We start from the raw sequence: 72,089 nt of genomic DNA on the forward strand, positions 1-72,089 counted from the left end.
GAACTGTGGAATGTAGTCCAGTCATCTTGGGCTGGAATATCTGTTCGCAGGTGTCAGATGTTAGTTGACTCCATGCCATACTGATGTAAAGCAGTTATCAGAAATAAAGGTTATACAACTAAATATTAGTTCAGTGATCAACAGAAAAGCTAAATCTGTAAACAACTTTCAGTTTATACTGTAAATATTCGAGTTTGTAAATGAAAATGAAGATGCTATTTTTTTAACAGCCAATTATTCTTTTTTTAACAGCCCATTATTCTATTCTTCATTTTCAGTTTAAAAATTCATATTTCGTTCATGTTTTCTTTTGGAATTGAACGTGCAGTGCTCCCAGTGCCTTTGTGTATATGGAAATAAAAGCTATTATGAGGATTGAGCTTTTTCTCAGTTGTTTTTAACACACTGCTATTATTTTGCACATAACTCTCTCTCTCTCTCTCTCTCTCTCTCTCTCTCTCTCTCTCTCTCTCTCTCTCTATATATATATATATATATATATATATATATATATATATATATATATATATAAATCTATCCCATAAAAGAAATTTAGTGAGATGGTTGGAATACCATCTGTTAGCCTCTATATACCAGCTGCATATAGACACATGAGAGTGCACCCCTGCTGGTCCAATCAAGTCTAAAATCCCACTGATCAACACACTTGGAAAATGAGAACCAAACTTTTTTTTTCCTTCTAAAAAGGTTATGATGAAGGTCATTGTCATGGATGCTTTGCCATCATCATCTGTTTGGGAGGCAGCAATCCATCATGAGGTGGACAATACAGCTTTTGATGTTCATTCATTCAAAGCTTTGCTTTGTAAATGAACTTATGTCTCGGTTCCTTTCAAAGACGGCAAACATAACTGGCTACTATAACAACTGACAGCATAGCACAGTGGGTGAATGCTAATTACCCAGAGGCCTTTTACAGCATGTTGAGAACAACTGTTTGCTCTCTTGATTATCTCATCTTTCTTTCATTGGTTGGAGACATGGTTGAACTTTGCTTATTGTATTGCCCATGCATTAAATACTATGCAAGTTAGATAGGTACTATGCTTGTAACTTGCTAACAGCTAAATTACCACAATCACTCAGGAGCAGTTACACTCAGCAGGAAGCTCAATTAAATTTTACCAATAGGATCATGTACACAACCTTGCACTTTGCAACATTTTCATTGGCAATGGAGCAACAATTGCAACTAATCAGTTTGTTGCCATTTTTATGTTTACTATTATTATTATTATTTTAATTTTTTTTATAAAGCACTTAACTGGCACAGATTGTTGCAGTGGGCACACAGAGAGCACTCTATGTATTTTTAACCAGTGAATGCTTTGTTTATTTGTTTCTTCAAGTGAATGGAAGTGCAACAAATGCTCATTTAGGCTCTATGTTAAACGTGACGTCAGATTTCATTCTATTACAGACTGAACGCCAACAAGAAAAAAATGAAAGAAGAATGAATTTCTCTGTCTTTGGCCTCTTGGAGTCCTCACTGCTCCCTGCAGTAATTTGATTATCTCAATTAGCCCTCCTCCAGCATAACAGACCTTGGCAGCTTGCCAAAAGGCAGTGAATTTATTGGGCAAAAACAAGAAAATGAGAGAGAGCGAAAAAGTGCATGAGAGAGATTAAGCATGAGTGAGGTGTCTCTTTCCTACTCTTTAGTCTGAGTTGACTATATAAGCACAGGCCAAAGGTAAGTATTTAATCTCCATGTTGCTTCCCTCATTGTCATGGACAAACCGCTCATTGTCATGGACAAATTACCTCGCGACACCCCGTGCACTGGCCTGTTGCAGCCAGGGGTCAGTTTATATTTAGTGATGACCATCACCCTCTCAGAAATGGAAGACAAACACGGCCTCCGAGATGTGCCACAGAAAAGCGAGCATCTGTCCTGCCCGTGGCATCTGATAGTCGCACCTTTTCTAGCCGCGGGAGGCGCATGGCTGGGAAGCAGACAGCCAGCCGGCCGGAGGGATTGCTTTTAAGCAGCAGCCTAACGCCACCCGCCAGAGTCGCACTCGTAGGGTAATGCAGCGCTTATCACTGTTCATCTTTTTCATGGCTGTTCACACGGTGATAAATTAACTGTTGAAGGTGGGGGATCTGCATTAAGCACAGGATGACATATCCCGCATCAGAAGATGACCTTTCTGGAAAATCTCCTGGTGGACTAAGACCAGGAACAAGATGGAGGTACCTGTGGATGCTTATGGGCAGACTGAGTTGCTCCCTGGCATGCCAACTGCCCCTTACCTGCATCTGCCATCTCTCTGAATCAAATTACAGCTAATCCTCAGAAAGGGTTGGATGATTGGAGCTCTATTGCCAGAAAGGTGACTGATTATGTTTCTTGGTGAAAGTTTTCTGTTATCTAAATGATGCTACCAATTCTTTATCAGCCTAGAAGGTAAGACCCAATCACAGCTAGCGTTTGTCTGGGGAATAAAGCCCCAGAAACTGATCCAGTGGAATAATAATCAAAGCATGGAGACGGAAGGCAGACTGCTGGAGCATCTCCAGTACTGAGCACCTCTGCTCTTCAGGCATGGTGGGGCTGGTCATGTGAGCCAAAACAGTTATCTAGCCCCTCTCAAACTGGCTGGGCTCAAATGAATCATAATTGAATTTCTGTCAGGAGTCATTAAAAAGCCTCAAAGTAATTGTGCCTTTGTGGGAGAGAGTTATGAGTGTAAAGGTAGGGTAAAACCTCCTTGCTTAGTGCAGCTGAGAGCACCAGTAAATAGGTGGGGGAGTGGGTGGAGGTTCAAAAGTGAAGAAGCAAAGCTTTCGAGAGGCTGCTTGGGTACACAGCAGATCAGATTACTTTTTGATTGACTGATTCTGAGCAGGTTTTATTTTTTACTGTTAAAGGTAATTAAGAGTAATTATCTATGTGCAAGGAAGCTGTTGAAAACTGGGAAAGGAATTATTTGTAGATCACATATGCCTTCATATCTCCTATTTATCCAGCTCACGTAAATTCAGCCAATTGGGCAGAGCAGATTTATGGGTGGTTCCCTCTGGGGATGTTTTTTCTTTTAATCATTACCCTAGTCTCCTTTGAAGCCTCAAAAACATTCTGCTAATATATCTGCATATGCTGATCAATGTCAGCGTGTTTCCATTAGTGTCAGTAAGATGCACACAAACACACACAGACCCCCCCCCCTCACACACACAAACACATCCACCCACCCACACACACACACACACACACACACACACACACACCACTCCTCTTTCCTCTTACCATGACTCCTTATATGTACATAATTCTTACCTGTCACTCAGAAGCCAGCTGGTAATTGCTTTTATTAACAAACATGGCATCACACCCATAGATTTCTGACTGCTGCAGCAGGCATTGGGGATACATACTTCTGCTGCTGGGAAAATAGTGCAGAGGGTGTCAGTGCAACCCTGGAGAACACTTTTAAAGACATCTCTGCTTTCCTCAAATTTTTAGATGCTGTTGCATTGATTGATGAACTGCATGCACCACACAGGGCTTCCTTAATGACCATGAAATGATTGTTCATGGCAAAACAGATTGTTTTATGATGCTCCACGTATGTGAGCCATTCCTTCTGTCTTACTGTTGCCAGCAAGGAATAAAATAAGATGAATGTGTTGTTTGCTAAACTATATGGCGTGTTTACGGCAGTATTGCATGAATGGCAAGTTAAACATTGGTCACATTTTCACTTTTCTTCTTGCTGGTATACAGGAAATATGGAAGGGCTTAAGCTAGCACTAAGCTTAGTGTGCATAGCCATCAGGCTTACCCGTTCACTGGCCCACTAATCTCAGCTGTGCTGTTTTTACACCAGGCACTCATGCTTGCTAATTCCTAATTAATGCATGCCTCTGGTCATCAGAACATTTCAGTGCACACATTTCTTGCTGAGGAGGCAGGCGTCATAGGCACAAAAATCCCCTCACGTCCTGGAATGAATCTAGAACACAGCATCTAATCAGTATTGCATTCCCTCTTCTCTCTTCTCCTCTTCTCTCCTCTCCTCTGCTCTCCTCTCATCCTCTCGCCTCCCCACTGGATCCAGCTTTCTCACACTTTGCGACAAACCCAGCTGTGAGTAAGTAACATTGTCTTGGGCCAGTAGGAAATTAGCTCTCATGAAAAAGCGCTTGAAGTCAATTCCATGTAGTATTTTTAAATAATTTTTTGTCTGCCGAGGTTATTAAGACCTTTTGATGTTTACTGCAAGCAGCCTCCTCCATGCAGCAGCTGAAACGGGAGGTAGGTAACACCAGGGCGTTTCGCTGCTGTTCCTACACACAAGCTTCCATGTGAAAAACAGCAGTGGAATTAAAGATGCGTTTTGTTTGTGCCTGGCACTCTGGTTCCTGGTGCTCGTATCAGTTGTTTTCCATTTCCTGTGCTTGCTGTAAGCCTCGTTTGGAATTCTGCTGCTGTCTCCTTTTGTAGTCAGTATGACTCTTAGTACCGTGAGTTCCACCAGAGGAGAGTCATACACTACACCCAAATCATTAAAGCTTAAAGAATGGTAAATAATTCAACAGTACCAAATAAGAATGTACTCTGCATGAGTGTATGGGGAATGTGTGAAATATGTGTACATTTGTAAGGTGCTGTTTACACCACAAAAGCTCTGGGAAAGAAATTTACAGTAATAGATCTGATACAAATCTCAAGAACATAATATTAAAAATGGCATGTGATAGTTAAGGATTTTATTTACACGAAATATTTATTATATTTCTTCCTCTTAGTTAGCGTTATCATTCCCGATGCATTTCTGATGTAAGGCCAAATATCGAACTCAATTAAAGTGCCTGAGATTGAGTTTTAAAAGCCAACATTTCTTTGAATGTTTATAATGAGGGAAGTGGACCTGATAGCTAATCTGCCATTGGCTGTCTCTCTGTCCTCATAACAAACCTCTGAACCCTCTTCAGTTTGTTCTAGTCATTAGATCAATGACAAGATCAGGATGTTCCTTTTTTTTTCATAGCAGGTATGAAGGTTCTGTTTGGTATCATGTGTTTTATTGCATCGTCATGTCTTTAACTGCAACTCTGTGTAAACCTGACTGCCCAAAACGGCATTCTGTCCAATCAAAAAAACTGACCAAATATTCTTGAAACATCAATGTCAGATTCCCAAGGCAGTCGACGTTTGGGCAAAAACATTTACAACAACAACAACAACAACAACAACAACAACAACAACAAAACGATACAAAGCAATCTAAGCTGGCCAAATCTTTTTTTTTTTCAGTCAGTCCAAGGACCAAACCAAAACCTGCACCAGCGCAGCAAGGCTGCTTAGATTACAGTATAATAAACAGATCGCCTGATAATAAAGGAGGTTGAGGTCCAAGAACAGGAGGTTAGGGTTCAAGACCAATCAGAGTCTCTGCTGCATCCCAGCATGATATGATACCAGATACCCATTCTCTCCTGTGCTAAGAGAGAAAAATGGCTCTATTCATATTTTATGGAAACCATTCAGAGAGAACTGGGGAGCCTTAGGTTTCATCTTCTTTGCCTCACATTCAATTTGGACCAATCACAGTCAGAAAGAGTGACATAAATAAATCAGGTGGGTGGTGGGAATGTTGAGGGTTTAGATGGATATGGATAGCTAAGCTCAGTAAAATGCTCTAAATGAGCGGGAACTTATATCCAAACATACTGCCTCTGTCTTACTTCTTTGTAAAAGGAGTGGAGAACAGGCTTTAGATATGTAACCTACGTGCTGAGGACCATCCAAGACTCTGGAGAATGAAGACCAGGTGAGGAAGGAGCATTCATACGCATGCACACCTGGAGCTTCTAGTCAACCTTTATAGCCTAGCCATCTTCTGCCTTTGTTTTTGTTCCCAAATAGGCGTAGACAGGATGGTGGGTAAACCCCAGACATGAGCAACCCCTGCAAAACCTGACATTTTCTCTGGGATGCAAAGATATGGAGGCTTATGAATGAAAGTAGGCAATATGTTCTAATGGAGAGTAAAATATTCACTCGGTGGCTGTCTCCCCTGACTGTGTTACTTTTAATATCCTTTGAAGGTCTGAAAATTGAGAGAAGTGTTGATGAGCTGTAATCAGAGTTGTTGGCTTCTTTGAACATTTAAAGCAGAATGAGACATTATCAGCTAAAGCATTTAACTTAATTGCAAGACCCAGATCTATTAAAAGCAGTTTATACTGTAGTTAGAAACTCAAGAAAGTTAACGAGTATTGCCTCTGCTGGTGCTCTCTCTGCTAACAAAAGGTTGTGACATCTTTTTTTTCCCTTGCTGGTAGACTCTGGAGGCATGGCAGACTAATTGTCACATTAGTTGAAGGAATGGTGAAGACAGTGATTAAAACAGCAGCGAGACGTAACCACCATGCTCGGAACATCCAGAGTCAGGCTGGAGATTTATCCGCTGCCATCTATTCTATTCACCAAGCAAATTGCAGGCCACGGCGGCGCCGAGCTGAAATAGCTTCGCAGAGTAGATAACAGTCAATTAACGCAGGGGACAATCAACTCAGCTCCTCTGAGAAACAACAGGCAGGGAGGGGCCACGGGACCGCCGGGGCCGAAAGGGAAGGAGGCAAGTAGGAGGCTCAGAGGAGCCGACAGCCCGCCTTTATCTGGTTGTGATTTACATGTGCTGATGGCTAAATCGAGTGCGAAGGGGGCCTTCCTCTGAGGACGCGAACCATTTCCCGATTTATGGCGGCGCGGGACGTTGCCGGTGCCAGTCGCAGGGGTTCACATGCAGAGCAAGCGGGAGGGGCTTCAGAGAGGGTAGAGAGGGTAGAGAGGGTAGCAGAGGCCTTCTGGCCTCATCCTAGTCCCCTCAGGCCTCCCAGTCTGTCATGCATGTGCTGACAGCTCCAACAGAGGATGCGTGTTAGATGAATAACCAACACATAGCCGGCAAAGTGCAGCAAGATCACGTCACATTAGTCTGAGAGTGAAGATATTGAAAAAAGGCTTTTTGTTCCACAGTTTAATTGGGAGGATTTTTTGCCCCTAAAATCAATCCAACGACCACAGGATATCATCTAAAAGAGAGCCTAGTTATTGTCTTAGAGGATATGTGATTTGGTCATCTGATCATAGCATTATCTGACACAGCTTCCTATGTGCATTGATTGGTTTGTCCATACACATGCCATATCCATTTCCAATTACTGTAAAACCCTTGGAGGTGGTGGAGTTTCTTCATTGTGATGGATCAGAAATAATGAAGCCACAATGAGCAATGTATGGGGTTTGATGTAGTGCTGAGATTTGTCCTCATGGCCATGTGACTATGCAGAGATGCAGAGGAAGGCATGCAGGCATAAAATTTGTCCCATTTCAGTTGCCAACTAACTAATTTTTTTGGGCCCACTGCCAAGTGTGTTCACACCTGAGTGTCAGGGACAGTTCAGCGTCTGCATCACACTACACAGGTGGACACAAATCATACACAGCTATTTTCTGCAAAACACCATTTTCTAGTGCTTTTCAGTTCTCTTCTTTGTGCCTAAATAATGTGAACGGGGTTATGTTTTTTAAGACTGGATCAGTGCTGCGTATACAGATGTGCCTGCATGAACATGTGAATGCTAACACGCATAGTGACGTATGGTGCATTACTCTGGCTGGTCACGTGTGATCACGCGTCAATCAGGGTAAATATGTGACCTCCCTTTCTGCCATAACGCCAGATCACAATGCAGACTACAGTACCCAGCAGCCCATTTGTCAACCAGTCAACAACGCGACCGATCTGTGTCGCCAGAGCATTGAACTCACCTGTATGTCTTGATTACAAGTGTATATAAGAATGTTTCAGACTCACAGTCTTTGTGAAGTATTACCGACAGTTTATTTTAAAGCATACTGAGCGTTCTTTTTGGACGGCCTTTCTGTGTATCGTACCCTGTTCGCGTATTTCTGGTTTTTGTTTTTTTGCCTACCCCTTTCGGATTTTCTGCCTGGTTCTTTTTGTCGTTGCTCTTTTGGTTTCAGGCTTGGACTTGTTATTTTTCTACGTTTTGGATTGTACCTTGGATTATTCCCCTATGCTTATACAATTAATAAATCACCTCCTTTTTTCATATCCGCTAGTGTCTGGTTTTGCCTAACCCTTCACGCTTTCATCTGGGCAAGTCCATGTGAGGGCATGTAATCCTGTCATACTCTTAACTTTGATTGCTTTTCATAATTGGTGACCAGAGGATTTTTTTTTTTCAATCCAGCTGGCAGCTTACTTAATTGCATATTGTGTAGCTGGGCGGACCTTCTTGCCATGGTGAGCCAGGGAACAGTGGCAACTAAACACAGGCAAATTTGTAGGCTGTGTGAGTTCATTTCTTCCACAACTACCTTATGACATAGTTTGAATAATTCAAAGCAGCACAATTGCAGATCTCAATGCTCCCACTAGCTTTTACAGTCCACAGGCACAGATGGTATCTGTTGGCTTCCTCTGGTCATAACTAATATCCAAGAGCTCTTTAAAAAGAATCACATATAACTCCTTGACATACATGATACTTCATATTAAAATATTAAATCTGTTTTTGTCAAATGTATGAGGTATGATGTGAAATGGATGATATGATGTTTACTTCTGCATATGAGAAACCGCATTTACATTGTTATGAGAATATACAAGGCTTAGAAAAACAACAAAAACGCCAGCTGTTTCACAGTTTTACAGAACTCAAGCCCTGAAATGTATTATATAGAAGCGGAGTAAATTTTGCTCTAGTAATTACTTCACCATAAGAAGTATATCAAACTGCTCTTACATTCTAATAACATAAGAGAGAATGAAACGATAAATAATGACAGCGTGGGAGAGAGAGCCTGTGTCCATGACACAATAAAGTCAGGTGGAAAGAATCCTTAGCACTTCTGTTAGGAGCTAACAGAAGAGCAGTGGGATTTGGCTTTTATTTTCGCAAGGATCTTATTCTGTAGCAACAGCTGAGTGATGCCATTTTGATCTCCGTCTCTCGCGGCGAGCCTGCTAAGCGCTCGGCATGGAGGTGGGGCTGGGAACCTCTCTCCGTCTGGTCCACACGGCCCCTCCCAGAAACGGCCCTCAAAGGTGCTGCACTGTTACAAACTTTGGCAAGAAGAAACAGCGTGTTTGTGTATACATGCATGCATGCTTAGGTGTGTGTGTGTGTGTGTGTGTGTGTGTGTGTGTGTGTGTGTGTGTGTGTGTGTGTGTGTGTGTCACAGAGTGAGAGGAGAGTAAACAGAATGTGACACAGAGCAAGAAAGACAGAGTGACAGGTTGTCATGCTCAGCACACTTACATGCTCTAGGACATGACAAACATCAAAGTTTCCCCAAGAAAGAAAAGGGGTCGACAAAAAGAATGCATTGCATGCTTTGGGGCTAAAGTATGAAAATAATCTTTTCGTTTTCTTCAGGGACATATTGGTGTAATGGTATTTTTAGGTTGATTAAAGACCACAGAACTGATCAAAGCCTGTCTGGACAGCCTCAAGCTCTGACAAGATAACAATTTGTCCCTGAATAATATTCCAAACCAGCTGCCATTTGCAATACAATCTATCAGATCAGCTGGGAAAGTACTTGGGCATTTGCAGGCAAAGCCAAGTTCTAGATCCTAATTTCTCCATGCTACACATATAATGCATCCACCGCTACATGCCTGCTGGGAAGGTCTACTGGCTGTAGTCAGTGGTGATTTTTGATGCTGCAGTATCAAAGCACTCTAAGATACATTGTAGAAAAAAATTATTATCATAGATTTCTGTTATCTAAAGTCAGTGCTGTGTGTGGTTATGCCAAAACAAGGTAAAGTGTCCATTTAGCGCTTCTGTGGGTTTTTTTTTTAATCCAGAATGGATTTCAAGCCTGACAAAACTGCTACAATCCTGTGTAGTTTTATTTTATGGTAATCATAGTAGCTTATTGTTTTCTGTTGCACATTATAAATAATGCCTTCTAAAAAAAACCTCCTGTTGTTCTAAACTCTTTGGTGGAGCTTATGTGTCAGAGAATCATGAGCTGTCTGATCTTGGGGGTATGTATATACTCAGAGTAGTCCTGTTAATGATATGATTAGGCAAGACACTCTATGATCTCTCCATAGGTAAGTTCGACCAGATTTCCCATGGCAAGTATAAGACTTCTGACCAAAGAAGCCAAATCAGTTCCAAACTGTGTACTTTTTTTTAATGAAAGCATCTCACCTACTGTCGTTTGACAGTTGAAGCCAGGTAGTTCAGCTTATGGAAAGAGCTGGTGACAGCTACTCAAGAGAGGTGGAGCAGAGATGTCGAGAAGGACACCACTAACTCTCCCATCAATCATTGAGAAGCTCTCTTAAGTAACAGTCAAACTTAGTTTCCTGAGGAACTTACCCATTTAATGGGGCCTAAATCAGTTCAGGCAAGCAGATAACTGAGCAAGCTCGCATCATAATTAGACCAAGACACGGGTCTCATCCAGATCTGTGTTACTATGCCAACAGAATGGCACAAACTCAGAGGACATCCGTTTGTTCTTGATTGACGACTAACAGGACTCTTCGATAAGGAATTTGATGATGGCTTTCTGCATGCAAGCTCAGATGGCGTGGATCTTTGGATCCTTCAGGGACAGCAAGCAGCTAAAATATATCAATGTGGCTGTCCACAGTGGCGATGACGGAGCACATGACCAAAGGTAACTCAGATGGCAGATTTACCTCTAACCCACCTCAGAATTCTCTGCCTACCATTTTACTGTCACAAGTTTAAATTGTTTTGTTCCTCCTCTTGTTGAGATTGGCCCAAGGAATGAGAAATGCCGTAGGTGATTTATAAGGGCCTCACTTCCTGTGCAATTCATCTTGATCTCTTCAGCTCCATGTGGGCTGATTCCCTTTTTCCTTGTGGTTCACAGCTCGACAGCAAGAAAGGGAAGGTCAGTTGAGTTCCGTTCTGTCTAATGTCCGATTGTAAGAGCCTGGGTTGACAGCTGTGGTCAGATTAGCTAATATGCTTCTAGGGTACTAATTTTCACAGGGTACAGAGAGAACTACAACAAGTCTTTGGAAGTTTGCAAAGAAAAAAATAAACAAACTAATGTGATAAAACAGTCATGAAATAACACTGCTACAAATCTTTTTGTAAAATTCGATTAAATAAAACAAAGAAGTCCAACAAGCTACATATAGGCCAACCTAAACAAGTAAGCCTTTAATCTGGATTTAACAATCTCCTACGGAGATTTCACTAGAGGAGCTATATAAGTGAAAGATCTGACTGAGTTGCGCATGATCATGAATATTAACAATAGGTCTGCATTAGCTGAATAGGGGGGTTGCGGTTGTCTTGAACATTCCAGCAATCAGCAAGAGATGCTTGAGCCAAGCCATTAACTGCCTTAAATGTCACAAGCAAGGTAACTGTAGTCGAGACAGAACTTAACAGGCCGCAACCGTAAATTGAATACATAATATACTCTGAAATACTTTTCCTGGTAAGGACACGCAGGCTTCTGCGTTCTGACCTAGCCGAGGTTTACAGCAGCACAGCCAGTCAGGAGCACGGTGCAGAAGTCTCATCTAGAGGTTATGAAGACTCACGCTAGTTTCTAAGACTTGTGTCTTATGATGCTTAAATGAATATGTAGTTTTGGGAGATGCCACTTAAATGGGATCTAAATGATAATCCTGAATCAAATGTTGCACCAATTCCTTAACTGTAGCAATTGTAGCAGAAGAGGTTACACCTTCTTAGATGTGCCAGACTGACTACTATCACCTCCTCCCTACTACCATAAGGTATGTGTGCTCATGAAAGAAGAAGGAAGCAGAGAGATTTGTTTTAAGTAGCAAGCACCGCCAGTCACATCAGCAGCAGGAAAGGCCATTGGAGACTCTAACTTTGGGTTCAATTGTGTGCAAATAGAGCCTGAGCTAACAAAATCCCAGAGGTCAGCAAAGTTGAGGACTGCAAAAGCCTGAGTGAAGGACAAACCTAGAGAAATTCCCCAAACCTGTGGCACACTTGGTTTCACATACCAGCAATTTGTAATGTCAAAGTGTTGAAGTGATCTGGCATATTTGCTGCGCCAATATAGGCACAAGTACTCTAAAGTTTTTTTTACAGATTCATGCCGATGCATGCTACAGTACTTGCAATCCCCTCTGTTGCTAAGCAGCTGTAAGCCATCCATAGTTAATGTTCCAGCCATTAGCTTGAGCTGTTGACCCTGTGGCTGGGAGCACAACAGCATCACTGATGATGTGACTTCATTTGTTATATTCTGATTTGGCATCATAGCCATTAATTCTTGAGTGAGTCTACAGAACCCAGAATTAGTCAGTGTTTTATTCTGTGTTTTAAAGAAAACTCAGTGAATTTATGCGTGGAATTCCTTACAGGTGATATCTGGGGTTTGATTAGTATGCTCCTTAGTCGATTAACACAAACACAGAGTTGGGATTTATCAGTTGACGTAGTTTACGTGAGTCTAATTCTTAGCTATGGTCTGTGCCAGGTTCCATGTTAGTATTGTCTCGTTGTTAAATGAGTATTATGTTTCACAATATCATGCACTGCATTTTTACACTGCACATTTCTGTTATTGCTGTTTTGCACTGCATGCAGAATGGAATTATTTCTGAACTGTTTTAGCGAGTATCCTGTACCCATTCAGCCACTGATGAACATGTCTTCACTGCTATTTATGTTTCATGAAGGAATGTGATACTTTTCTGTTTCTGTGCTGTTATTAGTGACTGTTAGAGCTTATTTCATTTTGCCATTGATACTTGCAGTTTTATCCTCTTCTTGTGGAATCATGTCAAGGCAGAGATGGTGGACCGATGCATAAGAGTGGATCTGTGGATCCTTAGTGTGAATCATTGGGATAGATGGGATTGGATTTAATGACAAATGTTTTTAAAACAGCTCCAGAAAAACCTGTAACTTGTAACTTGTGCATGAAAGAGAGAGTAATAAAAGAATAATTTTACACACATGCACACACACACACACGCACACACACACACACACACACACACACACACACACACACACACACACACACACACACACACACACACACACATACAAACATACACACTGTCTAAACTGAAAGAATTGTAGCCTTAAAATGTCGTCTTTCTTAGCAATGATACATTATCTCAAAGAAGGTCACAATTAACTTGTCTGTTATTTGAAAACAAAATACAACAAATTAACAAATGAATTGGCAATTCATGTAGAATGCAGTGAAAGAGGGGGGTATGGAGAAGACATCAAACCTTAATTAGGAGAAACAATTTATTTATATTGCCATTATACAGTGTTGCATATGCCTGAGTGACAGCAAATGAATATCCACCCATAGGTACAATGGTGATGACTCCCCGTTTAATTTCAGAACCAAAGTGAAATTAACATTGTCCCATAAGGTCTTGTTTACTCTATCTGCAGCAAGTGGGTGAACCCAGCTTAGAAACACTTTAACTTACATATATTTACATATATTTGCATATTTGGCAAGCTACTCACTCGTGCTGTGGCTCTTCTGCACATATGAATTTCATTTTTGACACATACTTAAGAAGCTTAACTCTCTATCCCAATTTTTTGATACTGACCCACTTTCTCAAATGCTAATAACTTAAGGATGCAACACTTGGAGTTAGTGTGTTGTGCTAGCTAAGAGCAAATCTGGCTTGTCCGTTATGAATGTATGTATGGATGGATGGATGGATGGATGGATGGATGTATTTGTTTATTTATTTTAAATGCAGATGAATGCAGGGTCATAGATATTTTGGGCCGTTAGTGTTTGCCATAAAGCACTATGTGTAAATTTTAGCATAAATAGTTTCTTTCAGTCCTTGCTGCTATTTATTGGATTTATACAACAACAACAACAACAACAACATCAACTACTACTACTACTACTACTACTACTACTACTACTAATAATAATAATAATAATAACAAGAATTGGCCACAGATTCTCAGTAAGTACTGCTTTAGAGAGAACTAAAAAATAAGTAGGACATGACATGCTTTCATTTATATATCTGATATTATATATCTGCATTTTTTTCTGAAATTACACAAATTAAAGTAGTTATCAAGCAAGCAGTTATCACTGACAACCAAAAAAAGATTTCGCTGTCATTTTAACCACCAGCTTTCTGAATGAGATAAAAAAAAAAAAAGCTTGCTTATCGAAACACATACACACAGAAGCTTCAGTCACAGGGACAGACGGGCTCGTCCAGATGGGCAGGACCTAGTGCTGGTGGGGTCCTGAGGTAGCACCACATACAGCCAGGTCAAAAACTCCTGCTCCAAACCATTCAATTATACACGAACAAGACCCCGATGAACACACCTCTGCTCATATGCAGAGCTTGTTAGATAGACAAAGCCAGAGAAATGAGGTGAGAGAAAGAGAGAGAGAGAGAGAGAGAGGGTGAAAGAGAGAGCAATAGGCAATGGTGGACTCTACTGAAAGAAAAGGGGGAGCTTACTGTCTCCTCCTTTCAAGGGGTCAATTCTCCGAGGCTGAGCTGGAAGAGAGGATGGTAAATGAGTCTCAGGAGAGAGAGACCGTTACAGAACAAAATGACCCTCATCCCAAGCTTAAGGGCTCTGAAAAACGAGGAAGCTACAGGAAGCAAGCGCTGTCGGCCCGTGATTCACCCAGACTTCAGACACTCCAGAAAATGCATGCTACCAAGCCTAAATATTTTCATCATCATCAACTTTCTATAAAAGTACATTTATAATATATGTTTATCCTGTACATCACCTACTCAAAACAGAACCTGACAAAGCTAATAAAAATAGCAACTAATTAGAGAGAAGAACTAAAAGTAGTATAGAAATAGTGCTTTTCATTGCAGAAATGTGCAATTAGAAGTACAGGGAGAAGGGAGCAACTGAGAGGCAGAACTGCTATTTGCTCCTCTCCTGTTCTTTCAGCACATTGCACAAGTGTGCACGGTGTATGCAAGCACAATGTAGATGTCTGCTACTTTGAAATGTCATAGCGAGAAGTCTCATGGACATAGACGATGTCCAGACTTATTTTCTGGTATTCTGCTGTTCATATGTCCTGGTGTTTTGGTGTTCATATGTCCTGGTGTTTTGGTGTTCATTTGGTGTTTTGGCGTTCATATGTACTGTGATGGCGGTGTGCCTGAGATGTTTACGTGGAAAGTGCTGATGAAAACAGAAAAGCTTCAATGGTACACATGTCTAATGGTGCACGTCTAGTAGTGCACATCTCAAGTAGTGCACAACTCAAATTTCATTCAATGAGCATTTCAACCTTGAATTCGAACACTTGAATTTGAGTGCTATTCCTTTCCTCCCTTCACCGCTGCAGTCTAATAAGAACTCATCTGTTACATAATTTTGCATGTCTTTGACCTAAACCTTCATTAAAACTTGTTTCTCACCAAAATCCTCTCTGCACATCTCTGAAATTCCATTTTGCTTCCTCCTGGGTTTAATGGTGCCTCTGTAAGAGTGGGCTTTGGTATGCCAAGGTCACCTTCTAACTGAGAAATGATTGTCCATTGTTCACTGCAATGGCACACAGAGAGAACAGAAGCTGGGGATTATGCTACTACTTGAAGAGCCTGTGAAAAGGAAGGCATACCTCTTGAACTCCTTTTTCCAAAAAAAAAAAAAAAAATGAAATGCTTCAGCATCTACACCAAGACCTGGATTATATGTCATCACGGTGACTGACTTATACAGTTAGTGTGTAGTGTGTGAATGCCTTTCATCTCTGAATCACATAAATCTAATAGACATGTACAAGAATCAGTCTCACTTTCATTTACAACTCTCACATAGATATTCCCTACACACACACACACACACACACACACACACACACACACACACACACACACATACGCACACTAACTGCATAGTCATGTTTATGAGTCTGACTGGGATTCCTATAATGGAAATTGCTACACTCACTAATTGCTTCATTAGAAGCAACTATCTTGTAAGTACACATTATAGTGTACAGTCAGACTATAGCTAAAACACAAAGAAGAATAGACATACCAGCACATAAACACGCACATACACACAAAGGCCTGAAACTACATGGGCATGTTCATGTTAATTATCCAATCATTTTATTAGAAGCGACTAGCTTGTAGGTAAACATTCTAGTTGCAGTCGGTGCAGTCAGACTATGGCCCAGGGGTAGGCAGGCAGTCTTACTGAAAAAGGTCCAGTGTGGGTGCAGACTTTCCTTCTAATGCAGCAGGAGCCACCTATATAACTAATCAAGTGTTGGAAGAGTGAGAGCATCTTATTTAAAAAGTGGAATCAGGTTTTCTCCTCTTTGGCTAGAACAAGCACCTGAAACAACAGTGGGTCTTTGCAGATAAGAGTGCCTGCTGGCCCTGCTATGGCCCATCTCTGACCGAGCTCGGGTCATGTTCACCGTCCTCAAGCTCTTCATTAAAGTTCTGCTTCATAGCACAATGTGGTTGGCTGCATATATTTGGGTGCTTGTAGCATTCAGCAGTAACACTGATGTGTGAACAGACTTTTGCATGATGCAGTGGTACCAATAGTACTGTTGAGAATGTTCCCCCACCCAAATAATACAGAACCCCACTGTTTGATTAATTGCTTAGGTATTCAAATCACAGTTCTTGAGGTCTAGGTGGTGCATATATTCCTCCTTCCCTTTACCTAGGAGCCAAATGACAAAGTACTCAATCTTTAACATTAACTGTTTGATTAACTACCAGTAAATACAAAAGGAACAGCCAGGAATGGATTCAAGACCTTTGGCATACATTGGCACTGGCTGGTTCTGCATGGGCTGCAATATGTAGTTGTACACCAATAAAGTGTACCTGCAAGGTATGGAAAATGGAAAATGGAAAATGAGTAATGCCTAATTCTGTGACCATCATATGTAGAAACACTGGTTACACACAAAGTTACTGGTAACCACTAGCACCAGAGTTTTTTTTTACCTACATATGACAAGAAAAGTTTCCAAAATTTAAGGGTGCAACTTTTTTTGGCTTTCCAGCTTCTTGCAGCTTTCATCTTCTGTTCACTGCAGCAGGGACAAATGGAAGCACACGCAAATCTCTCTGCAGTACTTTGAAATCCAAATAGAAGCCATTAAATAAACATTAAGCACCAACTGTTATTTGAAAGACCTCAGAGATAAAAGTTCACCATGGTCATGGGCAGCATCTATTTTTAATTGGCTTTTAATTGTACTCATATTTTAAAAGTGGTTTGCTGCTCACAAACCAATAAAGAATAGGAGTTTTAAGAATTACAAGCATTCCCTAAATTCTAATCAGGTTTGATGGTGGCCAAGGGGCTACGACATGTCATCTTATATTTACTAGCACTAGCAGAACAAACTAATGGGTGGTTATTACTGTGGCTGCTAGAGAATCCACTAGAGCAACCAGAATGTGAGTGTGCATGTATGTATATGTGTGTGTGTGTGTGTGTGTGTGCGTGTACATGCACACATTTGTGCACATATGCACTTATGTTTGCTGGCAGAGAGGATGTATACATATTTTTACCAAGAGCTTTCATATGTATTCCAGGTGTGGCTAACTTCTAATCATAAATAATCTGTAATGTGAAATTGCACCTCTGAACAGTTAATTGCCACAGAAGCCACAAAAGGTTTTTGTTTGGTGTATTTGGTCTTTAGCCTTTTTTTAATCTATATCATGAACTCATTGGCGAGCCTTTACAGTAATACAGTTGCTGCTGTTGGCCTGTAATATCGTGACTAGTTTTTTTTAACATTGCAATGACAAAAAAACCCAGCGATAGCTAGATAGATCAAATCAAATCAATATGTATTTATTTAGTGCTTTTTCCAACAGATGTTGTAACAAAGCAACTTCACAAATGACCAAGTCCAAGCCCCCAGTGAGCAAGCCAAGGACGAGAGTGGCAAGGAAAAACTCCCTGGAGCACGAGGAAGAAACCTTGAGAGGAGCCAAGACTCAAAGGGGGTCCTCCTCTAGATGTGTGTAGTGTCACTCTAGATGTTTCTGTGACACTCTGACTGTATTTCTTTCCAGACCAAGTTTAAAGTACAGCCATGTTCATTAAATAGTGCTTACCAGAGTTAGTTAGTTAACTCAACAGGAGGAGCCTGTCAAACCAATGGTCGTCATATCACCACCACATTCTTAGCTGGATTACGCACTCTGAGAAGTCATAATGAGCTGCTCGGCTCTTACTACACTTTCACAGAATACCATTAATATGGGTAGATTAAGAATCTCTATCTGACTTTGTCTGCTCAATCAAAAATTCATGGTGTTAGAGAGCCATTGCAGAAAGGAATATTGGCCTGGTTCAGGCCAGGTGTCGCGTCCGTCTGGCTTCACTGCCCAGAAGAGATATTATGGCCGACAGTCACTACCAGCATCTCTTCTGCATGCTATGGTCTTTCTGTTTTATACCACAGATATCTTTGACAACAGCCTGAGGGGAAGAGAGATAGTGAGAGAGAGAGAGAGAGAGAGAGAGAGAGAGAGAGAGAGAGAGAGAGAGAGAGAGAGATGGGGTGAGAGAGAACCAGAAACACTTATCTAGCAATCTCCCCGTTTCCATAACAGAAGGTGCCATGCGACGGCAAGGTGACTTCTGAATGCTCGCGTAATATGTGTGTCTCTGTAGGACAGCATATGAAGCTCTGGATCAAAGCTGCAGTTTAGTGATAAAAAGTTGTTTGCGTTTATGAAGTGACAATCTAATTCTTTCCTGAATGTGCTCTGCACTGGGTCTATCACTTTATCTTGGCTGATACAACCGGACCTGATGCATGTTTGGTTATTATATTTGAGCACTGTTGGAAGTATTTTATAACTTGGTATATCATTTTGGGAAAATAATTTTGAACACTGTTGGAAGAAATTTAAACTCTTTTTTGAAAAATAAAAATATACCAGAAACATTTAACCATCATAAGCCTTATTTCTTTTAAAGGCATTTAGTTTTGAGGTCATTGCCATTTGGTATACAGACTCACTGATTGTTTGCAAACATTGAATGATACTCATTTGTCATAAAAACCAGCAGATCTTAGGATTTGAGTGTATCTAGTCATTTGAGTGGCTCTAGTAATTTGAGTGGCTCTATTGATTTGATTGATCTAGTGATTTGTTAGAGGCGTCATTTACACATTGCAGCCTTCTGCAATAACAATTAACAAGTGATGTATTGTGCTGAGATAGCAGAATACACAAATTTAAACACAACCTCTATATTTTTTCCCTTTTTCAGTAGTTGGGTGGTACCACCTTTACTCTCAAAAACTGCATTCATTTTTAACCAATCAAAGCCTCTTGGTGCTTCTTCCCTGTGATGGAACTGGGCTGCTGAAATATGAATGTGCCCTCTGTTTGCCTCCTCTTTGGTTCTCAATACAGATGCACAACTGCCCAAGTATGTTGACATACATTTCACCCAAGGAGCAGAAAGGTAGACACACAGAAAGAAGGTAGACGAGTGCACAGCCAAGTCAGACCAAGAGATAAGAAACATGGAATACCTTACAGGTTTACTCCTGGGAATATCTGACCTTTTTTAAAACCCTTTTTCATGAGTAACAAGGCAGACCCATGCACCAAACTACAATCCTTAGCTGTTGGTTGAACGGTTTATTTTGAAGCAATTTACATAGGGTGAAGGACAAATGAAAAAGGTTTCTGTTCTATGTAATAACTGAAAAACTAGATAAACAACAACAAAACAGAATTAAGCCTTAGAGTAAATTGCATGAGGAACTATACAACAAAGAAACAAGGGAATAAAGACTGAACCCGCCTGAAAAATCAATAATATTTGGATCTTTGGTTGGACAACAAACAGAATAAACTGGCAGTAATTATTTTTGATCATATACATGATGCACACTGCACAGACAATGATCTTTATGGAGTTAACTAGGCTTTAGCTATTGACTGAAGTAAGTGTATTTTTACAGTCAATCTGGCAGGCTGCCCCAGGCAAGCAATACACACATTATGAGACACATGAAATGGATGCCACTAGTCTCTAGACATTTTTAGAGTCTGTCTGCGTCACAGTTTAATATGATAATGGTTGAGAACCTGATCTATCCTGATGAATCGTGTGTGTGTGTGTGTGTGTGTGTGTGTGTGTGTGTGTGTCTCTGTGTCTGTCTCTGTGTGTGTGTGTGTGTGTGTGTGTGTGTGTGTGTGTGTGTGTGTGTGTGTGTGTCTCTCTGTGTGTGTGTGTGTGTGTGTGTGCGCGGGCGCGCGCGTTGTGTCGTTGATGCTTTATGGTATTGATTTATTTATTAATTTCAGTCACAGAACACGACAATCTTTTCACATCACATATTGAATAGCATAGGCCCAGGTATCTCCCATACAAGACCTAAAAATGAGGCTTCTGCACACTTTAGCCTATATATCAAAGACCATTCTGTAAGCGGAGGTTTACACACAACAAGTTCAGGTACAAGTAGAGAACTTGGCATTGCATCCTAACCAGTGAAAAGAATTATTATTTTGCGATGGTTCGAATCGAATTGCTTGCGTTAGACTAGTACTCGAGCCCCTGCATATGAAGATCAAACAGTGGTTATTTAAATAAGTGGAATATCTGAAAAAGATTAGTTTATCAGACACTCATTTTAAGTCATGCGCCTACCATGATCCTAGGGAGTCCTCGTGCATCATCGCGTTTACCTGATCACCTGACACGACTCCTCCTCTAGTGCCATCTTCCGCGCGCCCTTGTCAGGCACGCATTTCGCTACGCAGCGACGCGCGTGCCGGGCGGTGGAAGTAAGTGTTAAACTAGCCACTTTCGGAAAACGGGGGCTCCGGTTCCTCCCGTCCTTTCTTTCACATAAATAAGAGATGCGACCGAGAGAGACCGTCGCCGCCGCACTTCTTGGGGAGCGCAGACAGCTGAGCGCAAGGCTTCTGTAAGTGTGATTCACGCGCCTGCTCGCACGGCTCAGCCCGGGGTGGAAGAATGACTCCGGCCAATCCCACTATCGACGGCTGCACGCGAGGTAATGGTGTGCTCGTGGGTTGTTGGCGTTTTGCGTTTGTCTCTTGCCTCTTCCTACTCGTTGGGTAGAATGATGTGTCACTTTCAAGTGTCATTATAAGGCTTTTTTTTCTATAGGAAACTCAGAGGGTAGAGGATATCGATTCTGTTTAGTGCGTGTGTAGAACAATAGCGTGTTAACTCCGAAGGACAATTCCGTTCTACGTTTGTAAATTTCCAAACTTTCGCTTGTGTTACAGGAGATGCATTAAAATGAATAATGATGCTTTGGCGATTAACATGCATTATAAGCCTGGATAGTTGGCTGCTCGGAATTAGTTAGATCAATGAACGGAATTAGTTCAATCAATGCAATGAAAGTAGGTTACAAGTTTCCCCCAGGAAACCGTTTAATTGCTTTATATAACCAAATATGTCCGGTATTAATGCGCAGGATGGAGTACATTGTAAAATTTCCACATTCTCCAGTAAAAGTGAAGCGGGCATGCAATTGTGTAAAGAGACTGCGCCGCGTTCGGTGTGCCTGGCACAGTAATCACTGAGATGCACGTTCTTTAGATATGATTTACAATTTACGAATGATCCGCCGAATGTTTGTGTATTTGCATACACGCCAGTCTTAAACTTTAAGATCTTATCGGACTTCCTTTTCCGTCTTCAGACGCCCAGTTAAGCGTTCTTAGTGTGTACCTGCTTAATTCAGTTTATCGGTGTTTCGGGAGTTAATCAGCGTGTAATTGGAAGCGCGCTGTCTACCGTAGTTGATGCTCCCCTTTCCTGCTTAAGTGCCTCCCACATGGCGAGCAGAGAGATGCGGCGCCCCGGTGGAAACTGCGCACTTGGGATGACCCAGTGTTTTACCACCTGCCAATTAATTACAGCTAAAGCCCATCGGTGCAGCATCAATAACCATTTAGAGGTTTCTTTAGTGCAGCCCAAGCCCTCTGATCAAGCTAAGTAGATTAATCTGTTATAGATGTAAACGAAACGGAGTTAAACTTGCAGTGGCGGAATGACCAATGATTCCAGGAGAACGTTGCGTTCATTTTTCCCCAGTAGATCCTTGCCAGTGCAGAGCTGCAACATCTGAGCAACATGTGCTGCTAGTTCATGTTGTGCTGCCTGATCATCTGATCTGTTTGGAGTTGAATGCCTGTGCCGCTGGCTAAGTGATTCAGCCATAAGTAATAAAAGAATGAGTGTGGGTGTTGCTTTTGTTCAATTATGTTTTTGTTTTTTTTAATGTGAATTACTCAACACAGATTTTCAATTAAGGAGTTTAGTACATTGAAGATCTCTGAATTAGTTCCTTTTTGTCAGTAACATCAGTGGTTAATTAGTTCATACTGTTTTATTTATTTTTTTTTACGTGTGTAAGAAGATGTTGAAAGTGGCAGCAGTAATAGATGTGGCGTTATTAGTGAGCGAGTCTGTATTCAAAGATGTACTTTTTCACCATTTCACTGAGTGCTATTTATCAATAGACATTTAACTTGGCCTTATAAAATCACCCCACATAAGGACATCATATTTTCTGTATGGAATATGTATGATGGGTATACAAAATGGGTAATTTCTCATATATGCTGTCTATATAAGGCAGCGGAGATGCATCACGCTGCATAAGTAATCCTATCTTAACAAATCATTATAAAGCATGTATCTTATGTCCTGGTGTGCTGACATCAGCAGTCTAGTTTAAACTGCAACAATTTTAAGAGGCCTGTTTTTGTTTGGGTGGAGTGATTTACCAAACAAAGTTCCAGTGTAACAAGCACCTGGGTAGGACCAAGGCAGAAGGTGAGGGGCCTCAATGAGCTGAAGCAGAAGGGTAAGCGATTGGGGGGCAGGCAGAGCCTGTTCTCATCCTTCCCAGAATGCTCTGTGCAATTCATTGTTTTACGTGTGGTCTGGGAGTGTTTTTTTTTTTTTTTTTTTTTTTTTTTTTTTTTTTTAAATTTCTATTAAGGCAGCTGAGATGCGTGGAAGAAATGTGGAAATGCTTTTTCAGGGGGAAGAGGCTTTTCGACCAAAAGATATAACAGTTGCTAATTGTGTTGCATCTGAGTGGAACTTCAATACTTCATAAACCTGTGATCCCTTAAACGGTGCTGAGAATCAAAGAAAGAAAATCCCAGCATCGAGAGACAATGATTTGCATTCATAGCACATAACTACACATTCTTTTGTCAACTCAAATTTACACTGCCAATTAGATAACTTGGGAAGTTATTATATTAATATTTGATGATATTAAAGGAAGAAAACTATAAGCAACGGGGAATGAAACATTTTTAAATTTAAATGAATTCAGCTTTTTTTGAGAGGAGGAAAGAGGAGGCATTTTCTCCCTCAGGCGTTTTGAGAATCATGATGGCTCGAACATGTTCAGCTCTATTGTGTGGCACATTCAGGCTCTGAGTCCTAATATCTACAGTCAATTAATATTCTGCTGTTGGAGCTCATGGGCTGGGCTGGCTGCACTAAGTACAATGATAAGAACTAAACCTATGCAAAGGATATATTGTTCATATGCAAATGAATGTGTATATATGCCACATTAATACAATAAATGAATCATGGGTATTTGTTTTTCACTGAATATCCAATGATTATGAATATCCAGTTATGTTTATAAAGCATATATTTATATGCAATAGCATGACATTCCTTGAATACTTCAGTGATTGCTGCTTTGTCCTGTGTAGCTATCACACATCTATCACCACTGTCATTAAACAAAACCAGGCTGAGATACTGGGCAGGTGACGTGAGTGGGTGGCCCAAAACTCGGTTAAATGTACTGTTGAGTGTCGCTGTCCCCATGGCCGTTTCAGACTGAAAAATGTTTGAGGCAGATCTATAGCCCCACCCAGATATGACATGGTTGCCATGGTCTTTGAGCACATTTTAGCTGTCAGTTGTGGTTGAATCATCTGGATTGTTGGGTTGTTAATCACCATAACTGTCATTACATGGTGTATGGAGTACCTCTGAGTGTTGCACAATGTTGTCATAATTATTTAGGTCCAGAGTTAGTTTGGCAGATGGGTTTTATTTGGCATTTTGGGTCACAATGCATACCCCTTAGCTTTTGGAGAAAACTCAATCTTATTTATTTATCCCAATCTATGTAGTATATTGCATGTCAAATAAGAAACCATTATGGGCTTAGTCCTGGATATCAACACTTGGAAGCAACATCATTGTTACTTTGATCAGGTTGAGCAACATTCCAAAGTAACAGTGAGAATGTCTGTCTCTGTGTGTGTGTGGATACTTCCACTTAAGGGCAGGGAAATGCAATAGAACACAGCCCTTGGGTAAGATTTTCAAAGATTAATGTTGTCACTTCCCTTTGATTAGAGTGGTCACGTGCCATAGCTGTTTGTGCCCATTAAAAGAATTGTTCTTCATAGCGAGTGACTCAATATACCTGAGGCTACACACATGGTGTCCTCATTTGACCTTTCCTTTCCTAATTTCAGCCATGCAGTAGTATAAGACAGTGGTGTGTGTGTGTGTGTGTGTGTGTGTAGAATGAATCTCTAGCCTTTCGTGAGGCATTAAAATTAATTTTACATAATTTATCATACCTGCATGTGAAGTTATTCATATTTGGCTTTAAAAGGCTGGCCTACATTTGGCTCTCTTCATGCCCATAGAGACACTTCATGCGCTCTCTTTTAAATTGACTTACATTTGGATTGATAGGATCAGGCCAGATTTCTGATTAGCCCTTTGGGCAAAATCAGATGATTAGCTACAGTGTGCTGCCTCTCTTCTGTCAATTTCGCCAGCCTCCCATACCTAAAGATGACTGTCTTTAAAAGCTCAGAGATATAGCTTGGAACCTGTCGCTCATTCGGTAAATCTCCTGGGGTCTCATTTATCAGCGTAGCTAGCGTTAGTATTTCAGCGCTACCTCCCTAGTCATCCAATCTCTTTACCACTGTGAAGTGTGTGTGTGTGAGGACCAAGTTAACTGCCAGAGCTGCTCTTTATCTTGCACAAGACCATCCATAATGGATAAGTCACTGTAACGTACAGTACAGGGACATTACTAAGCTAATGCAAGGATTTGCATATTCATGCATAACTACATTATTCATAAGTGAGCCTGAACTTGTCTGTGCCTCTGCTCTGTGATCCTACAGTAATGATGCCTGTGTACGGAAAACCGTGTGCCGGGTGGAAAAGGCCGTATTGATTCTCTCGCCTCGTGACACTGCTATACCCCGTCGCATCAAAAGCGCGTGTGTCTGCTTTGCCGGGTGGGGAGCTTCATTAAAAGGGCATGAATTCCGATGAGGTTTTGGTGGATGTGCGCAACAGTGCGACAGGTTAGACTTTCTTTGTTCGGTTTGCTGTCGCGTTAAGACTGATGAGCCTGGGTGGGGAGGGTGTGCTCATGGTAGGGGAACAATGTGTCTTCTGACATCTAATTTGAGAGCTTTTAAAAGGGTCCCCCCCCACCCCACCACGAGGGACTCCGAGGTAGCGGACACTATCATTTCAGAATGTTATCGGGAGAATTTATTCTGTTTGATGAATGGGAAGTTATTTATTCATTGGTTTTGGTGCAGCCAAAGAGCCCTGACTGAGAGAGCACCATTTTCTTGCATGTTTTTCGCCATGCAGGTATTTCCACATGGGTCTTTTCACTGCCTCCAACTCGGGAGGGCATTTCAGGTGTTTGTATTCTACTGTCTGCCGTTCATTTAATTATTTGTCACCACACTTCCCCCCCCCCCCAGAAGGCTGTCATGAGGATCCTTTACAAAGGCCTTGGAATTGAATAATGTGAGAACTAATTTAGTAATTTATTTTAATTCAAATGTGTTCCAGTGTGATGAGGTACTTCATAAATTTATTTATTTATTTTTAACTGCAAGGAGATCTGAAGATAATGAGGGCAGCCGTTTGGTGCTCTGACAAGGTGACTATGAAGAGGCTGTAGACTGCTTTCATGCACACATGCATATCAATTGGTGTCATAGCGACTGATGAAGGCCTTTATTAAATGATCAAGCTTTCTGTAAAACTGATTCTCGGGGGGGCAGGAGACAAAACAAAGACTGACCTGTCTTTGTGCTTTAGCTTTGACTAAAAATAGAAGCTTGTCTCCAAATTCACCTAAAGCTCAAGTAATGTGGACACAATCTGGGGCAAGATACTAAAATTTGATTTCTTCTAGAACTAGTGGATGAGTATGGCTTATACTTCAAATGTCCTTTATTTATTTTATTTTTTTATATATATTTTTTCCCCTTTGTTGTTTAAAACTTAAATCCCATGGAATAAAGAGGCTTAGTTCTTTCCGTAATCTTTTACCAGAGCACTGTCCTGTCCTTTTCAAGTCGTCTTCTAACTTTCACACATCTTTCATGATCATGATGGCTGAGTTTGAGAAATTCACACCCACGTCCCTCAGATCAGAAAACCTACAAACTGTGGTACAGTTCTCCACACTCCCATGCATGCACAACACTGCGTGGAAAACTGCATGAGACATTTTATTATGGTTGCAAAAGTTTAGGATCCGTGACAATCATGAGGGCTTGAAGTGGACAAATCGCATACTGTAACTGGGTGTGTGCTTGACTTGTCTTGGCATGTACAAGAACAGCCTTGGCTACCTATTCCTCGAAACAGAATAACGTTGAATTAAAAGAGGATTTATAGTACCCCAGAAGAAAGGTTGTTGATGCTAGTGATACTGGTAAAGAGCTACAGAAGGGGTTCCAAAGTCTCCATCAGTCTCGAGCCAGGCTGATGCTTTCTGAATGTAATCTATTCAGTTGCTATTGCTGTGCCTACAAGTGTGGGTGTCCAACAAAGATTTGTGCAAGGGCATGCCACAGAATCCTAAATCAAACAACAAAGGAATTGCATGCATCTCTTTCACCTGATGATGCCGGTGTTCAGGAGTCTAAAAAAAGCACTGAGCGAGGGCACTCATGGGAGGTTCCTATGGAGGCAACCGCAGAAGAAGCTGCCTTTCCTCAGATTCCTAAAGCTCATTTGGAAGTTTTGCAGCACTACAAAACAATGTGGTGTGGATGGATGGGGCAAAAGTTAAATCTATGCAGCATTATGGAGAAAACACTACATCTGGCTTGGATCTGGACATTACTGTACAGATAAACAACTGTTTATTGGTGAAAAACTGAAGGCAATTATTTTTTCCATGGCTATTTTAGACAGTTCAAATTCTTCAGCGTGCTGTCTTCATTCCAATTGCCTTGTTTATCAGTGGATTTCAAACATGCCTTTTCACTGAAGTTTCCTCCATATATTATCTTTAATAACACAATGCACATCAAATTCTGTTCACAGTTACTGTGCACCATGTATTTCACTGAATACCTCAGCCCTTATAGTACTGAATACTAGAAATACAAGAAACAAGTCATTGTGGACGTCATTATATTCAGAGAAACATTTAAAAAACAAATGGCTTGTATGTTCTGTGTACGATGGTACTCCTGTATTCATGTGGTGAATGGCGGCGGCAGTGGCAGAACTTGAGGTGGTGCCCGTTCCACAGGGCTGGACCTTCTCCTCCCCGCAGACGACCCCATTGGCTCTGCAGTGAAGTGAAATGAGCGACGCTGCATCATAAACAATGGCTCGTGCTCATCACCAGATGTTAATGGTCATTTTTGCGAGATAATGAGCTCATTCTTCAGTGAGGGATGGCATGCATCTCAATGTAAATATGTGGTTGCAGATGGATTTTAATAAACATGCACAATGCCAAGAGTCCCGCTGCCTGGGTCATTATTAAACGGCTCGCTCTCTCTTGGAGATTCGTCTTCGTTATGCTAGCGGCCGCTTACTGTTGATAATGCTCGCTCATTTGCTTGTGAGGCCCCTCAATTTTCCCTCCGGCGATAATGCATATCTCTTGTGGCTGCGTGGATGATGGAAACCCTGTTCTCCCCAGCGTTTGCCAGATTACAAAGGCTAATCACCAATTTGAGACTTATTGTTGCTAAATAGTTGAAGACCTACATGAACTGCACTTGCCAGATATAAGCAGATATAAGCCTGACTCTGCACTGGGGTTGAATTGTGCCCCCTGGTGCAAGGTGATTGGCTGTGTTCGAGTTCAACTTTCCTGCAGCGTTTTAACATGCATGCTCAGGAGGGCTGAATGTAAACGAAGCCCCAGGAGGTTTGTACGCGAACGGTTTATTACGCTTTTAGCAGGGTGAGTTCAGAGATGTTGGCCAACAGTCTTGATGTCCATCTAGCCTTTGGTAGCCTGGGCTGATTCTGACACTGCAGTTAAATTCTGGGGAGGTGGAGGATGTTTGGAATATCAACCAGTCCTTTCCCTCTAGTGAACTGGGTAATCAGAGATTTGACGAGGCACCATGTGCTCATGTGACCAGAAAGATGTGTTCGACTTAGTCCTATAGAAAAATGGTCAGATCCATTTTAATGTTCCTGAACAGCAGTAATTGAGTAGTCCTGCGACTAATGAGCTTTTTAAATTCTGCTGTGACGGTAAGTACTGTGCTGTCAAAAGGGGTGTGTTCATATATAATAAAAATGATGATTTAAATGAAGCCCAAAACAAAACTTTTTCCTGCACATGTGCTGCCTTAGGGTGATAGTTATCACTTTGTCATTTGTCACATTTTGTCATGTCTCAGTACCTGCAAAGACTGTTAGGATGTAGACCCGTCACTTTCTCAGGTGTACCATCTGTTTCTGTGGTGCGTGATGCAGGAAATGGTTTCAAGTGCTCCAGTTGGGTGTTGATTGGTTGAAGCATGGTGGCAGTTGAAAAAGGCAGACCGCAGCCTAAGTTGCTATTAGCAGTTAGTGTTACCTTTAACACTGTGGAGAGCCTACAGCTGAAGCAGGCTCTTGCTGTGTGAATTGACACTTTTTTTTTTTTCCTTCCCCCCCCCCCGCAAGAGTTGGAACCAGTTTATCTGAGTATTGGAGAGAAAGTCTGTGCAGCTGTTTGGCACCTGGTGCCATTCAGTGAGCTGCTTCTACACTGAGAAGAAGCCTCCAAGTGCCTGATTTCTTAGCCTGGTGCTTCAACACTGAAGATTCTGTAGGTCCTCATCTGAGGTGGTGTGATGCATCGTTAGGGGAAACGCTGCTTTCTAAGAGTCTTTCTATTCTCAACCATTAGTGACAATTGTAGAACCTGCTGGTAGTTTGGGTCGTACTCCTGTAAGGCCTGAAATTTTAGCTGGTGGTTTGGCTGTGGTGTGTGGGTTTTTTTTGTTGTTGTTTTTTTTTTTTTAAACATTAATTTTCATTTTCACTACAGAATTTGAAAGGAAATGTATAATGGCAGAGGTTCAGAAAATAACAATTACTGTGATTTACTGTTATCCAACGCACGTGTGTATCATTTGATCAATCATACGGAGCAGTTTTGGGAAAATAAAATCCTCATTTCTTTTATTTTAGTCACTCAGATGTTCCTTAAATTCTGAACGTTTAAATAGACAGGCAGTACAAAATCGTGTATTTGTCATGCACCTATTACTCATGCATACTCCTTGTGCTGCACTCAAAACAGGTAAGAGATTGTGGGGCGTTTTTTTTTAAGAGCATGCTGGGAGGGAGTATGTCAAAGAGACAGCGCCATGGTTACAATATGAACCATGTTTCCTTCTGCAAAGACAAGTGTGTTTTTGAAGCTTCAGAGCCTTCTTTGAGTTCACCAAGTAAAACGTCCTAGTGGAGCAATGTAGCTACTCCAGTGAGACTGAGGAAATGGAGTGGAGTGTTATGGGAACAGAACCAGGTGACTGTTTGCATGGCATAGCAGATGTGGAGGCCGGCTGCAGACCTGTTCTTACGTTACGTTCCATCAGTGCATCGCTCTGCAGGGTAGTCATGGTGCACATCTTTACAACGGGCATGCTATGCGCAGGGATCCGTGGCCACAGATGGTTCGTGGTGGCACCCGGGTTTCGTCTGGGGTCCTGCTGGTGGAGTTTGCGTCTGGGCCTTGAGCCGCCAACTGGGTGAGCACTCCCGGAACTGCCATGTCTGGTGAGAATGTCTGGTTTTGAGTGGTGTCCGGTGCTTCCACTCGTTGGGTATAGGAAAGCCACGGAGCTGAGGCAGTTTCACAATTTGTGCAGAAGCGCTGACGTACACGTGCATGCGTTCACATGCACGTCTGTGTGCACGCCGGGTCTGGAGCCCCCTCGGGAGTGTTGCATGTAGATATGTGCCTCCACACCACGATCATGTGAAATTCTGTTTTGAAAAGTGGGTTTGGGGGTATTTTACTTAATAATTAAAAACAACAAACAAATTAAATGTACCCTTTGTTGCTCATTTGCCACTCTGTAAGCAACATTTGAATGACATCCCTGGAATTGAGTGTGCAAAAAAACCAGAGAGAATTTAAGGTTTAAGGCCAAATCTCTTCCTTTCATATTATGTTTCTGTGTTTTTCTGTTTCCTCACGTTACAGTATTGGATGCAATTGCACATCATTACAATCACCAGTGAACTCATACCGGCAAATGCTGCTACATCAGACAAGACACAAACCGCATTCCTGCAAAGATGAGCTGCTGCATGAGTCCAGAAATGAGAACCGATCGACATGGGTTGAGTGAAATATGAGGGAGCTCCTGGGGCAGAGCGCCCGTTTGACTGACCTAGTGTCTCTGATGTGCCTCCTGCTTGCGTGCTCTTATAACCCCTGTGCTAAGTGCTTTCTCCAAGACTGATAAACCTTTTAAAAAAGCATAGTGATCCAGGGCAGATTGAAACTGAGGGAATTTGGTCTTCAGTCTTGAGGCAAGAGTAGCATAAATTTTATTCTATCCATAACTTGAGTTATGCCTGTATTGTACGAATGTTAAGGGGAAGATGGCTCTGCTCCCATACTTACCTTGTCAAGGGGGCCCTGCTTTTTGTATCTGTGTGTGTGTGTGTGTGTGTGTGTGTGTGTGTGTGTGTGTGTCTGTCTTCAGCTGTAGATGGCAGTGGTGCTGTCAACTGGGATGCTTCTCCATGAAGCACAGGAGTCATTGCTTAGCCAGCTAATTTTGAACTGAGGTTTATCCAACCTGGATGTATTTATTTTTTTGTCTCATGGCAGTGGATCTGTGTGTGTTTGTTTTTTTGTTTTGTTTTTTTTTTAATTTTTTTTAATTTATTTATTTTTGTTGTTTGTTGTTGTTTTTTCCCCCTTTCAGGCTGCTTTGCTATCGGAGCACGGTAGGAAACAGCATAAGTTTGGGATTACAGATCACAAACTGCTCTTGGACCAGTTATTGTCCAGTCTTGTATTGAAATGGCCTATTGTTTTGCATTTATAGGAGCACAAATTGTGAAAGTTGCACTTTGCAAGCATCGCTTTAGACATATGTTGGAAGGCGCTGATCCCTTTGTAGTTGGTGAGTTTTTTTCTTTTTTTTTTTAAAATTTTTAATTACAATTTATCCATATAGTTTTAGTTGGATGGCCAATTTTATAGTCTAAGGGAATCAAAAGTAAACAGACAAATTAGCATAATTTAAAATAAAACTGGCGTGTTTAGTATTTGCTTGATAACGCTTCAGAAGACTGCAAACCCTGAATTTTAGGTCTGTAATTTCAGTTGTGTTTTGTGAAATGTTTTCCCAGTGAGGCTTTAGTGATGTCAAGATCATTAAATTTTTTTGGTTCTAAATTTTTTCTACAAACTGTAAATATCCATTGCGTTATACATGTTACCGGTTGTTATTACAGGTACCTGTTAAAATGCATTTCAATACATATGTTCATTGTGTAAATAGGGCAGAAATGTACATCTATGCAGGTAGTACAAAAAAGCTTGAATATTTAATTCTGGGTTGACCAAGTTATTGGCTGCTGGTATAAATTTCTTTAACTTCAGTTGTTGGGTTTTGTGGAGTGTGAATGGAGACAGACCCCCCGGTTTCTAGGTGTCACTTAAACAAACAAGTCTGCTCACACTGTCCAATTCGGGGCAGCCGATCCCTAAAAGTTCAATTTATGCTTTGGGAGAAAAGTGTTGTCTGAGTAGTGTTTTGTCAGGGCGCTGTAGGGCGCTGTAGCGCGCTGTAGGGCGCAGTAGCGTGCAGTAGGGCGCAGTAGCGTGCAGTAGGGCGCTGTAGGGCGCTGTAGGGCGCAGTAGGGCGCTGTAGAGTGCAGTAGCGTGCAGTAGGGCGCTGTAGGGCGCAGTAGCGTGCTGTAGGGCGCAGTAGGGGCAGAGACGTCCTTAGTTGCATCCTCACGTGTGAAGTCAGTTTGAGTTACACCTTTTAATTTAATCTGTCCTGCCAGCCCTGTTACACTTATAGTTCTTCCTTAAATTCATTCTTGGGACATTCATTGGAAATGTTTTGTAGGGCGCAGTAGGGGGCAGTAGGGGGCTGTAGGGTGCAGTAGGGTGCAGTAGGGGGCTGTAGGGCGCTGTAGGGGGCTGTAGGGCGCAGTAGCGTGCAGTAGCGTGCAGTAGGGCGCAGTAGGGGGCTGTAGGGGGCTGTAGGGCGCTGTACGGTGCAGTAGGGGGCTGTAGGGCGCAGTAGGGGGCTGTAGGGGGCTGTAGGGCGCAGTATGGGGCTGTAGGGGGCAGTAGGGGGCAGTAGGGGGCTGTAGGGGGCAGTAGGGGGCTGTAGGGGGCTGTAGGGGGCTGTAGGGTGCAGTAGGGTGCTGTAGGGCGCTTTCTGTATCGGTGTGTACCATCTCAGTGTTGCCTCCCCACTGGCAGCCTTGAGTGAAATAAATGATGTATGTGGAGGTGGAAAGCAGCAGTGATGAAGCTGAACAATGTCGAGACGAAGAATGGAAGTGTTTGTTTCCCTCGTTTCCCTCACGTTCCTCTCAACCGTTTATTTTAAAAGGAGTAGGAGTTTTAATTAAAGCCCGACAGGTCCGTGTTTTGATTTCAGTATTAATACTGATGCATATATTTGGAGAAAGTTAAGGGTGCCGGTAGGTTTGCTGACATTTGGACAAGATGGAATGAGTAATTTACTTTTTCCCTGTATGGATTGTGCCCAAATGTTCCTGCAAAAGGCCCAAAGCTGCCTGCTTCATTGCTCAGGAAATGAGTTTCCAAAACAATATTAACTTTAAAAAAAGTCATAGCTTTAGGCATAACAGAATAGCGCCAAGCTGACTGCATGTCTGTGACTAACAATAGAACCTGCGAGAATTGTCTTTTTTTTTTCTTTTAATAGCAGGTGTTTTTTGTTTTGTTCAGAGTGGCCTACTTTTGACTTTCAGATCAACTGTTATCTTCTCGCTCATTTAAGATCATTTAAGTTAAATTCTTATCTCAAATTTTTAACAAACCGATTGTGTAGTCACCCTGCTGTTTATAATGTACTAGCAAATACTACAACAAAACATGATCAAGTACTCAGTGAGCATGTGAAACCTTTTGACGGCCTTTTTAAAGTGTAAGACTCATGGGCTGCTTCTGCTAACCCAACCGAGATCGGTTCTTCAGTAGCTTTGTTTCTATTGGCCTACTGACGATCCCTTTTCTCCTATATGACGTTATTTTTTGTGCTCAGAGTTCAATTGCCTTTTAAGGCCTTTCTAACCGCATGCAGTGCTAATAAATACTGTGCAGACAATAAGACATAGATGTAATTAAAACCAATTTTGACACTGGCATTTGGATTTGAAATGAAAGCATCTGAGTCAAAGGTATGGGATGTCAGCTTTAATGTGAGGGTGTTTGCATATTTTGGGACCACAGAATCGTGGCCCATTTTATACTCTCCAAGGGAATCAAACATAATTGGACAAATTAGCATAATCTTTAACAAAACTGGCATGTTTAGTATTTGCTTGCTAATCTTTCAGAAGACTGCCAACCCTGTACTGTAGCCAAGTTTAACTTTGTAATTTTGTTTTTGTGAAATGTTTGCTTGGGTGACATCTAGAACATTCCACTTTTGGGCTCCAAGTGTGTGTGTTTTTTTTTAATTTGTAGAATTAATTCATTAATTAATTAATTTTTATAAGTGGGGCTTTATCAGTGAGTTTCAGGCCTACAGCTTGCTGTACGGTGAAGCGCCATCCAGTGGTTTTTCGAGCGGTTGGTTGGTTCTGAGCAGTTAACGCGCTTCTCTGCAGAACTGCTTCTGCTGCCGTTAACGCCGGTGGCTCGGCTTTGCGGCCAGCTGCATATGCCCACGCCACTCAGTTACATATGAGGTGAGGTGGTGGAAGCTGAGAGAGCAGTAGCTCCCCCTTTCTCCACACATTCATCTTTTGCATCCCTCTAGTTAAGGTTCGTTTTTTTTTTTTGTTTTTTGTTTTTTTTTTTTCTTTTTTCTTTTTTTTTTTATGTTCATTTAATCTATAACTTGGCTTTTCTTTTTCTTCTGATTGGCATCTTGTGTCAAATCTTTTAAAGTCATAAAAGTCTCCCTTTCTCTTCATATATCCACATGAGGCTTCTACTGTAAGTGCGTATGTAGTGTTTTCCCGATTTTAAAGTATTTGGTTCCCCACTGCTGTTTCCTTCTCTGAACTGTCAGTTTGTTGCTTGTGTGTCCTGTTAAGTAAAAAGCAAGAACACAAGGTTGATCCTACAAACAGTAACGCACCACTACTGCTCCATCTAACGCCCATGTCTCTGCTGAACTGTTTCTGATTTTGCAGTCATATACTGGCGCATTCGGTCATGTTGATATTTTAGGCCCATGTTGATGCTTCTTTGGTCCTCACAGTCTATCTGTAATTTCCACATATCAATTAATTAATACATTTTAAATGATTTCCCCCCGGGGGGTTGTGATCTCAATTGTCTGTCTCAGTAGCACACTTCAGTCTCACCTTTTTGAGTTTGATCACTTACTCCCCATCAGCAAACAAGACTGGGGAAAGCCTGACATTAATGTCTGGAAGATGAAAAGGTCACAGCAATGAAGAGCGAGTGCAATAAAAAGCCGTTTTGCACAAGAGAGAGTAAATGTCATCTGAAATGTTCTAACTGCTGAGAAATAAGTGTTAATCTGAAAAAGGAAATATGGTAGCGTTTATAGTAATGCTTCATGGAAGACACATGGTGTCAATTATTTGGTGCTAAAATTCTGTATATGGGATGACACTGGAAAAAGGTGAAGGTTCATGGTCCAAAATATGGCAATCAGAATTTTTATCCACCAAATATGAAGTGTACAAGAAAGTTATTTTTGCTACGTGTGTCAACATACAATTAAGTGCAATAAAATAAATGGAAAAAGATGCATTATATATAAACATAAGACAGTACACAAACACTTTTTTACTTGCTGTTTATGTATAATGTGAGAAGTACAGATGAGACCAAGCACTGGAATCCTGAGGCACATGTACAGATAAGAGAACTGAGCAGGAAATGTAAACCTTTTTATAGAATGTGTATATTGCAACATTTTAATGCATATGTGCACTTCCTACAGTAAAAAGACAACGATCCTGTTCAGAAGGATTGTTATGGTATTTATAGTGATTTATGTACATTTAGTGTATGTAATAAAGTACATAAGTAGCCGTTGAAGTCGGAGAGATGTGGGGAGGCTCCTTCTTAACGAGGTTGATGGCCTGAGGCAAGAATTTGTGGAGGTGTCGATTGAGTCTTTAAGGCTCTCCCTCTTTTTGTCTTTGTCAAGATGGAAACAGCTGGAAGACGGAGTGCCTGGGGTGTGAGGGGTCAGCCATGGCTTTCCTGCCCTCTTCTTCATTCTGGCCGTGTAGAGGACTTCGGGCAGGCGGGGGGGGGCGCGACAACAGTTAGTTGCAGCTTGCGCTTGGGAAGAGAAGATGGAGGAGGGGGCTGGACTCTATTAAGGCGATGTAGAACTGAATGAGCAGTGCTTGAAGCAGTTTTCTTAAGTTGACACAGCCACTACAGTTGGGCTTGTAGTCGCTGCACTGCTGTGTCTGTCTCGTTTGAGGTCGTGAAGTGTGGTGCCCGGGAGTTTGTAGGACTCTGCTCTGCCGACTGCAGGGTCTTGCATTATTAGTGGTGGCAGCGGGGTTGGTTTCTTTCTGAAATCAATGGTCGTCGTCTCGCCTCAAGTTTTTGTACGTGTTCGGCTCCGGGTTGCTAGCTTGGCACCATCACACCAGCCATGTCGCTTCCTCCCGGTACACAGACTCACCGCTGTTGATGAGACTGACTGGGGTCGTGTCGTCTGTAAACAACCTAACAGAGTCCCTGTCGGAGGTGCGCTCACTGGTGCAGAGGGCAGAACAGGAGGGGAGGGTGCACCGGCCCTGGGGGCGACAGGGTGCGTAATGCGGTCAGGGCCGGTTGCTTTCCTGATCTTCTGCTTTCCTGAGAACACGGCCGACCTGCTGTTCAGTGACCGTGATGGACGTAAGCGGGACGGGGTCATGGGCGTTGTGCTGGAGGTGGGAACGATGAAGAATGCAGAGGTTGCAGACTGTGTAGCAGCCAGACTGGAATTGGATAGACTGGGGGGGAGGGACATGCCCTTTTGTATTCCCAATCTTGAGTAAAGGTTATGGAGCTGGTTTGGGAGCAGGGGTGCTGCTGTTGTGGTTGATGCATTAGGCTTAGTTAGTAATGGTCTGAAGTCCTTTCCTGAATGGACAAAGTTCATTTGTGGAGAACTGCTGCTCTGTTTGTTGCCCCCAGCGTTTGTGTTGATCAACTGCGTTGTTCGGTGCATACATTGCACAGTTGTGTGCATATTTCTTTGAAAGTCTCGTTCAAATTAATTTGGAGCACATGGATGCCTACCGGTACTTCTGCGTGAGTTCCAGTTCCATATCTGCCACAGCCCCACAGCTGTCCCTGCTAGCTCACGCCATGTAACAGCCTCGGCTAATTTGCCACAGCAGACTTGCAATGATTATTATATTTGGATTTAAAGCTTAAATTATGCAATCATGGACCATATCTCTTCTCTTCAACCAAGAAAAAAAAAAGAGTAATTAATTCTCTGTCAGCTCATTTCTCTCATTTTATCAGGGTAGGGGTAGGGGACCATCATCAGTGGGGCTTTTTAAATGTCTGTATAGCTAATTAAAAGTTTGAGTTGCTACATCGGCGCTAATTATGCGTTCAGAAACGGCACCATTTTATGGATCTGTGCAGGAATACCTTAACTCTCACCCTTCACTTGTAGGAAATGGACACTGCTATGAAGTCAGCGTTTGGTGTTTGGTTCTTTGCGACCCCCCCCCCCCCCCCCCCCCCCCCCGCGGTGTGTTATTTCACTGGAGCTCACTGTGGCTGCAGAAGCTTAGTTTAGTGTTGGTTCACAGAGCTTTTGTTTGAGGTCCAGTGGTAAAGCTTGAAACACTGAGAATGTTTGGCCTGTTGCTGGTCAGCGACTGACAGGAAATGATCGGTAAGGCCTCGGCAGATCGATGCCGCGTCTCGGTTTTCTGCGCGGCCTCTTCATCCTCCTCCTCTTCCTCCTCCTCCTTGTGTTCTCCTGGCAGAAACCTTTTCACATTGAGAGCTGAAATCAAATACAATCCCTTCACACAGAGCATTCATCCATATTTAACGTCGCTTCTGCGTTTAGGGCAGCGTATGGCAAGACGGCGTCTCCCCACGCGTGCCCGTGACACGTCAGAATGCAAGAACGAGCTAAACGGAAGCCTTTCAGCTCGGCCCCTCCATCGTCCGCACAACGCCTACTCCCCAAGCGCCTCTAATTAGTTACTCGCCCGCGGTGGGCGGGGGGTCGTTGTGAAACGCGGCCAGGCGAGGGCGATAAAAGGACTTATTGAGAAGGCGACCTCGATCGCTCTCATCTCCCATAAACATTTCGGTCCCTTTTAACAGGGCCGCAGAGATGGCTCCTAGCACTGCAGGCCAGAAGGGCTGAATCCGGCATAACGTATTCATGAGCGGAGAAGGAAACGTGGGAGGGATGGGAGTAGGGAGGATGGAAGGTTGTCCTGTAAGCCATTGTTGTGGCAATAAGGATCAGATTTTAGGACTTGCAAAGTAGTCGCTGCTTCCAACGCTGTCTAGATTGGAATTCATCCAGCAATGATCATCAGTGAAAGTAATTTTTTGTTTAAAAAAAAAAAAAAAGATTCTATTTAAAACTATTTAGCATCACATACAGGCACACTGCAACAAAATGAACAAAGCATCAACTTGAATTGTATCATTTCTCCTGTGGATGAAGTTTGGAGATCTATTTATTTCAGTAAAACTTATTTTAAACTGAAGTTATTAGAAGTCTAAATGTGTAATTCAGTCCTTACATAAATGGATTTGCTGAAAATGAAACATATCTATGACCATGAAGCTTTTCACATATGTTTAGACATTTGAAAGCAGCCCGTCAAAGGAAAAATAGCATCTCGGTACTTCTAACTGGAAAAAAATGTTTCCATAGTCTTTGAGTTCATGTTGTACATTGGATGTATTTAAAATATGTAATGAACTGCACTGAATGGCTAATCTGTGGGCTTGAAGAGTAGCTTCTTTGTTAGGCACAGCCTGGTGCGCTGCTGAAATCTGTTGTTGAGCAACTTTTCAGACATTTATGTAAATATACAGCAGCAATGCAAACTAACAGACTGGTAAACTGTCACCACAAAAAACTCGCTCTCTCTTGCTCTGATTTCCTTCTCTCAGACACGCGTTGCTTTCCTGTGCGCTTGCTTTGACTCTACATGTCTTTTTTTTTTTTTGCTGTCTCCTTCTTCTGTCTTCCTTTCTTCTCTCTCTCTCTCTCTCTCTCTCTCTCTCTCGCTCCTTTACTTCTGTCACTCTTTCTCCCTCTCCCTAACACATTCTCACTCCTTCCTTTCCCGTCCGAGCCAGGGTGGACGTGTACAACGTTGTAGATCGTCATTATAGATAAAGGCTGTAGGTGCGATCCTCTTCTCTCTTTGGAGCAAAATTACAGGCCAGGAAGTTTATGGATGTGGTGGAACTGACTATCCGACTGCTCTTGCTTGCGTCTGACCCCATTTGGAGCGTTTCGGTCTTATTCGTTCACACACACGCGCACATCAACGCATGGAGATCAAGCGCATGTAATGCGCATTGCTTATTCGCAGCTGCAGCTCTTCCCCTCCCCTAATGCAGGTAGTTCAGCTGTCGATGGCCTGCCTTTCACTTTTCACTAGTGAATCAGTTGTGGTAGTGCAGGGACAGTAATTGCAGCACCACCCAGGGCTGTGATCCGAATCTAGAGCACTTTTACATTTTCTAAGGAAGGCTGCCTTCTTCTAAAATACATGGTCACTCTTGGGGACGACACCGACGTGCTAAAGCCTTTGACTACATCGGGGGGGGGCTTCCGTTAGTTGGTGTCTGGCTGCAGTCACGGAGTGGCCCTGTGGTTTGGTGGGCACCGTCCTCTCTCAGAAGGTCCCATACAAGCTCAGGCCATTGTGGTGCCTCGCCGAACGCGCAGAAACCCTGGACGAGCGGAGGCAGCCAAGGATCCCTGAGAGCGGCAGACGCATGGAAACGCAACGCTGGGAATGCGCACGCTCATGTCAAGGTGGAAAGGAACAGATCAAACTACAACCTGCTGACTTAGCATTAAGGCGGTAGCCGAGTTTCGGATCTTACTGATCCACCACTAATTGTGTGAGTGTGTGTGTGTGTGTTGCAGCATGTGCCCGTTCATGTATCTCAGAAGAAATGAGGCTCTAATGGAAAGCCAACAGGTGGCTAAATCCGTCTTCCGTCAGTGTTAATGAGCACTCTCTGTGTCTGTGGGCCATGTGCTGATGCAGAATAGACGGTAGCACGGTAGCGTGTGCTGACGCCTTCTAGTTGAGCTCCTGCTCCTGTGGCCTACAGAGCTTTAGTGGCACTGCGTTCAGCAGTAATGCGGCATGCTTGCTAGACCTCATCAAACATTTAAACTGTCCCCACTGTCCAACTGGAGAACAGCGCAGGGTTCTGTTTGATGACGAATTCATTCATAATGAATGTGCCTCTGGTTCATAGCAGTGAAAAGGGAAAGTTTACAAACAGGGAGAGAGAGAGAAGCACAGGACCTGTTTATAATTATAGAGGGAAGGATGAATAGCACCATCAGTGGACAATCTATGACCAGATAAACAAACGAAAAAAAAAAAAAAAAAGGTGTCATTTACAGATGATTAGAAAACCCTGATGCCTGAATGGGGTGGGTGGAGTTTTGGCATGTTGTCCACATTTTCATTACATCACTGATTCTTTTCCCAGATGCCTGCTGTGGAGAGCTGTTGTCTGACCTCTTTGCGTGAGTGGAGCAAGCAGTTTGAACAGGACTTGCAGTTTAAAAGGCTGTAACACACTACCAGATCTGGCAGCCAGGCAGTGAGTAGTAGCACTCCTCCCATTTCTCTCTGCAGGGCAGCCATTACGGCTCCAAATGAGCTGCAGTGTTGGATCCTTTCACGTACGTTTTTTTTTCCATATGTAAATCTTTCAAGTCATTGTCTGCATTCACAGTAACACCCAGAGATGGCCGAAATCTACTTTTTAATAATTGATTTATTTTTCTGCACGTAACCGTGTGCGTGTGATCTTAAATGTGACTTTAGCTGTTTTTGCATGTGGAAAAAGATTTGTCATGTGATCAGTGAGGACCGTCGGGACACAATTCACTGCATGTGTTTGTCGCTCACACACGACTGTGTCCATTATGGCTCCTGCAGCCACAGCAGTGCCAACAATAGCTACCACACCAGCCGCGTGTCCGCCTTCTCGTCCTGATCCCCCACATCTGACAACCTTCACCGCAGGGCGTGCCCGCCATGGACGTTTGCACCATTATTTAATCTGTTGTGCCAGTTCATTGATGGACTGCTTCACCAATATGACGTTTTCCATTTTCGAGTGCACACCTTAGGTCTTATACATGAGATTGTAAATTTCCACACGAGTGCTCTGAGGGTAGTTGTTGGTTTGATGCTTGATATGGTTCACTTGCAAACATGAACAATCAGGGCCAAAAAGGGGTTCTTTTCCAACAGTCAGAACTGAGCAGAAGTCTGTAATTTGAATGGAGCTGATGTCCTGCAGCCGTTCAGCTGATTGAATACGGTCTCTGCTGGCCTGTCTACACTTGCTTTAGTGTCTGATCTCTTTTTTTCAATTACAGTGCCCAGTGAAGAGTTGTGAATGCTCATTGCAGTGTAGCTCTTGCACCTGAAACAGTACCCCTTCCCCTGGGACACTGATGTCTGGAATGTAATCATAATGGAAAGAGATCTAATCCTAATGAAAGTTTGTCTGCCAAGAGAAAGAAAGGGGTGTCTAAGCGCACACAGATGTCTGTCCACATCCATCCATTAAGCCCCCAGTAATCAGGTCTAGATTTAAGCTACTTTCTGGGGCGACTTATAACGGCGGCTGTAGATGAGGCCTGATTTAGAGGCCTTTGATAAAGGAAAGACAGTGAGTTGGTCTGTATGTGTGTATCTGCTGTGCTTCTGTCTTGGGAAATGTAGTTTCAGATAAGGCATAAAAAGAAATAATCCTGTTTATAGTGTCAATAGCAACGCTTAGTGTGATTTGTGTTTGTGTGTGTGTGTGTGTGTGTGTGACATCTCTGCATATATCCCGAAAGTTTCGGTAGAAAGAGTTGTTTGGAAACTCCCCCGTTGATGGAAACATTAATTCATCACACTCCTGTAAGAACTGTTCAGGACCAGAAGGCCATGATCACATCGGTCAGGATTCCTAACCGAGCCTGTATGTACAGAAATTGGTGCCTGGATTCTGAGCACAAAAGCATGGATGGCAAAATGTCCCACGGCGCTGATGGGAGACGGGGCAGAGACGTCCTTAGTTGCATCCTCACGTGTGCAGTCCTGTAGTGAAGTCAGTTTGAGTTACACCTTTTAATTTAATCTGTCCTGCCAGCCCTGTTACACTTATAGTTCTTCCTTAAATTCATTCTTGGGACATTCATTGGAAATGTTTTGTTGTGGGGTTTACCAAAGCACCTAGCAGCAATTTCAAATGGTTGCCATGGTAACAGGCAACAGTCCAGACTGCAATAATTCAATTTGCGCTTTTTTTTTTTTAAGCATTTTTTTGTTAATCTTTGAGCCCTCAGGAGTACTAACATCTCTGAATTTCTACATTTATCAAGTCATTCTTATAGTATAACTCCGCACATCATATAAGGATTGTAATGATTCCATGTTGTGGGGCATCAGGCACAGGGGCGTTGTCATGCCGTGCAGTGATGCATACATCATGTATGCTTACTTTAATTCACTGTGCATCATCCAAACCATCTGAATCGCTAAAACTAGGGATTCTGTGAATTCTCAAGCATTAAAGCACAAGCACTTTTTAGTAAGGAAATACTTTTAGCACTTTTTTGATTGAAATATGCCCCTTAATTATAGAATGACCCATGGAGAACTGCAAGCAGGGAAGCAGGGATTTAAATGTTAAAGTGGTCGAGCAAGCAGTCAAATAATTACAGTAACAGTAATGGTGTTATTGAATCTCTCTCTCTCTCTCTCTCTCTCTCTCTCTCTCTCTCTCTCTCTCTCTCTCTCTCTCTCTCTCTCTCTCTCTCTCCTCCCCCTGTCTCCCTTTAATGGCATAATTAAGGTCTTAGCTGACATGTGGGTGTGGATTAGGTTATCTCCTTACTCATACCATCTAGAAATAGCTCCATATCTGCCTTTTTTTTTTTTTTTTTTTCCCACTGCTACCAACTGTTCCACACATTTGTAGCCAAAACAGAGGTGGCTTTTTGCCTAGCTCAACACGTCCAGCGCCATACTGTTCTGTTCAGCAAGCCGTACCAAATGACTCCTTACAATCAAAATGAAAGCGATTTCCTCGTCTGTAAGCAAACGCTGCAGTGCATATGCAGTGACACGGTCCTTGAACAGCCAGTACTGATTCAGGAGGATTGCAACAATGTGGTGAGCTGTGCGGGGCAAAAACAGCTTCCCAACACATCTTCCCAACACATTCAGTGTCATAAAGTTGAAGTCCACCCACCAGGTGGCGGGAGAGCTGTAGCTTTCTCCCCAGAGAAGTGTGTGCTTAAAACTAGTGTTTAAGCATCAGATTGCTCACATCAAACCTCCTTCTGGTCTAACCCCCTCCCCCATACCTCGTCAGGCTAGCTTGGTGTGTGCGCATACTCTGGCACCATCTGTGTTTTATAGTCCCCTTTAAACTATTAAAAAACACTTTGATGTAAGGTGAAGGTGGAAAAAAGGTAAAAAAACCAAAACAAGTTTAGTAAAAGAGCTCTGTACAAATATGAGGGAACAATTTTCCTTTTGTAGCTCATATTGTTTGCCCCTTTCCTACCAACAAATAAAAAAAGTGAAAAACCAATACACAGCGGCGTGTGGCTAGATGTCTAGATTTGTGTGCCAGAGGAGGTGAACGTTTCCCTGGTGTGTAACTCTGAGCAGAGACTGTGCTCTAGGAGCAGAACAGCCCTTCTCTCTGGCGCTCCAAGAAAGCTGTGCCTTTGTAACTGCTGCTGTACCCAGTGCCTGGAGCGCAACGTATACGTTTGTGAAATGAGCTTCTGGTTCGGCGCGCATCACGTCGGGGGCGTTGGGCTGTGGGGAGGGGGTGTGGATGGAGAGAGCGACAGAAGGAGGTGAGGGAAACGTTTTTTTTGGGGGGGGGGGGGTGCTTGGTGAGATTGGGGAGGTAGAGATGGGTGGGTCGCACAGATTTAGGGGGCCGGAGATGCAAGTGGCTGATGGACAGCTTGGTGTCTAATGCTTACGTGGCTGGCTTTTGAAACTTCAGTTGTGGACACTTGGTGTTTTACATGTTCCAGCACACCTGACTCAACTTGTCAATAAGAGAGTTGGCAGAAACAGTGATGTGAAAGCAGGGGAAAGACTTAGCTGTCTAGTGCTGTGCCTCTTGAGAGCGTGTGTGTGTGTGTGTGTGTGTGTGTGTGAGAGAGAGAAAATGCTAAAAGCAGAAAAAGAGAATGGGGGGCGAGAAGTGGGGTTAGTCAGAGGACGATGCCATCAGACAAGCCGGTACACAGGGCCAAGCCCCGTGAGGCTGGGCCTGGCTGATGTACATCGACCCTTCACTCCAGAGATATCTGAAGTCCAGCAGAAAAAAGCGGAGGTGAAATGGGGTGAAGGAATGAGGGAGAGGAAGAAAGCAGGAGGAAGGAAGGACAAACGGGTGGGAGTGGTGGGGGAGACTTGGAAAGAGAATATGAAGGAGGACAGAGAAGGATGTAAGGTCAATAGAAAGAAAAGGAGCCAATAAAAGTGGCTTAAAGATGCAGCACGGGGGATTGCAGGGGACTCGACCGGCCGAGGCCTGTTTGTGCTCCGAGTGGCGTTCTGCTGGAACCCACGCTGGAGGTCTAATCCTGTGTTTATGCTGTGGAATGATTGGTTACTTTATTTTCTTGATGCAGCGTGATAAACGAGCATGTTGCGGGTTTGTTGTGCTGTGCTAGAGCTTTCAGAGGAGCACCTTTTGGTCGCGCTTTTATAGTCTGAACCCACCTCCCACCTTTTATGAAAATGGTTTTAAAAAGGCTGGATTATAAAGTGTCTAATGTTTTAAGGTCATGTACATATCTAGATTTTTAAGCCCTGGAGGTTTTTTTTTATTTTTTACATAATACATAATTTCCCATAAAAAGCACATCAGACAAATGTCCTAATAAAACCGCCTCTTCATCAGCTGTAAAAAACACTTAAGCCTGTAAGGCCAAGAACACTGTAATAAATGGCCTCATTGAATTAATAATTGTTTTATGCTAAAACCCCTTGAACGAGCCTTTGCACAACTCCTGTCTGACTGCTCTTTTTTTACTCACCCTACAGAAAGAGCCACTGCATATGCATGAGTCTCTATCCTCATTAGTGCCACTTAGTAGGAAAAGCTGCTGTTTTTCCCTCTCAGAGACAGTGGGAAGATGTGCCGCTACACACGCGCATGCACGCAGTTGCTTCAGACCCATTACTCACTACTATCGCAGACGGTCCAACTGGTGTACAGAAGATACTCGGTTTAATCAAGCTCACAATGTTTACTGTGCTGTTCTAATCCCCTTATAGAGAAGGTGTAGTGTTTGCTATCTAACTTGTGTGTATTGGGAGGACGTAACACAAATATAAATTGCAATAAAGATAAACGATTTTGACTACATGTTGATGAGGGAGAGAACATTAGCTGCTGGTTTAGCTAGAGGTCCCTCTGACCGACCATTCCAGCACGTCCACAGGTACAGTGTGTGTGTGTGTGTGTGTGTGTGTCTGGAGCTGTATCGGATGAGACAGCAGTCCCGTCTTCGTTTCTCGTGGCTAGCATTAGAGCTGGCAGCACTTTTGTAACTTTTTTCCACTTACGGACAGGTGACCGCGTCGCCGCGTAGCTCGCACCCAGACACCTCCTCGCTCCTCTGGGTGCCTGACGGGGACCAGGCTCATCTCCAGCCCTGGCCCATCATGGCCAGGGCAGAGGCGTGTGTCGCCAGCTGAGCTCCAAATGACGTGCTCGAGACGGTGAAAGAGAAGCGCAGCAAGCCGGCAGCGGCATCTCAGAAGAGGCTTTAAAACACAAGTGGCTGCCATTGAACAACCTAAATCTGCTAAATTGGTTTATTTGTTTGAGTCGGCGCCTAGTGATCTACCCCGCAGTAACCAATGAAAGTGGAGCTGCTACATCTGTGTGTATGACGGAGGCCGTGTGCGGCTCTTGCTGTACGCTGAAATAAAGGCACTTCTGAGTGAATTGAAGGGTGCCTCGCTGGCGAGAGAAATGGAGCTGTGAGGTTTAATCAGTTTCGAGTGTGGAGGACAAACGCCATGAAAGTGACCTTTTCACTAGGGGAATATTTTGACTGGCCGTGCTGGCTGTTTAGTCTAAACTGAATAACTGTTGTGTTTTCCATGGTTAGGAATTTGATGAAGCGTAAAGGTCATGTGTGAATTCGTATATTTGCATGCAAAATCCTTCAGACTTTAAAGTCGGCAAGCATTTCTTTAGAGCTTATTCTCTCTCTCCTCCCTCATACACACATTCTGTTTACCTCTGGTTCCATCTTTCTCTGTGCGAACAGAAGTCGACTTGAACTGTGTTGATTAAAAACCCTCAAGAGTTCAGTAAGAAATCACTTTGCCCTTCTGCTCTAGTTGGCTACATCGGCATGCCTCCTTGTTTAATGCTGTACTTGTATAGAAGTGTTCCAGGACGGGTGTAACGTGTATTGATCTAGGAGAAGACGATGGGGAGGGCCACACAGCCCTGGACATATGCTGTGCTTAGTCACTGCTGGTTTCCATTAGGCATTGATTGTAGCTACTTAAGAAATCTGAGCATTTTTGAGCTGTTTTCTTCTGTTGAAGGCTTTTGTAAGTCTGTCCCTGAACCTGCATTTGTTATCCTACCTGTAACTCTTGAAACATTTGCTCTTTGCTTGTCTACCACTTATGAATGAAACTCTTACCACCTCTCTTTTCTTTGACAGATTTCTTTCAAAAAAGTGGCCACCTGTCCTTGTTTTCCTGCCCTCCTATGATGGCTGAGTGTGAGTGCCACCCTGCGCTGCCGGTCTGACTGCACCTGGGATCTGTGACCTTCCTGACACCTCCCGCTTGGGCACACTGCTACGACGTTCCCAGTCGCCATCCCTGTCTCCTGGCTGCCTCCTTCCGTGCTGCTCTCCCTGTCCATGGCTGGCCTGCTGGGATCTGTGTTCCTCCTAGTCCTACAGGCATATGCCGCCCCTCCAGAATTCATCCAGATGTGGCCCAGCACCCCCACCTCGGGCCCTGGGAGCTTGGGCAATGAGACAGTCTCTCCCTCCCTGGTCCCGCCGCCCGGCACCAGCAAGCGCACGCCCCACAGCATCATCATTGGCGTCCGGAAAGGTGGCACCCGCGCTCTGCTGGAGATGCTGGACATCCACCCGGGCGTGGCGGCAGCTGCTACTGAGGTGCACTTCTTCGACTGGGACGAGAACTACGCCAAGGGTCTCGAGTGGTACCGGAGGCTGATGCCGTATTCCTACCCCTACCAGATCACCATAGAGAAGACGCCGGGTTACTTCACCTCGCCCTTGGCCCCGGCACGCATCCATGCCATGAACTCCTCCATCCGCCTTCTGCTCATCCTACGGGACCCGACCGAGCGGGTCATCTCCGACTACACGCAGGTGTACTTCAACCGGCTGGAGAACCACAAACCGGTCCAAGCCATCGAGGACGTGCTGGTCAGGAACGGAGGTCTCAACACGCGCTACAAGGCCATCCAGCGCAGCCTCTATGATGTTCACGTGAAGAACTGGCTCCTGCACTTTCCGCTCGACCAGATCCACATCGTGGACGGCGACACGCTGATCCGTGACCCGCTGCCTGAGCTGCAGCGGGTGGAGCGCTTCCTGGAGCTGCCGCCACGTATAGTGGCCTCCAACTTCTACTTCAACCAGACCAAGGGTTTCTACTGCATCCGCAGCGATGGCCGAGAGAGGTGCCTGCACGAATCCAAAGGGCGACCCCACCCGCCCGTGAACAGCTCCGTGCTCCAGCAACTGCACTCCTACTTCCGGCAGCACAACCGCAATTTCTACCGGCTGGTAGGGCGCACCTTTGACTGGCACTAGTGCAGACGGGCTGGCCGACCTTGGCCAGCTGGGTCTAGCTTCCTTTCCAAACCCAGTCTAGTTTGAGGGGGTGGGGAGGTTGGCAGTGATGAGCAGGGGTGCAGATGGAAGCACTTTACGATCCCCCCCCCCAAAAAAACTTGTCCTAAATGCCTTTGAACTCTTACTGAGTCTGCAAAATAACTGCAATCAGTAAATTGTAATCACCTAAAAAAAAAAAAAATTACTTATGAATAAATGCAGTGGGAGTACCAAAAGCACTGGTGCTCTGTACTATGTTAGTTACTAGAGGGAGACTGAAGCAAACAAATTTGTGAACTCATGAACTTTTTTCTTTGTTTGATATTCTTGTACTTGATAATAAATGGTTCTGCTTTCAAAATGGTTACATCAGATATCCATTCTCATTTTCCTTCCTCTTCCTGCGCGCGTGTGTGTGTGTGTGTGTGTGTGTGTGTGTGTGTGTGTGTGAGAGAGTGAGCGAGCACTACATAGTGTAAGAGTCATTCACAACGGGCTCTGAGAGGTGTTGGAGGAAGGAGGTGTATGGGTAGATACACCTGTACTCAAGTAAAATTGACTAAAATAATTTCTCAAGCAGAAATCAAAGTAGACATTTAAATTACTTAAGTAAAAGTAAGAGAGAGTCTAGTAAAAAGTTAATTCATTAGATTCACTGCACAAACAAAACATTACTTTGTCCAACAAATTCAAATGGGTGGACCTTTTTTCTAGTACTTTTTACACTGCATTCAAATTTGTTTTTAGAATCTTATCAGACCTAATTATTAAGTGGCAGAAGTTATATTTTACAATAAGTATAGGCCTATTAATGAATCAAAAATTATGGCCGTTTAGAACACTCAAAATATGTACAAACTTCTAAAATGTACAGGAATATGATTTTTGCCTCCAGTGGTGATCAATCTGCCAACATGGAGGCTCCACTTTCCATGGTAATGCTTTTTCACACCATACATGATGATATGCAAATATACTGAGAGGAAAAAAACCTACGGGTCACAGAAATTCTGGAAACCTATTTGGATATAATGTATTTTGCCTGGGACACATTGTTCAGTAATCTAAATTGAACTTAAAAATCACCATGTGTTTTATGCAGCACATAGAAAAAATATATTTTCAAACTAATTCAATTAAAACATGTTTTTAACTCTAAATGATGTACAACCAACTCATTTGTGGTCCATTTATTCATTTAACGCCAGGTACATAAAGTTTGAAGGTACTGGATGTTTAAATATGTTTAGATGTGCAAGAGGAACTGAGGTCCCAGTGGGTCTGAACTGGACCAGTACAGATGTGGGGCTAGTTGGCTCATTTACCATCATATATATGTGTAAAAGCACCACAGTGGATTTGGTGATCACGTTGTGCGTCTGTAGGTAGTCGAAAAACGTAAATGTATAAAATCGGTAACAAACCTTACCTTTTCAAACGATGTATTTCTTAAAGAATGCCTCAGCATTTACTGGATTTGTTACTGTACTGGAGGTACCTCGCAATTCTCCTTGAATAAGAGTATAAAGAAACCTCTTTTAAAACTACTCTTAAAGGTACAGTTTGTTCAAAAAGTTACTTAAGTAAACTTAACACGTTACTACCATGGGCGCGCTGGGTACGAGAATGCAGACTGGATGTTGCGTTCAGTTCAAAGGCGACTCCAAACTCACGTTCCCAAGAAAGTTCAAGGGCACGCATGTTCACTGGAAATAAATAATATTCGCTATTTATATAACGATTTCTTAAACCATTTACAAAATGCTTAATAAAGAGAAGTCAAAATACACACCAGCACTTGAAGGAAAAGGTTCCCAAAAGGTTTTATGGCAACATTTGTCAAGCCTATCAGCGATGACTGCCACAAAACGTCCATCAGCACTATGGTTTTACAATATATTTGTAGTGTAACTTTTTATTGACTTTGATTAAAAGGAACTCAATAAATGTCAGTTGTACCGCGTTTATCATCGTGGCATCGTGTGACAAAATAAGCAAATTGTCCTGATTCTTTCGATAAGAATGTTTCATATGTTTCAGTTGAATGACTAAATCATATTACTTGATGTATTATTGAATAAATGGAAGCAAAGACAAATTGTAGAGGAAACACTAATATTTTAATAATATTCTAATATTCTCAGCAGCACAGTCCCGCTTTGCTAAGACCTCCCTGACCAGAGATGTGCGTCTCTACAGCTGTGTGGATGTGCAGGAAGAAAAGGCTTATAATTAGACAGCTGGTGGGTCTGTGCTTACCATGTACACATTCAATTTTAGTCTTCCTAATTTTAAATCTGGTTTATGTTTTTAGCAATTCAGGGTGCGTGCAACAGAAAGCTCCATATGGTTTTAATAATGAACTGAAGCATATGTTGGCTACTATGTGACTCCATTTTCACACTTAAATGTAAAGGAGTAAGTACATTTTATTTGGAGTGAGACATTTTTATTACAAATAATTTTTATCTACAATTCAGATGAAAATGATATGCTGTTGTGAATCAAGATACGTTCTGCACCGCTGCCAATTGCATTAGTTCTTGCTTTTTTCTTTCCAAAAATAATTTAAACTGAGAAAATATATTGTTCAATTAAATATGTAATATAGAAAGCGGTGTGCTACAGACAGTTTCATCTAGCTTTGGGGGTTAGTTAATGAAATTGTCACGCTTGCCAGACACATTAGTTACTTGCTGTTGTCAGTGATTGGTGCCTTGTGTCTTTGTTTTTATATATTTAAAGATTTTCATACTTGTGTGAGGGGACCTGGCACTTTACAGGACTATACCTGGTAAATCTGCTTCCTTCAGTAGAAAGTTCTACTCTGCTAGCTACACCATATCCACTTTTATTTCCACTTATTTATTTAAATCATCTTAGATGCTTCCAGAGACATGATTGGTCAATATGTCAGGGCAGTAGATTCTGTGATTGTGATCTATTGACCTCTGGGGTGGTCCACACTCACCCTGGAAAAGAACACCACACTCTTAGCAGTATAGAAGAGGCACTGTGTCAAGGTCACACACACTCCTGCTCCTTATTTATATCTTTATAGTGAGAATTTGACACACACACAAAAAGTGGCTTAATAGTGCCTTTGCTCTTTGCAGGAGTGGCACGTGGTTATCCAGTCTGACATGCAACTTATCGAAATAACCCAGTATACTGCTGAGAGAGCGTTTTGGTACTACTTTGTTTTAATGAAGCAACCAATTATGTAATATGAACTGAAGTGTGTATTGCAATTTTAATGATCCATTCATTATAGGGATTTCGAATACTGTTAGTTTTCTGTGGTTCAACACAGCATTCAGTCTTCTAGGGCCGAAGGTAACGGGATACTTTCAGGCAAAATTGTGCTTTTACTGCTGTGCTGCATGCTAAGGATACCTCAGTGAGAATGTGGTAGATAAATAATTCATCTGTTTGTTGATTTATTTTTCATCACTTGTAGCTCAGAAGGCAGGCTTTGATCTGGGAGGCATGTGTGGGGGGTGAGGCAGATTCATTGAGGGCAGTAAGACGGGGAAAAAGCCTGAATGCTGAAAACACACACACATATACACACACATCCACATCCATCCCTACACTACAGTCCAGTATTGATGAGTTACGTACATTGAGGGGAAATGTGCAGAGGAAAGATAAACTGGTGTGGATGCCTGTCGAACGCACATGCACAAGCACCGGATTAAAGATGTTATTGTGGTTGATCATAATGTTGGGTGGTTAAAAACACAAGAACACAAGCTGGATGGAGACTTGCATGCCCCCTGATGGCATAATGTAAAATGCTGTGTGGCAGTGGCGATTGAACAGTTACAGTGTGCTGCAGTGGAAACTCCTTGAGTGAAGCAGCTTGAAACCCCAGAAGTGTCACAAGAGCTGAACGCAAGCTTTCTGTTCAGCTTCATCTCATCAGGGGCTGAACATTAGCTTTCTCTTCAGCTTCAGCATGACGAGGCTGAACACAAGTTTTCTCTTCAGCTTCAGCTCAACGGGGGCTGAACACAAGCTTTATCTTCAGCTTTAGCTCGACGGGGGCAGAACACTAGCTTTCTCTTCAGCTTCAGCTCATCAGGGGTGAACACTAGCTTTCTCTTCAGCTTCAGCATGACGAGGCTGAACACAAGCTTTCTCCTTAGCTTCAGCTCAACGGGGGCTGAACACTAGCTTTCTCTTCAGCTTTAGCTCGATGGGGGCAGAACACTAGCTTTCTCTTCAGCTTCAGCATGATGAGGCTGAACACAAACTTTCTCTTCAGCTTCAGCTCAACGGGGGCTGAACACTAGCTTTCTCTTCAGCTTTAGCTCGACGGTGGCAGTATACTAGCTTTCTCTTCAGCTTCAACTCGATGGGGGCAGAACACTAGCTTTCTCTTCAGCTTCAGCATGACGAGGCTGAACACAAGCTTTCTCCTTAGCTTCAGCTCAACAGGGGCTGAACACAAGCTTTCTCTTCAGCTTCAGCTCAACAGGGGCTGAACACAAGCTTTCTCTTCAGCTTCAGCTCAACAGGGGCTGAACACAAGCTTTCTCTTCAGCTTCAGCTCAACAGGGGCTGAACACTAGCTTTCTCTTCAGCTTCAGCTCAACAGGGGCTGAACACTAGCTTTCTCTTCAGCTTTCTGAGCTAGTGCAGCAGTGTTTTTCCACATAAATCCATTACTAAATATACTGGAGCCCCTTTTTGCCCCCAAACTATTTCCTTTGTATCAATTTCCATTTTTGTTGAATTTCTTAAAGGCAATAAGACTTTTCCTGAGAGACATTGGTCTTTGTGTTTGTCACTGCTTCTGAGATCTATATACAGGTAAAGGCCAACTCTATAAACTAGCCGTTTTAATGTGATTGTAATATGTACTGTAGGACAGACGAGTGAAAGGGAAGATGTTTGTATCCAATCAGTGGTGAGCCCTTACATTTATTAAAAGGGAGTGTGTTTGAAATGCAAGCCATTGTCCAACAAATCGAATAATCAGAGAAACAATGAGGTGGGATTTGCAGCCTTCTTTCTTCAGGCAACCAATTAGCATTTAGCTCTTCAAGCATGAGGAAAACATTCCCCCTCTCTGTATGCCATGAAAAGTAATGGGAACTTAAAATCACGGCTGTCAAACTGAAACCCCAGAAGGTCTTCAGATATGACTGTTTTCTCTCGTCTCAAACAGTGATTTCAACTCGTGGAAGACTGGATTAATGAGCTGATGAGTGAATCAAGCATAATCAATTACATCAAATGCTAAATGCTGTTACTGTGTAGACTACAATCTGAAACAATTGCTTAAATGTTTGATAACAAGGGTTGTTGTTATTATTATTATTATTATTATTATTAATATATAATTAGCATTCTGTTCATTATGACTTTGGGATATGTTATAAAACATCTCTCTCTCACTTTCTTCCTCACTCTATCCCTCCTGTCCTCTATGACTCCTGGGTATTATATGGTTTTAGTCCTTTGTTACATATCTCATTACCTTTGACTCATTTTCACACACACACACACAAAAAAGTGATTTTGATGTTCAATGATTTTGATATTCCATTCATTTTTATTAATGTCTTTTCATCTTTGATTCTTAGAGTCTGCATTATCTCAGAAACACGGGTAAGTTACGGAACACCTTGGAAATTCACAAGTGTGCAAACTTGCAGTGGAAACTCCCAGAACTAATGAAACTGCAGTCCATACTTTCAGTGCATGAACCCGAAGGCCATGAAGTGGCGTGTCATCGCTCTGCTCTTGTAATCGCAGCTCTCTGCTCTCATATTGACTCAGCATAGCTGATGTGCTCATAAAATGGGTCTCCCCCAAGCTCACTGTGTATCCTCATCTCCTTCCCATTTATTGTATCTCTGTTGTTAATCTCCCTGTTAATCCCCATATGCACACAGTCACCATACACACTGTAACGGCTTTAATGAACTGCTGTCTGAGGTCTGAGGCTATTTCCACAGGTAGACAGAGCGATAAAACACAAGAACCCTCTCCTGCCTTCCACATGCTATCTGCCCTGCCCTTGCGCTACCTTGTTAAAAAGTCAATTAAAAGGGAACAATGGAATGGTGGGAAGATTGCTCCCTGCCCTGCTCACTCTGTCGACTGAAGCAGCAGTAAATTAGCAGGTTCTAAATCAGAAATTACTAATGGATTGGGGGCACCACAAAGTCCCAGAAAGTCCCAGAAAGAGACTGAACATCAAAGTAGCATTTGGAAGCACAGGAGATGTAGAGCCGTCCTGCTCCTTCACTCTGCTTATTGACGTTCTCTTTCTTTTCTACAATGATTTACTGGAACTCCCGGATTAAGAAAGGTGGAGAAAGGTGAGCGTAGACTTGCCTGCAGGAATTAAATGTTTCTGTAATCTGGGGGATTTTCAAAGACAGTTCTCCCCCCAGGCCCGCATAGTGCACTCTGTGAGTGTTCGGACAATGATGCAGTGACCAGGTTTCTTGTGTTGGCTCCCTACTCCAGCAATCTGAAACGCTGACTGGGAGTTAAAAGGGAAATGCCAACATTTTGCTTAAAACATTTCCTGACCTGTTTTTTCTTTTCTTTTTTAATGAAATGCATGCTAGCAAAGTAATGCATGCATGCAAAAGGACTTCCCCTGCACCCTCACAGGAACCAAACCTGAACTCTGCTTCAGGTTCCATTTATCTTTGCACAATCAAAAGCATAAAATGTTTCAGCAACATGTCCTCAGGTTATCTGAATTACGAATGAGTATTTTAATTTATTCACTGAAAATATTTAGCACACAATCTCTTTACTTACAGGCTTGGTTAGCTAATATTAGAGCCAAAGGCGACGACCTTCAGGAGTTGTGGCTACGTATACACAAGGAACTGTTTTAGGGTGAGTCAGGGGTCATTCCTGATAACTAGGAAGCATAGTGCACATATCCAGCCTTCTACAACTAACATAGACGAAGCACTTCCAGGTGAAGATTAGATACACATCACTGGGGCAGAGTCAGACAGTCCCAGGCAAGTTCTGGGATTGCATGCATTGTTCTGTTCTTTATTGGGTCTCACCGTAAGATCATAGCTTATCTCTTGGAGAGTATGGTACTGTGGCATTAACTTCATGTCAGTCAACCTGGCGCACCATGAAAGACAAGATATGCAAAATACGGTCCGTCACGAAGTAAAATTGTTGAGCAGATCAACAACAATATCTTGTGTTTAGGAATAGATGTAACAAACATGTTCATAAAGAGCATAACCTCAGAGTTCCTAGCACATGACTACACCACAAATCAATAAAATGCAAAAAAAAACCCCTAATATTTTAGATAAAACAACCATAGCCAAGTAAGTCATCCAGCCTCAGCACTGAGCACACATTTCATTTACTGTACACAAGTTTGTAGGCAACCCCCCTCCAAACAAGCAGGGACTGAACACCTCTCTATCACAGGACGGTTAGAGATGTGTGTAGACACATATCTGAGCAGTGTCGGGTGATGGCTGTAGGTCACACATTTCAGGCAGTTATTGATGGCAAAGAATTTGAAGTGAAGTACTAAGCATAAAAAAATGATGTTTATTTGTCCACTTACTTCAGGTGAACTGGAAAAGCATGCACCCTATATAAAAAGCTGTGATTGCTATATGGTTTACACTGCTTGGAAAGGCTTTAAAATAAAGTTGACCTTCTGCACTTATCCTCATAGTCACTGTTTCCTTTAAAATCTAATGAGCAACAACAACAAAAACCTGTTGTTCTTAGACTGCACTGTAGTGTCTCCAAACTTGTCAGACAGACAATGCCTTATAACCCAAATGGCTTTTATTATGCATCCAATATGGTCTGGCGGGTAGCCGTCGCTTGCATAGCAAAGCACAGGGTGTGTCATACTGGGTAAAACCGCAGAATCCACAGAGCCTTGCTGTGAGCTGATCTGGGATTTGTATGTAAAGGGAGGAAGGATAAAGTTCTCTGAGGCCTTCATAGTTATCACCAGCACTGCAGTCGGTACAAGAGGAAACATGGCAAGGTGTATTACATTAGTCACTCTTTAACTGCTCGAGTGAACGTCGAGTGCGAGTTGAATTTGTCTTGTCTTCTGAACTGAACTAAAATTAAACTGAAGCAATTTTTAATATTATTTAGATTTAGTTTTATTTTGTTTTCATTAGTTTGAAAAGGGCCACTGGTAAATGATACCAGTAGGGGGCACTCGCTGTCTTGTGTATTCTTTACGGACAACACTTTGACTCACATCACACGTTAACAGAAAGAGACCTGAAGGCTATTATTAGTGATCTAAATTTTCTTTGGTGGTGGTATTTGGGTTTTCGTGGAAGCAGGAGGAGTCTTTCTGCCAGTCCTGCCAACCAGCAGCTCTGAGTCGTCACTTCCATGTCAGAACTTCCTCTCTGTTTATCACCATGTGTCCCTTGGCCGTCACCTCTGTTCAGCATTCTTCAAGCTGGACATTTGGTAAAAGAAACAAGCCAGTGTGAAAGCATGTGAGTAAGAAAAGTGAAAGACCTCATATTTCTAACTAGAGTTACAACAAGGTTATGACATATTTTAAGTGTTTGTGTTTTGATTGTGTGTTTATGTGTCACAGTGGACATAACTGGAAAACATTCCCTAAATTAACCATAAATGCTGTAATATTAGCCTAATCCAATCCACCCCTCCCCAAACGCCTGTGCACACACATTCATACACAACATACTCTTAATATTTTTTCAATAATTGACAAATACGTCAAATATTTTGTCAATATATAAAATATTGTTTTACAATTTAGTGTGATTCATTGATACGCATATGCATGCACAAACAAATGTATCAAAGTCAGAGCTTTTTTAAAAAATTAGAATTGTCTACTGCATCGCTCTTACCTGGACTGGTATCTGGTAAATGTTTACCAAATGAGGTTTAATGAACAAAGACTTTCAAGGGAGCTAAGGTATTTACTTTGTGAACACAATATATCACTTTTTTTTACATTCTACAGACTCTAGTACATCTGATAGTATGTACATTTGATCGGGCACTCTGTGCCCCACTGAGCATGGGTCAGTTTTGGACCGCCATACCCCTACAGAGCAGATAACATTTGGTTCACATGCCATTCTCAGCACAGCATTCAGTGCTGACATTGTTGCGGGTGTTGAGTTGCAGAGTTTATCAGGCAGAGTAATGTTTCTAGGACTTTCACATGTTACAGTATTACTGCTGGTTTGAGAGAGAGACACTTCCCAAATTAATATCAGTTCTGTGGTCAGAAACTGGCTAATGACATTTTTAGATTCTAACTAAATATCTATAAGATGTCTCTAATAAAGTGGTGTTGCTAATAGGGTGGTGAGGTATGTTTGCACAGGACGTCCTGATACCAAATCCGGCACTAATCTTCATGTTTTCACTGCCTGAGACAGAGCAAGAGGGAGAACAGAGTGAGAGAGAGATGATATTTTCATGAGTCTCACAGCAGCTCAGTGCACCTGAGGTTCCTAGCCAAGGAGCACAGACTAGGTGCTGTACAGCTGGTGTGTTGATGAGGGACACCAACACCAATTTACACTAACACAGTACAGTCCAGGGAACCAGCAGTCTCCCACAGTGTATGTCCCTCTCACTAAAAGCTCCATCCATCCATCCATCCATCCATCCATCCATCCATCCATTCCCTTCTTACATAGCAACATGGCACTTTCTCCTGACCTTCATTCTCTCCTCATTTTGATATCACAGAATTCTCTGTTCTTTGGAGAGAGCCAAGCCAAATCTCTCTCTCTCTCTGTTCCTCCCCCCCTCTCTCTCTCTCCCTCTCTCCCTCTCTCTCTCTTCCATTTTCACCCTCACTCCCACAGGCTTTTCCCAGCACTAAGAGAAGCACTTTGATTAAGCTGTTATCAGTGAGGCAGGCAGGGAGCAGGGGTTCTGAGGGTGGGAGTGCAGAATGGGACTGTGTGTCCTGCTGAGAGAGAGAGAGAGAGAGAGAGAGAGAGAGAGAGAGAGAGAGAGAGAGAGAGAGAGAGAGAGAGAGAGAGAGAGAGAGAGAGAGAGAGAGAGAGGGAGAGAGAGAGGGAGAGAGAGGGAGAGGGAGAGAGAGAGAGAGAGAGAGAGAGAGAGAGGGAGAGAGAGAGAGAGGGAGGAATTTTACACTGAGAGAGGATCAAATACAAATGAGCCTTCTGTATGCCGTATGCTTCCTGTTCATATATCCAAAGAACTTGCAAACAGATATGAGGTAAATAGACTTCTATGCCTTGCTTTCAAACAAAAATATGAAGGGAATTAGAAAGCATGTCTGTAAACATTTTTTTTAAACCAAGAAACATGTGTAAAATGTTTAAAACAGCAGCAGATAAATGCTTTGTCCTTAAAGCAATAAGAACCGGGTTCTATCGACAGGAAACAAGTCTTATCTGTAGGAGTCTTCAATATTTAATTCATTAGTGTTTGATCTTTAATTGCTGAATTATGCTATTAGCTGAGATCAAGCCAGCACATCTTGTTGTGTTAAATGTGGGATGAGCTGGGAACTACATGGCATTTGAGGTGCAGGCCCACAGCAAACCACAATGGGGCTTTCTGCCGCCTCAGCACTTCCATTAAAATGAATATGTCACCTGAAATCACTAAGGCTGCTATGAACCTAATGATGGGGTATAGGCCTCGCAGTACTTTGTAAAATAAATCATGTTAAACAGTCTGCAGAGTCTAAATAGCACAGTTAGCGAATATTTATTGCATTATGTGCTTTTGTATTTGAGTTTAAGTTTCAGAGGGTGACTGAGCAATAGCACTTAGTAGTGAAATGTATTATTACATCAGAAGGCATGTGGTCTTTGGACTAACACAGTTCAGTGAGTCTGCCAAGTGTACCACAACATGCTGACGTGAGTCTCCTCCTATATCTTGTCATTAGCTTAAGCAGGTTCCCCATGTAAGGCGTTTGTCATGATTCAACCTGCAGGTCAGAGAGGCTTCCTTGATCTTGTATGACCACCAGCGGTGGCGCCATGGTCTCTTCCTGGGCCCCGCTTCTTTTCAACACTGCAACTGTGTCATGGCTCACTGTCACCTCCAAAAGGGGAGATCATACTGCCTACATGCTGAGTAAAAGAAAGGCTGAATGTGCTGTTTGTAGGCAGGTGTTCGCTGTTGTGAAGACAGAGGCAGAAAGAAAATGACCTGGTGAGCGAGCGCGTGAGGGAACGGGATGAAGAGGACAGCATTACTGAGGCATGTGCACAGGGAGGCCAAGGCTTGGGAGGAGGTCTAAACGTGGACAAGGCCTGAGTCCACGCAGCCTCAGAGGGACGAACCCAGCTGCTCACGGGTGGGAGAGTTTCAACTTCAAATGTTTTTGACAGGTCCTGGCAGGTGTCATTTGTACTGTTCCAGAAACAGAGACCTATAGCTATAGCGCCGATCTAATCTTTAGTAAGTTTGGATTGTATAACGCCTTTCTGACTCTTAGTCAGAACCACAGTTAGAACCACAGAGAACTTAACACATAAAGCACTGAAGTGAAAGTTTCAGATTAGCTCTGAAAGCAGAGATGGCCGAGAAGTCCCAGATATATTGGGGCAGAGAGTTCCAGAGGTCAAAGGCCACTGAAAGACCTGCCAGCCAAGAAAGAGACTCTGGTGTGAGGGAGCTTAGTGTTTCCAGGGCTAGATGACCTGGGTGCGTGTGCAGGGAAGTTAGTGTCAAGAAGCTGGGATAGACCACATTAGACTTTGCAAGTGGTAAGTGGATATTTTCATATGAGAAGAACTGTTGGGGTTTTCAGCTGTAAGACAAATGAAAAAGCAATTCCAATAAATGAACTGGGAAGTATTGAGAACATGATGCAGTGTTCAACACCTGAGTTAGAGAAAGAGTTAGAGAAAGTGTTTAATGAGTTAGAGACAGACAAGAAAAAAAAACACTCTAGTTAGTTACATGATGTGGGCTTCAATGATAGATGAAGGGTCAGATGTTACATCAAGATATTGAAAACGCTTGTGAAGATGATCATCACACTGTCATTACTAAAACGCAACTTTATATTCTGAAAACCAGAAGGTGAATAAGAACCAGCAAGTTCCCTGAGTGTTTAGTTTGAGAACTTCAGCCTCCATCCAGTCCCTTAATCAGAAATAGGAGAGTTGGGTGGCAACTAAATGTTTGATTTAGCACTACCATCTCGGTGTCACAGTGCAATTCCAAGGTTAATGCAAACAAATGGACAGGGCAGCAATATTTTTATAAGACTTGACTGTAACAAGTCAGAGGAAGCGCTGGTATTACTTTAGGGCAATTAGTGGCAGACGGATTCTCCCTGTAACCATAAGGATGCTTGAGAAGCATCAGAAACACGACAGACAGAGAAAGAAGAAATGCATGAATAAGGGAATAGAAAAGGTGTCTTTAGCTTTGCAGACTGGGCCATGCCTGGATACTCCTCCTAGCCGATAGCACAGAACAAGGTCATTTCACATTCAGGTACATGAAAGCCTCAGACTAGGAGTTCTAATCAGGGTCAGCCTTGGTGTGTCATGTCTAAATGAGCACACTTAGAACAGACAAAGGTAGAACTGCATGTTTATCTGCCATATGAATTTTAGTGTTGAGCAGTGGATCTTTGGTGCAGACCTTATTGTAACAGTAAACTGCAGTGCCTCCCCCACTGCTGAGGCTAAAGGGATGCTGGGGGAAAACTGAGAAGGTCCGGCTCAACTTTCAGCCTCACAAACACTTGGGATGTGACTGAGCTATAACCATAAAAGGCATAATTGACCCTTTCTGATCACAAGGAGGATGCCACAAAATCCATAAAAAAAATTGCACTGGAGGTTAGATATTATTCTCTAAATGTTTTATTCCCTGTAAACACTGAGCATTACAAAGCATGGAACTATACACGCAGGCTTCTGTGGTGGCACATTTATTTAGCTAACAAAACTACAGCCCTTTCAAAAATGAGTTCTTGCTGATTCATCAGTACAACTAGTAGACATTTCTGCCCACTTTTGTGAATGTTTTGGGGAATGTGCGTCATTCCAGCAACCTGCCATCTACATCCACTACATCTACACACACACACACACACACACACACACACACACACACACACACACACACACACACACACTACACACACACACACACACTACACACACACAGACACACACACACACACACACACACCACACACACACACACACACTACACACACACACACACACACACACACACACACACTACACACACACACACACTACACACACACAGACACACACACACACCACACACACACACACACACACTACACACACACACACACACACACTACACACACACACACTACACACACACACACACACACACTACACACACACAGACACACACTGCACACACACACACACACACACTACACACACACACACTACACACACTACACACACACACACACACTACACACACACACACACACTACACACACACACACACACTACACACACTCACACACACACACACAGTACACACACACACACACACACTACACACACACACACACACACACACACTACACACACACACACACACACACACACACACACACACACACACACATGAACATGCAGAACTCAACGCTACCATCCCTCTGGCCCCATTCTGCCAGCTCCCTAAGGCTGATGTGGATTGGCTCTCATGAGTAGATTGTACGGATCCCCCACTTCTCCATCTGGCTGACTCATAACACAAAGCCAAATATATGAGGAAGGGATGTTGAAAACACCTCCTGCAGCTGGAGGGAAAGCGCAGGGAGTGACAGAGCCAGATATATGCTGAGGCAACGCAAGTGTTGCACATCACAGCTCTTAGAAGAGGACGGAGATAGTTTCTGGGATAAGAGGGGTACCTGAAAAGGTGCTGAAAGTTCCACTGTTTACAGCAGAACCCTTGAGAGGACATACATTATCTATGAACTGTTACCTTGGATAGTCTGAGTCTACCATATTGGAATAAGAAAACTTTCAAAATCGAGGTGATTGAGGGCTACACTATAAAGGGGGTTCTAATATTAAAACAATCTGTTATTTTGAACTTTCAGCTTTACTCTGCAAATTTCCCAGTCTGAAACACTGAATTACTGTGTATTATAATTTATTATAATGTGCTTTTTTTTTTGTCAAAGAATCACCTCATGGTGCTTCAGAAGAAGTTTGCGATGTCATCATTTGCCTTGGATTTCGTCTGTAGGCTCATACTCATGTCCAGCTGCGATAGCCAAACACGGCCCCCTCTCCAGGCTGTTCATGTACAGCTCTTCTCGTGTGTCCATTCAGAGAACACAGATGGATAAGCACAGAATGGAAAACATACTACTCATTAAAATGAGTGAAATAAAAGGTCCTGTTTAATCATTGTTCATTTTGGCCAGGGAAGCTGGGTCATGTTCTTCAACGTTCATCAGCATTAAAAATGACACCATGACTGATGATGACCTCATACTGTATAGATGACTACATGTTGTATAGAGCATAGGGAAGTATAGTCTTATTCCATTAAATCTGTCAGTGGTTCACAAAAGCAACGTGCCGTCTTCTCCATTCTTTCGATACGTGCTCAGTATGGTTGCGTTCTCTTTCTCTTTTTTTTCTTCGTGTTTCGGAATGTTGCAGCCTGGTACTTTCCAGTTCTTCAGCTCAAATAAATTATGAAGCAAAATCACTGACAAAAAAACTTGCAAGAAACACTGAGCTATGTCCTCCCCCAGGAGCTGAAATAACCAACACTGCCACTGTTGTAGACCAAACACACTCCAAGCACTTTATCAGCCCTCAGGGTCAATTATATCACAGGGCACAATCAGTTAGAACATCTGTTATTATTGTGTGTGCGCGCTTGAATGTATGTATGTGGTGTCTGTCTTTACAGTCTCTGCTGTTTGTGTGGTTTCTCTCAGCTACAAACTCTCAAACTCTGAGCCAAAAATGCTGCATGATAAAAGCCTCCCCATTACAGTACTTATGGAGCTCCTGATCTCTGATTTGACTGGGAGTTCTGTTACACCATGGCAGAGAGAGAAAGAAATACAGAGAAGTTTGGGAAAAATGAGCAGGGAAACTTTCTCTATTTTCAGTGGCATCACAAACTTTGGCATGACTGTTAAAAAATAGCCCTGGTTACAATAAGAACCATCTTATTAACTCTTAAAGTGGCCAGTGCCTGGGGAACGTTTCTAGTATATGACAGAGTTTAGTGCTGAAACTCGAATTGTTAGGACCCCTTCCCAAAGTTGCTTACACCTTTAAGGTGCAGGAAGTTTCCAATGAATGGATGCGGCGAGGTTTAAAATAGCCAAACAGCACAGGGATGGAACAGCACAGTAGCTTCCAAACTGGCAACCGTGGTAGGCCAGAGTGTCGCTATGCCACAGGCAGAAGCAGAGCTGGCACTGGGGATGGTTCACAATCAGAAACTCTTTACTAATGCAATGGATGTCATTCCACACTCACAGCATGATGGACATTAGTTGGTGTGTTAATGGAATGTTTTCTGAAGTCTTAATGGTGTACTCTGTAATCTGCTGATACCAAATGAATAAAACATGTTTGTTGTTCAAAGCATTGAGTCTTTGGCACTAATATTTTATTGCCTGTATATATTATTATAGAAACTGATATGATTTTTTCTGATGGCTAATGCAAAGGTTTTCATTCTATGGACTGCATAATATTTGGTTTGAAATTAAAATCAAAAGCAAAACAATCCAGTTTAGGAGCATTTCTGCATGGAGTAACCAAACCACAGCAAAAGTGCAGACAGTCATTTATAGATTTTTGTATTCTCTCAAGGTGATGTAGTTTTCAGAAGTATTTTTTTCAATGTTTTAATGTCAAAATCTTTATTAACACTATTAATATAAGGTATATACTATTGAACAATCATTTAGTAATTAACATCTTACAATGTATCTCAAATATTTTTAGTCCATTTACATTTACATTTACATTTACATTTACATTTGCATAGGAGCTTTAGTGTAGCTAAAGTATTTGGTGGCTTTGCTGTGTCTGCAGCACAGAGTAACCAGTGACTTTCAACTGTTTGATCCACTGAACTCTAAGAAACAGTGAGCAGAATCCTGCACGTTTCACAGAGAAAAGTTAGAAGAGCCGCTGAGCAGTGCAGAGTCTTACACACATGCATTCATACTCAAAAAGATTTATGCAACACCGCTGTTTATGACTTTGGTTTATGAATCCGTCCCTGACCTCTGCCAGTACCACATGAAGCACTTACTAAGACATATAGGTTTGCAATAGAGGCTGTAGCTCTACACAGCAGTAAATATCTCTTTTTAGAACGATAAAGAATATTTACAGCAGTAGTGTGTGAAACACTCCAGTTAACATATGGAAACTGTGGCAATAGACATTCGAGGATGAAAGCACTAAATTACGTTGCTTGTATTTCTCTTTGGATTGTAAGGATCTCGGGTAGCCTTGACATGTCTGAACATTGGTGTGTGCATATTTGTGTGTGTGTTTGTGTGTGTGTGTGTGTTTGTGTGTGTTTGTGTGTGCATACGTGTGTGTGTGCTCATGTCCATCCTCCTCTAAGAGGCCTTGCTCAAGACCTTGAGCTTGTCGAAGCATGTGAGAACGGATCCTCTCTCGTATGGGAGAGCAAGAGACCCTGGGAGATAAGATACTTTCCAGCAGTCAGAGTACGCGCCGTCCCGAGGACTCTCCCGCGCTATCTCCCCCATGCTGGACCTCTGACGTCTACGGCTCAGATAGCAGATCATCGGCTTGTGGAGTCAGACCTCACCATGTACTGGAGTCGGCCCCGGTGCAAGCCACTAACGCGTAGGTTGGTATGGCCGTGGCAGCAGGCATTGTTTACAGCCAGGCCTTGGGGTGCACAGGTGCCCGCGCAAGCCTCAGCCCATCAGGAGGAGGAAGAGGAGGAGGAGGAAGAGGAGGAGGAGCAGCAGCGGGTCGAGTGGCAAGAACCAGGAGAGAAAACAGTTACTCTGTCTTCCTTAAACATCTTCAAGGTCTCCAGGAAGGAATAAATTCTCAAGGGAGAGACTTTCCTAGCTGGAGATGTCCTGGTGCTGGACTGGGTAAGCCTGTTGAATGGGTCTGCTCTTGCTGGAAGTGTTGCTTTTTATGTATTGTGTGCAAATTAGTGTTAGAGAAGGAACTTCTACTACATCATGGCAACAGTACTCAAATCCGTGATTTTACACCACTAACTTAACAATTTATGAATGTAAAGACTTAGAATCTTTTAAAAATTTTGACAGCAAATAACTGACAGAATCTTTGTTAAAACTGCACCATTGAAATTGAGTCAAGATTCTGAGAGTGATTCATGTCATAGTTAAGCGCAGATATCTCGCTCAGAGTTCTACTAATCTTATATGCCTTGATCTATTGGTAATGATTAATGATCTGTCCCTGTTTTCTCTCCTGCGGATGCAGCCCTGCGGAGGTCGGCCTGGCGCTGCTTCTCACGCTCGCTGTTCCTTTTTCCTATGCATATATCTCTTTGAGAAGTAACATTAAAGAGGCATAGGGCATGGGAAAAGGGGGCAGCAGAGGTACTCCACCCACACAGCTCAGTACAACACCACCCGCAGAGCAAGAGCTGGGGAAACCGCACCGAGACCAAGTGCTTCCATCATTTGCCACTCCACCCAGGGGATGATGATATATTACATCAAGTTAGTGTTTTACTCTTACCAGTGTAATTGATTGTATTTATGTAGAAGCAGTGAGGGGTGTGATCTTGTGAACTGCAGAGTGGGAATGCACAAAATGCAATGAGCAATTACAGCTTGTCAAAATTTAATAAAGCAACCGAATCGAATGCATTCCTGAATGTGTTTGTTTCATTTTCATTCTCTTGGTAATTTGGTGTATTTGCAAGGAATCTATTTATGTCATTGAGCAAAAGAAATGCAAAAGAAGTCTAGAACTTGATGACATGCATTATATAACACCCCCGCCCAAAAAAAGAAAAACCTGTTATTCATGCACACTTAAGTTACTGATGTTGTTTGAAAGATTGATTAACTTTCAGGTTTATTAAATATTTGACTACCTTGTATATTGCTGTTATACATCATTAGTTCTAAATCTTTTTTATAAATGCTTGTTATAAATCATACAAACTAGAACTTCGAGTAAAATGCAACCACGTAAATATACAACGCTCATATGTACTCAAGCATGTGTAACTGCTTACAGATTTCATTAGCAACCTGCTTTTCAGGCTTTTCTTTCTCTGCGTGTGCCTCTCTTTCTGTCTTTCTTTATTTTTTCCTCCATCTCTTGCTTTCTCTGAGGTGGTATATGTGAGTACTGTTAACACTACCATCAGATGATAAAGGCATATTTGGGGCGTACACCAAGGGTCAAGGGCCACGAGAACCGTCGCTTTGGTCCTAGTCTGGAAGTGTTCATCACTGAGGTAGCACAAGAAAGGCAGAAACATTTCAAGAAAACAATTGATATTCTCATTAAATATGGAGGAGAGCACCATGATGAGTGGCCTTTGAACAGTACTTTTGTGGCAATAGTTGCACCATGGGAACAAGGCAGATAGCAGTCGAGAGGGATTCGATTCCAATGTTCAAAAGATTAAAGAGTTTAAGGAGAGCTTCAGGCACAAACCCAACATCTGTCCACTAGATGATAAAGCAAACTGATTAGAGGCTTTTTTCAAACCTGCTATGTCCTTGACGAAGGCATACAAAACAAAGACTACAATTGGCTCTCTGAATGAAACGTGTCATGATCAGACAGTGTGCTAACATTGTGAGTGGAACACAATACGCAGAAGTACCAATGAGAGCAAAAACTGACACACAGTGTGTAGTAGAAGAATATGGGCTATGAGATTGCATCAAAGAGCGCAGGTCAGTTTGGTTTGAATTGCGTTACCGAGTAGAGAGTGTCCTTAACTTTTATGGTCAGTTTTGAAGCTGTGATACATCCATCAGGCCCCTGTAGCCAAGAGCAGAGCAGCTGTTGTTAGCTCTGTGACTGCATATATATATATATATAAAATCTGGATGTATTATAGTCTGCATTATTGATATACTGTGAAATCACATAAAATAACACAAATGCTATTAGATACAATCTTACACAGTGAGTTCAAATACATAAACAAACAATAACAACAACAACAACAACAATAATAATAATAATAATAATGGCCGTGAGAGAATGTCCTTTCCGAAGCCTCTCTAGTTCCTGTCTGTGTCTTCAGTTCCACTTGGTCTGCTCCTGGCCAGCTGTGTGTGACCCACACCAATCAAAGTGTAATTAGCATATCTTTAGTGTAGCGTCTAATCTCTGCAGTCAGTCACCCGAGGAGGAGGGGCATTGGGCTGGGCTTCTTGAAGAGATGCTAGTGCCTCTATTGTGTAAAACTGAAGCCTTCTCACATTTGGGGCTGTGTTTCAAAATCAGTCCTATGTAGGTTCCAGTATAGGTATTACAGCTTTCTGTTAAATGCATACAGTAGGAGGGTAGTGCCTCCCTGTGGTGACACACATACACACACACACACACACACACACACACACAAATCAAAAACAAAAAACAATGAGCTGAGTAGGGTGTGCTTTGTCCTGCATACAATGGAGAAAGGCCAGGGTCTTGATTAGTGCAATAAAATCCTCACAGGTACACACAGCCTGGTAGCCTACTGTATATTATTATTATGTGTACTTAGAACTGGGCTTTGCCTCAGATGTACAACTACATGGCTGGTTGATTACAATGAACGTGCGGTCATTCATCTAAAGATTAACAATGGTGCCATCTTATTAGGAAAAGACTTGATTGTACATAAGTTTGCTTTCCTTGCTTTATGGATAGCGTGATCTCTAGCAGGGTTTTTATATTCTTAAGAGTTGGTGGCAAGAGGGCGCTCCTTTCCACTGAGAAGTACTGCCAAGTAGTAGAGTGGAGTTTGTGTTACCAACCACACACATGGCGAAGGCAATAATAGCTTTAGCCAAACCATTTCCTGTAGGCTGTAGTGACTTTATATGACACATTTATTGAAAAAATTGTAAAGTTGTGAAAAATTCTTCCATGTCTTCTTTTGTGAAGACAGCTGTACCAAATACGCAAAGCAGCAATGAAAAAACACATAGTGGCAATACAGGGAATCACAGAAATACAAAGAAGCCACACATAGCGCTTATAAAAATAGATATATATTAGATATATAGAAATAGGTATAATGTATCTACTATGGACACAGTTCTTTATCTGAATGAGTGGTGAGTAATCTTTGGTACTGCAGGAATGGGTTTATTCCGATACCAACACACACCAAGACACTAGCATAGCCTATAGCTTGCATATTTGCATCATTATTTGTCAAAACACCACTAATTAAATATTTATTATACAGAACAATGATCAAATAGAATGACACGGCCTGTATGGTGCATATACCCTGGATGTCTAGGCTAAGGATGTTTTATAGGAACTGAGAACATAGATTCAACTTAAATTGTCCTGAAACATATAAACCATCAGATCTATCAGATGAGTGAAGACTACAGACTTTCATAAACCAGCTGAAAACTGTCACGAAAATTTATATTTCAAGAGAGAATCCACATGCAGAGAGCAGATATGGCACATATGTTCAGTCCACTGAATGTTTTTAGTTTGTGTTGTCCAGGCTTACCATCCGCTAAAACGTCTTTTATGAATGTGGTCTAAATTTCAACGACTGTGAGTACCAGTTATCAGAAAAGGGGTAGAAGCATGTGGAGAAACCCGTCGTGGCTTTTTTGACGCATGCAGGGCATATCGTATACTTGTGAGACCTCACTTTCTTTCCTTATCACCAAAACTAGATTCTGGTATAGCGGTACATACTCTAGTAGCGCCTTTAGCGGGTGCCAGTTAACGCTGGCTTGACCTGACGCGTACCCAGGCAGACTTCACGGCGCCAAGCTTTAGCGCCTATCTAGTGGGTGTCAAATCTACGACTGAAATACCGTTGAGCTCAGTGGATCACAATGATTTAGCTGTTACAACTGCTTTGATGTCTCTTTGAAGATGCAAACGGCCCAGAAGCTTTGTGTCCGCCCAGGCTGAGTCTCACGCTGCTGGATACCACCTGAGTGTATTTGCCCACAGGAGCAGACAAACAGATCAGGCAATGATGCTCCGTGATGTGCGAAAAGCTGCAGCGTGGGGCGCGCTATCTGGCGCCGCCATTCAGCTGTTATTCATACTTAAGATCAAAAAGAGTTGGAAGGAAGCTGGTAAAAATTTCGAGGAAACAATAAAAACAAACAAACAAACAAACATGGCAGTGAGTTCGTTCTCTGACACGATATGCAGGAATTTTAAAGCTAAGATTTTGATCAAAGTATCTATAAAATGTCATTGAAATGCAGTAGACTTATGGAGCTTCGTCGCTGCCTCCTTTATATAAATGTGTTATTTTCTAGTAAAGATATTAACATTTCTCAAACACCCGAAGACTACTTGAAATGTATTTACTTGTTTCGTCCTAAATTCCCTAAATATACGTAAGTTCAAACAACAGTGATTCACAATGTAAAATAAAATTATGACTTTTATTTTCATAAAAGATCTTATTTATGTACACGCTTGTAGTGCTTATTCATATGTACAGTATGCGATTGTTTTAAAGGCAACAAAACAGGGACACGGGAGGTATACATTTAAATTCTACTCTTAAAGGTCATTTTTCGTAATGAAGTGTCCACGAGTGAAACGGCTCCGTTAGTAGTAGCAGGACGCAAGCAGCGACGGTTGAATTCTTTGCTGCGCCATCTGTCGCGGACAGACTCGCTGGCTGAGATGCTGTGGATAGAGCGAGTACACGCCAGGCAGGAGCGAGAGGCGCTGTCCAGTGAGGACGTGGTTCTGAAATGACAGCGGTGACGGGAACACCACATGCGACAGCAGAGACGCGGCGAAATATTCTGTCCGCGTGTCTTGCACCTCACGCTTTAACTTCATTCTTCTGTTTTGAAACCAGGTTTTCACCTAAAGGCACGTTAATAGAGAAAAGAAATAGCTTTTACGTGTGAAGAACATTTAACACTGAAACAGTTAAGCTCAACAGATCCATATACCTGCGTTTCGGAAAGATGCAATTTTTCTGCTGTTTTTCTTCTTTGCGATACGCCTAAATATTTGTGTTTGCTGAAGGTTTTTTCCAGTCTTGAGATTTGGTAAGAGGTGAATTTGGTTCTGACGCGTCGATTCGGTCCCGATTCTTGCTCGCCGTCATCACAGACTTCGCTCTCGGAGCCAGAAGAGTAACCGTAGCTATCTGAAACATTAAACGAGGTAGGCTACGATAAGCCCTCACACTGCCTGAAAGGAGAGACGGAATGAGCATCAAGTCAAGAATTGTACTTACTGGTAGGAGACGATGGGGCCCTGGCCAAATCCTTGACATTGTCGCTCACATCCTCACGATGTGTTACGTATGAGGGGTCCTCATTTGACACCAGAGTTCGTGAATCCACTAAGCACGGCATATGTGACTGGACACCATCAAAGTTGGGACTATGTTCCTGCTGAGGTGCGGGCCTATGAGAGCTCTGTGACAGCCAAGCCACAGAGAAGTTCTTGGCCATTACGAAATCTCCTTGTAGACAGCGCTCTAAAATGAGCTGATCAGACGCAGTGCCCTTCTAAGGCCCAGGCTATATGTAGGAGGTGCTAAACCTGTATTTACTTTGCATAAGTAAAAGGATCTCGACGGAGCGATAAGTTTTTCATTGGCGCTGTAATGGAAGTTAATAGATGTCGCAAATGCTTTTTTCACGCGTTGAGTATACTTGTCATATCCAGGCGCCACTGTGTCTGAGCACTGAACTGCCTATCGACTATTGGCTCATGTGAGCCGAGAAACTGGGGATTTACAACAGCAAATAATCAGTAAAGTTGAAAGAAGATTGATATAATCACTTCAGACCATGAACAACTCAACAGAAGAAATTGCCAGTTCTTCAGATAACTTAGCTGTTGATTTTGCGCTATTATTGCCGCTAGGTAGACGTACGTAACGATTTTCGCTATCTTGCTTGTCCGCAAGCATTATGCACAAGTTGAACCTTTATTCAGCCTACGTGGCCAATCGCCATAGTTGGGCAGGGCTGGACTTGTAGCGTCTATAAATCTAAATTCAGCAAACGCAGCGCATTAACATAATTTATTTCGATTGCTAAAGCCAGCATGCCAAACGTATGTCGACTGCTGAATATGTTTTAGTTTTATTGTCTTGTCTACCCTTGCAGCAGACTCGACAGTGGTGAGCAAGCACACACCAAACCAAAACGTAGGTGAGAGAATTCCTTTTGATGTCTGTTAATGGGACAATTTAAATCAGGCTTTGGCGCCTCGCAACCACAGGACTTTTCCCGAGACGTTTAATTGCTTTCTCGGAAATGTGGAAACCTTTGAATGTTGGTCTTGATTTTCCTCATCAAAAGCACATTAGGAGAGGATGTATTCAAGTAAAGCAGACCGAAATTATTATACAGATACTTTAGAACACGGTAAACTGATTTTTTTACAGCTAGCTTATGTAGAAAGCAATTAATGAGTCGTTTGACTTGCTGTAACTTCATTCTTAAAGTGGATTCGGTTATTACAACAAGTGATTCAAGACATCCAAGTTGCTGGTTTAGCTTAAGTAAACTGAAGTTCTGGGTTTTCAGCGACTTGCAGATAAAATAATACCAGACACAGAAGCTTTAGTAACTGATTTAATGTTCTGAATCTGATTTAGTGTTATGAAATTTTAGTGACTGATTTAACTAAAGAGGTCAATTGGTCATGGATTATTTTTATCCATCGGCTGTATTCAACACTAATCATTTAAATGTATCAGATAATTAGCGTGTGATAAATGCAGCATCATCCACCTTCCACGGAATCTTGGTCTTTGAATAGCACATAAACTCCAGACTTCGTGGAGCCAGTGTCTACGCTTTTAGGAGACAGTGTAAACTCATCAATGAGCAACTTAATTACTACTAATTGTTGGCCATGATCTACTCGTTAGCTCACGTTTGAAGTGCCGCTGCAGAGACAAACAGAATTAGTTGACGCGCATATGAAAGCGCAGTATGGGATCAGCCCTGGGCATTGGTGGCGTCTGCGCCACGCAGATGAAGCACACTGATTTAAATAAGGCCTGTGAGTGTACTGTTCTCATCCATATCAGCACACCAGGCAGTTTAATAGACAGCTCTGAATGTTGTAAATTGATCTAAACTACCACTAAAAACGCAAATTTGATTGATCATGCAAAGCTTTGCAATTCTGCCTAACAAGTTTAAGCCGTAAGTGTGTTTAATTAAAAAAAAAGTGTCAGTGATTTACGATGGGACAGCGTACAGTGTCCTGCACGTTCTATGAACGATGCTTGTGTTACATGCGTGTGGGG

At 42.5% G+C, this 72,089-nt stretch overlaps 2 protein-coding genes across 3 annotated transcripts in view; one reads left to right on the plus strand and one right to left on the minus strand.

Moving 5' to 3' along the window:
* The first annotated feature begins 20,812 nt into the window (after nt 1-20,812).
* On the plus strand, nt 20,813-47,994 carry hs3st1l1 (heparan sulfate (glucosamine) 3-O-sulfotransferase 1-like1). Of its 2 annotated transcripts, XM_027014142.2 has the most exons (3): nt 20,813-21,082; nt 40,232-40,345; nt 46,473-47,994. In XM_027014142.2, the coding sequence occupies exon 3, from the start codon at nt 46,677-46,679 to the stop codon at nt 47,604-47,606; it is 930 nt and encodes a 309-aa protein (XP_026869943.1). In that variant the 5' UTR covers nt 20,813-21,082; nt 40,232-40,345; nt 46,473-46,676; the 3' UTR covers nt 47,607-47,994. The 2 variants fall into 2 exon arrangements, with proteins under 2 accessions (XP_026869943.1, XP_035387179.1); XM_035531286.1 differs by lacking the exon at nt 40,232-40,345.
* A 21,412-nt stretch (nt 47,995-69,406) lies between these two features.
* The window catches only part of vox (ventral homeobox), a 4,392-nt gene continuing 1,709 nt past the window's right edge, over nt 69,407-72,089 (minus strand). The window contains exons 4-6 of the mRNA XM_027014167.2: nt 70,053-70,236; nt 69,886-69,962; nt 69,407-69,673 (exon numbers count right to left, since the gene is read on the minus strand). Coding sequence (XP_026869968.2) covers nt 69,407-69,673; nt 69,886-69,962; nt 70,053-70,236 — 528 coding nt within the window. The remainder of the gene's footprint in view (nt 69,674-69,885; nt 69,963-70,052; nt 70,237-72,089) is intronic.

This window comes from Electrophorus electricus, chromosome 11, assembly GCF_013358815.1.
Source record: "Electrophorus electricus isolate fEleEle1 chromosome 11, fEleEle1.pri, whole genome shotgun sequence".
NCBI classification, from domain to species: Eukaryota; Metazoa; Chordata; class Actinopteri; order Gymnotiformes; family Gymnotidae; genus Electrophorus; species Electrophorus electricus.

Excerpts from the sequence above, each read along its gene's own strand:
- hs3st1l1 (XM_027014142.2), top strand. The coding sequence starts at position 46,677 with ATGGCTGGCCTGCTGGGATCTGTGTTCCTCCTAGTCCTACAGGCATAT.